Source organism: Mytilus edulis, chromosome 6 (assembly GCF_963676685.1).
Source record: "Mytilus edulis chromosome 6, xbMytEdul2.2, whole genome shotgun sequence".
NCBI lineage: Eukaryota > Metazoa > Mollusca > Bivalvia > Mytilida > Mytilidae > Mytilus > Mytilus edulis.
Window position 1 is genome coordinate 64,136,686 of NC_092349.1, and position 54,594 is coordinate 64,191,279.

Sequence of the window (54,594 nt, forward strand, 5' to 3'; positions counted from 1 at the left end):
TCTTTTTGTATGTGTCGTCTAGGCAATGTGTCTATGCTTTTTTTATGTAATTATGAAACATTTCTTAATTGAAAGATCTAAAAATCCAGTTTAAATCAAGCGTTTTCATTGGTTTTTTTTTCTCTTTTTTTTTTTTTTTTTTTTTAGCAAATAACGTGATTATAAATGATTTGGAAACATTTTATAATGGCAGCATCGTCATTTTTTTAGTTTAGAATTGTGATTGAAGGACATGCATGAGTGATTATTAGTTTCATTGATTTGAAATGAAGCGAGAGCGAACGTGTGTTACTGCATACTCCAGGAATTTCAAAAAGCCTCATGACCGTAGCTAAATATATATATATGTTAAATTATTCTTTTCATTTTACTTTAATAGTAGTGACTTTGAAAAAGAAATGTACGATTTAGTGGTAATTGTATTCTATATTCTTAATTTTCCTAACGTGTTTATACTTGTTACTGGAATAAGCAAAATATAACCATGCCGTGCTACTTGTGAACCCTTCTTCGAAATTTATACTTTCCTAAGAGTTTCTTTATCACATCAAAACAAATATATTCTAAAATATGTTCTCATCAAATCCTTGAATAAAATTGTTGAATTAAAAAACAGGTGTTGAAACCGAAAAAACTCAAGTTTTGGTGACAATTGGTGATCAATTATATTTTGATTTCTTGCAATAACGGGTTAAGACAAGTATGGTTTTGGTTGTAAGTATTTTTCATGTATATATTCATAAGAAATTTAGAGTAGTATCACAGACGGGTCGACATTTATCATTCAGGTTTCTGAAATAACCATGATTGAAATGTGATAATGTTTTCTTATCAGATTTGTCTTATGCCAATACGTGGCTGGAAATATTAAAGTAGTAGTGATAGAAAATGAAAATTTCAATATATAATCACACTCGGCACGCCTCGGTGGATCTTAAAATTACAGACCTTTACCGAGGTTTGTCGATTGTACATAGTTTCACTCGGCAAACTTCGGTGGATTATAAAAACTAACTTTTTGATAAAGAGTACAGACATTTACCGAGGTTTGTCGATTGTATATACTCATTGTTGAAAACCATCTGAGATTTATTAGCGCACATATCATTAAAATTCTGCTGTTAAAACTTCATATTTCATTTGCAACATGTATATATGCATTTCCAATAACAACTAAGTCTTGATATTTCTCAAACAGGAATAAGTGAGGTAACTAAATTTATTGTTGTCCTCTCGAAAACAAACGCCTTTTATAGCTGACTATTTGATCTCTTGTGAAGAGTTGTCCGCGTTGCCAACCATGCCCATCTTCTTTTTATGTCCATTTAAAGCTTACTTTACAATAGATAGAGTAAGTGGTGACATATAAAAAGAGTCGCCTTTTCCAATTAACTTGAATAGAAAAACAGCTTTCGCATGCAATACACATCAATGGGCAACATCCGGTGAAAATAATCTTATGCGTCTCAAATGCGTATGGCATGCGAGTCCTCGTGTAATCATGCGTGGTTTCTTGCTTGTAACAGGATGACTTATATGAGCGGTTTCTTGCTTGCAACAGTATGCATATTATTTTTGATGTATGCTCGTCAGTCCTGCAATAGACCTCGATATTCCCTAATACTCACAAAGGCATCATCTATTTGGTTGTGGTGGAATATTAGTAGAAAAGTCAGATGTTAAAACGATATTGAATATAGTCCTTTAACATATAGTTGTGTATGTATCAATACTTTTATAATATATCACTTGTATCTTAGACAATGTAGATATTTTTTGTAATTTAAATTTTTAAAGTTTTTCCATTTTTGCACTCATCATTCTCATGTACACATTGTTATTAATTTAGTAACTCTTGTATGGGTTGTGTAAATGGTGTTATAGTCTTTTAATAATGAAGAGTGAGTCATTTTCGATATTAGAATTTAGCATCAATTATAGTTATGATTTTTGTTATTTAGTTATTTTTAAAGAGTTAAATCCCTTAAAGTGGCAATACAATGTAGGTCAAACTGAATCTTAATATCTGCTGAGTAATCCATTTGATTCAACGTAGGGGTTGAACCGCAATATTACAGTTCTTGTTATACGCTAGCACTATATCAAATGATTAACAAATTTTTTAGAACATATACGTACTATATTTTAGTATATCCCTAAACTATTTTTTTCATAAAAAAAAACGATTATCGAGCAGGCTTTCTTATTGTAACACAGCTTCTAAAGTTGAATTCTAACTCAAAGCACTTTTGGACGCGAAAGCATGCATTGTATAGTAAAACAACAAGTAGGTTTATTTACTTAATTTATATAAACTTTCAAGATAAAAAAAAGTACGTTGTAAAGTCATACGAAAAAAAAACCTTACGTCTAAGGTTGATCGTAAGTATACTAATTTGTTCTTGACTTAAGACTAATCTTAGGCGGAAGTTTTTTTTTGGGGAAATCGACTCCTAGATTTTTCAAGTCAGTCGCTCTATGATTAGGTACAACAGTAAAGATGCTTCTGTGATTATATTGTTTTAAAGGCGTATTTATGAGGGAAAACATCGTGCAAATATTTGCTTTGTAACCCATTGTGTGTGGTCAGTTGTGGCATAAATAGTGGTTAGTTATAATCAAGACCCAAATATGGTTTCTGTACACAAAACAAAATAAGTCGACGAGTAATACATGGCACCATATTCATGCAATAGAGACGATACCGCTTAATGCATATGACCGAAATATATGCATGGTCTTCTTTGCTGTTCAGCGTTGGTCTTTGTTGTTTTCTTATTAAACTCGAAGGAAAAGTTTTAAATTATACGGTTGCTTTTCAATAAGACATCGTTCATTTATAAATTATTAACATAATATATATTAACTCAAGATACTTACTTTCTGACTTTGTTCTGCATCCCAGATTTTCTAATTTGCCAAAATGTAGTTTTGAATTTTATCATTTTTTTTTTTAAGTTCAATTTAAACAGTATACATTTATGCCACCAAGTACAACTATAGCTCTAATGGCATGAAATGGAATAATTCAAATGTATCCATTTGAAGAAAACTTCTAAAAACATGTTTCATTTGGTATCAAGGTTTTAACTCTACTCTTATGCATTTGATCTGATTCTACCTCAACCTCATGCGATATTACATTCTCAATTTATCTTTCCAAAGGTATCATACAACTTGAAAACGTTATCCTCAATTTTAAATGTAAAACAAAATATGTTTTGTAAAGTAGTACGTACATATGGGACATATACTTGCCTCCCCATGCCGCAAAACTTGTATTTCCTTGGGAGCAATAAAACACTTGCATAAGTATGACATTATTAATAATTTTGAATTCGATGGAGACAAAAATACATATAACCTGGTTTAGTGGAATATTAAAATTCGGCATTTCTATTGAATAAGTTCTAAACATTATGTGTCCAACCAGAAGTCCATTACTAATCTAGAAATTGATTTCTGGTCCAAATCATTAGAATCAATCTAGAGAGTAAAGACGACACTCTGCGTACTTTGTTATATTTTTGTCTTTTAGTCGCCATTGTTATACACCGTTCTCTACTAAAGTAGAAACGTTAACCATTTCATGTGATTTTTTAGTTGAACATTCATTATATATTCGATAGTATATAAAGACTTTCTCTAATGAGTCAGTATGTGTTTGTTTATAGCTGTGATTTCCATATACCATGTATCATAAAATAATAAATTTCTCAATTATTATATGCTTACATCTTTATTATAACTACTTACTTGATACGAATAAATGTCCCAGTAGTTTTATAGTACATGTTATACTAAGAGGAACAGGCAATTGATTGGTTGTTGGTTTTTTTTACGTCCAGTGACAACTATTTCAAACACATTAAGAACCGTCCCGAGTTATTTTCGCTGAATTAGAAAAGTTTAAGAGAGTTTGCAGGCAGATACAAGATTCCTTTAGTAGCAATTTTCAGATCAATTATTTGCTAATTGAAACCCAAAAAATAAATCCAATAAAAATAATAATAAGAGCTAGGTGCAAAATGGCATCATGAGAGAAATATTCTATGAAAAGTTGATTGAAATCCAGTCAATATAATGCAGATACAGGGTGCCTATTTAGTTTCGTAAATATGTCCAAGTCAAGATAGAGGTGAAAGATATCAATGTGACCTTCACACTCACAAGTCGAAAACAAACTGACAATGCCATGGAAAAAACGAAAAACAACGAAATGATAAACAACAGCACACAAAACACAACGGTAAAGACTGAGCAACACAAATCCCACATAAAAAGAGAGGTGGTCTTGTCGAAACAACATGAATCAATCACGTCAAAAAATAAAATGGGAGTTCACAATGATACTATTAACCAGGTGCTCCGCAGGGCTCAGCTTTATACGACCCCAGTGGTCGAACCCTGAACAGTTGGGGCAAATTTGGTCACAATATTCAAGCTTGATACTGTCTGAATTTGGATTGTGATTAAATTTTTGACATAATATAGGTTTTTGTCACAAAATTAATGTGGTCAGAGATCTAACAAATCTATTGCACAATACTTTTCAACTGAAGATTTCTTAGTGAAACTTTTTAAAATTCGAAATTTGAAAAATAAAAAAAAAGGATTCCCTTAAAAAAATGGTAAACAAAAAATCCCCCCCACTTCATTTCTGATTGGAGTTTCAAAAGGGGTTTTCTGTATTTTTGTAGACTTTCATTGTAATCACTGTAAAGACTTGACAATTTGGAATGCCCAAATTTTAGGATGTGACCTTGACTTTTGAGAACACTGTTAAGTCTGCTGACAACTTATGAAGAAAAACAATAGCAAAATTTCAATATATTAATTTCTAATGTGACCTTATAATCTGAACAATTGACCTCTAACTGTAAAGACTGCTGACAACTTCTGAAGAAAAACAATAGCAAAATTTCAATCTATCAATTTCTAATGTGACCTTGACATCTGAACAATTGACCTCCAAATTGATAGGGGTCTTTTTCACATTCATCAAACATTAACAAAGATCTGATTTTTGACCCAAAAGAAACAACCATTTAAAAAAAAACCTCTTTAATCTATTGACACTGTGACCTTGACCTCCTAGAGATGGTGAGTGTAAATTTTTTTAAAGTGAAATATGATATTTTGTTAAGATTGAATAATAATTGTATGGTCACTGGAACAGATAACTGATTGTATGCATGCACAATGTTGCTCACAAATTTCATAGAACAACTTTGTGTTATATACAAAAGACAGAGATACTACAAATGACAAATATTGTATTTTGGATAACACATTTGTCCAAATATACAGTTCAATTCATTGCTTCTCACCTCTAAGTTACAACAATTACTTATCTAAGTATGCAAATCACACAGCTAAAGGTGCTTCTTATTCTGTCGCTTCTTACAAACCTCTGAGACTAAAGGCGACACTCAGGATAAACATTCAGCAAAACATATTATGACAGACAAACCAATTTGTTTTAAAAACTTCTCTTACACTTTAAAATTGAGAAAGGAAACGGGGAATATGCCAAAGAGACAAATCGACCAAAGAGTAGTTAACAGCTAAATGTAGCTTAACCAATCTAGTTGTCTCAATTCATTCATATCCTTATAGAACTTAATTTCCTCAATCATAGAGATTTGGTGTACATGAACAATATTCCTGTGCATTTTGTCATTTGGGAAATATAAACCACTTGTAATTACAGATTTTCGGCAATGAAATATTTCATACAATTGTTCTTTGACATCTTAGCCTGCTAGATAATAACAATGGTACTTTTTTCAGAATTCGTTGGTAAGAACACACATCTAGGGTGCTAGCATAAGGCAGCTTAATAGACTAAAAACAATAACATTGTAGTTATAGTATTCTAAGGTTTTTATTAGGTCTATAGGTTTTGATGATACATGTAGTTCTACCCTCGTACAGATTATTTGTTGCTTAAAATCAAGTGGCAAATATTTCATACATATTCAGGACAAGAACAAATTAACAATCACTTTACAAAATTGTTTATGTGCTTCCTGTCAAGTGGCAAATATTTCAAACATATTCAGGACAAGTACAAATCAACAATCCCTTTACACAATTATTTATGTGCTTCATGTCAAGTGGCAAATATTTCAAACATATTCAGGACAAGTACAAATCAACAATCCCTTTCCAAGATTGTTTATGTGCTTCATGTCAAGTGGCAAATATTTCAAACATATTCAGGACAAGTACAAATCAACAATCCCTTTCCAAGATTGTTTCTGTGCTTCATGTCAAGTGGCAAATATTTCAAACATATTCAGGACAAGTACAAATCAACAATCCCTTTCCAAGATTGTTTATGTGCTTCATGTCAAGTGGCAAATATTTCAAACATATTCAGGACAAGTACACATTAACAATCCCTTACCAAAATTTATTGTTTGATAAATGTCAAGTGGCAAATATTTCATGCATATTCATGACCAGAACATATTCAAAATCACTTTTCAGATTATTTTTGCTTCACTTCATGTGGCAAATATTTCATGCATATTCAGGACAAGAACAAATTTACAATCCCTTTACAAGATCGATTTTTTGCTTCACGTCAAGTGGCAAATATTTCATGCATATTCAGGAAAGAGAACACATTTTAATCACTCTTCTTACTGTCAAGTAACAAATATTTCATGCATATTCAGAACAAGTACAAATTTAGACTCAAGTTACTAGATTTATTGTTTGCTAAATAACAAGTGGCAAATATTTCATGATATTCAGGAAGAGAACAAATTCTTATCCTTCTTCTTGATGTCAAGTGGCAAATATTTCAAGGTTATTCAGGACACAAACAAAATAACAATCACTTTACAAAAAGTAGAGTCTATCTGACAATGCAGGATGTGGAATCTTTCTTATATTCTGGCCAACTAAATACGCCAATTTGTGTGCATATTGACATGGTGCTGGTACACGTATTGTGCCCTGAAAATAAACAAAGTATGATTAGATTTTTCTGTATTTAGCAAAATATAAATTACAAATATACACTGAACAACACAAAAGTCATTTGTAAACATCCATTAAATAGAATATTTATCATGATTGTGAAATAAATAAAAATCCTTTTTTCCATTTATAGTTCTGTAGGTTGATATAGTCGTGTTTGATTTTTTAATGGTACATAGACTTTACCATGTTTTTAATTGTACATAGACTTTACCATGTTTTTAATGGTACATAAACTTTACCATGTTTTAATGGTACATAGACTTTACCATGTTTTTAATTGTACATATACTTTACCATGTGTTTAATGGTACATAGACTTTACCATGTTTTTAATGGTACATAGACTTTACCATGTGTTTAATGGTACATAGACTTTACCATGTTTTTAATGGTACATAGACTTTACCATGTTTTTAATGGTACATAGACTTTACCATGTTTTTAATTCTCCTAAGAGTTTGTTATTTCTTTCTTTTTTTTAACAAGTGCCAAGTAAAAAGTATTCAAAATATTTCACATGTTTCAATAAATATAAAATAACTTATATGTAAGACTCTGTTATCTGTTCTGTTAAAAATATTCAACTTACCGGCCAGTTGTAATACAGATGACATAACTTATAGGTAAGTCTTTGGAATCTGTCAGCAGTAAAGCTTGTGATAGTATTGTAGATAACATTGTAGTGCGTTGGTGAGACAGTCCCCTGACGTACGGACTGGGACACCAAGAAAAAGTCCATCCTGAAATAAAAGAGGTACAAATGTTTATTAGCTATATTTATGGTGTTTACTTATTGGTGGCCTTAAGATGTATTCTCTCTTTGATTGGATAATGTTGTCTCTTGGACACATCCCATTCTGAATTTTATAAAATTGTTTTTTTTTAAAGAACAATACCAGGTTTGCAAGGTAATGATTAATTATGCATAATCTTTAGATTGAATTTTGCTCACATGATTTCAAACAAAATTCAAGTGATTTTTTTGTTCATGTTAATTTCACATGAACTTAACAAATGATCTTGATTAAGGTGAAATTAACGTGAAATCTTTCTTGTTTGACCCTTTGACCCTGCATTGTTTGGATATCTTAGAATAGAGCAGCAGAGTTATTAGTATTCATTGTTTGTTCCTAAAAACAAAATTTTCTTGGATACTAATTTTCCTGGATTGAGGATGTTTGAATTGGTGGTTTTGCTGGATCTGTAAACAAGCTTCTAGAAAATGGTTAACTGATACTGAGATCCCAGGAATGAAGATGAATCTACAGTATAAGGTGAACCATAAGCCTTTATTAGTTGTTGTTAATGTACTTAACAATTTCACATCAAAAATCAGTTTTATTATTCAAAGTAAAAAATCATCAGGTTTAATAAAGTTTAAAGGGTTCCTCACATTTTGAAAGAGGGGATATGTTGTTTTATATATCACATGCCCCCTCTACAAATGATGAATGGTGTTGCCTTAAGGTGGTATATGGGTGTCTTCCGCCATCTTGTATTGTAAACTAGAGGCTCTAAAGAGCCTGTGTCGCTCACCTTGGTCTATGTGAATATTAAAGGAAGCAGATGGATTCATGACAAAATTGTGTTTTGGTGATGGTGATGTGTTTGTACATCTTACTTTACTGAACATTCTTGCTGCTTAAAATTATCTCTATCTATAATGAACTTGGCCCATTAGTTTCAGTGGAAAATGTTAGTAAAAATTTACAAATTTTATGAAAATTGTTAAAAATTGACTATAAAGAACAATAACTCCTAAGGGGGTCAATTGACCATTTCGGTCATGTTGACTTATTTTTAAATCTTACTTTGCTGAACATTATTGTTGTTTACAGTTTATCTCTATCAATAATAATATTCAAGATAATGACCAAAAACAGCAAAATTTCCTTAAAACTAACAATTCAGGGTCAGCAACCCAACAAGGGGTTGTCCGATTCATCTAAAAATTTCAGAGCAGATAAATGTTGACCTGATAAACAATTTTACCCCATGTCAGATTTGCTCTAAATGCCTCGGGTTTTGAGTTATAAGCCAAAAACTGCATTTTACCCCATGTTATATTTTTAGCCATGGTGGCCATCTTGGTTGGATGGCCGGTTCACCGGACATATTTTTTAAACTACTAACCCAAAAGATGATTGTGGCCAAGTTTGAATTAATTTGGCCAAGTAGTTTCAGAGGAGAAGATTTTTGTAAAAGATTACTAAGATTTACGAAAAATGGTTAAAAATTGACTATAAAGGGCAATAACTCCTAAAGGGGTCAACTGACCATTTCAGTCATGTTGACTTATTTGTAAATCTTACTTTGGTGAACATTATTGCTGTTTATAGCTATATAGTTTATCTCTATCTATAATAATATTCAAGATAATAACCAAAAAGAGCAAAATTTCCTTAAAATTACTAATTCAGGGCCAGCAACCCAACAACGGGTTGTCCAATTCATCTGAAAATTTCAGGGCAGATAGATCTTGAACTGATAAACAATTTTACCCCATGTCAGATTTGCTCTAAATGCTTTGGGTTTTGAGTTATAAGCCAAAAACTGCATTTTACCCCATGTTCTATTTTTAGCCATGGTGGCCATCATGGTTTGATGGCCGGGTCACCGGACACATTTTTCAAACTACTAACCCAAAAGATGATTGTGGCCAAGTTTGAATTAATTTGGCCGAGTAGTTTCAGAGGAGAAGATTTTTGTAAAATATTACTAAGATTTACGAAAAATGGTTTAAAATTGACTATAAAGGGCAATAACTCCTAAAGGGGTCAACTGACCATTTCAGTCATGTTGACTTATTTGTAAATCTTACTTTGCTGAACATTATTGCTGTGTACTGTTTATCTCTATCTATAATAATATTCAAGATAATAACCAAAAACAGCAAAATTTCCTTAAAATTACTAATTCAGGGCAGCAACCCAACAACGGGTTATACGATTCATCTGAAAATTTCAGGGCAGATAGATCTTTACCTGTTTAACAATTCTACCCCTGTCAGATTTGCTCTAAATGCTTTGGTTTTTGAGTTATAAGCCAAAAACTGCATTTTACCCCTATGTTCCATTTTTAGCAATGGTGGCCATCTTGGATGGTTGGCCGGGTCACCGCACACATTTTTTAAACTAGATACCCCAATGATGATTGTGGCCAAGTTTGGATTAATTTGGCCCAGTAGTTTCAGAGGAGAAGATTTTTGTAAAAGTTAACGACGACGCCGGACGACGCCGGACGCCAAGTGATGAGAAAAGCTCACTTGGCCTTTCAGGCCAGGTGAGCTAAAAACAGAGAACCTAAGGTCCATATTTTCTATCAAGTTAGCAAAATTGGATGCAGGAATGCAGATATTTAATTTGGATTTTAATTTAAAAGAACCAATTTATAAGAATATAACTTATAAATATTAATATTTTTACAAGTGTAGATTATTTTTGGTTGTTCTAAAATGTTTTTAAATTGGCATTTTAAGGGGAGGTAACTCTAAAAAGTGCATTTTCCAAAAAACGTACGGTGACCCTATTTTTCTTTTGATATTCTCTAAGCACTGTCTGAAAGCTATCTTTTCCTAACTTATTTTACAATTCTATCATTTTGTTTAGTTTCTAATCACAAAATGGTGTTTTTTCCTGTATAATCCATACAAAATGTGTCATTTTGTCATAACCTGTAGCTTGAGAAAATGCACAGTGACCTATCCTTTTTATTACATTTTTGAACATATTTCAATAGATACTACGTTTTGGCAAAGTGTGAACAAATTCTATAATTTTTATTTTAGACTCTCATACCACCTTAAGAACCGGAGACTTACCATTCACTTTTAGTGAGGGCGCTATCAACAACCGTCCCTGGTGTGGGATTGCTGTAGTTCTGATGGTTCTTAGAGAAGAATCTTTGACTGATCCTCTTCTTTACTATAACTACTGCTATCTTCGGCCTGTAAAATAAACTTGATCATGAGAAATTTTCCTTTTTTTTTCTTTATAAATACTATGATAATTTTTTATAATATGATATCAAATACTATGATAATTTTTTATAATATGATATTTGATGTAGGAACGTCTGTTTTGTCAAACAGTAAACAATAATCAAAATACTTAAAATGTCAACCAATCAGTTTTCCTGGTGGGTTGGAAACAAAATTATGGTTATTTTAGTTGGAATGAACTAAGAAGTGTAATGCATAATGCTTAAAACTAGACAAACATATCACATCTCGGAGTCCAAAGCAGAGGTGTCATTAAACTGAGAAGAATTTGTTCATTGGTTCATTCAATGTCAAAATCATAGCAACTATAAAACATCCAAGCTTGTTCAATTGATACTATAAATGGCTTACTAATTTTTTCAAAGAAATAACAACAATTTTAAATTCGCAGTTATTCTAAATTGACTTGTAAATCTTTAAAACAGCTAATTTAAAATTCCTAATAACTTAAAAACTTACGGAACATCTGGGTATAAATCTACGGTACAGCCCTGCATCTGTTTGACCTCATGTTCCATCACCATATCTAACTGTCCATCACCAACTCCATCTCTATATACAACAATATTACCAGGCAAATGACCATTTACTTGATGGTACTTCTTTAGTCCCTCTGTACAGATGAAAGGAAATAACAATAATTAATTAGTTATTGAACATAAAATTTGTTCTTCAGAATCATATCTACTACGTACATAAACTTTGTTTGTGTCTAATCAATTTGTCCAAAATATGTTTAAACTTTAAACGTTTTTTCCTTTATACATACCATAGTTATTGAAATTCTAACTGTGTTGTTTGTATTTATAAATGATTTAATTTTGGATGTAACGCGTCTTCTGATTGGCTGACATTATTTTGTTATCAGCCCATAGACATAATTTAGTCATGTGACTGTGACATCATCAACGTTTTTCATGGGTTTTCTACTGTTAAACTTGAAATTTAGAATTAAATTATAAGAAATGACTGTAATATTTTTTCTGTCTATTTGAAACCACATAAAAAATGTGGTGCATACTGTTAAATAACCCGCTACGCGTGTTATTCAGTGTGCACCAAATTTTTTATGTTATTTCTTCATGGACAGAAAAAATATTACAGTCATTCCTTAAATGTAGCCTGCTATCATCAAATATTTTCCTTGAAATTAATTTTCCAGTAAAATTTTAATGTTGTTTTTTTAATTACTTTTCCATTCTAATCCTTTGAATGTTGATTGTAAAATATTTTTAACATACCAGCAAACTTTACATAAATGCCATCAATTAATTCCTGTCCACTTAGTTGTGGAGTTACAGTGGAAAAGTATCGAGTACATTCCTTGTTTAGACTACAGACGACACCAGCATATGACTTGTTATTCTTCTTGTCGTGGAACACATCTATACCAACAATCATTAAACCAGTAGTCATGCCCTGTAAAAAATATAAATTATGCACAACATTTACAAGTTGAAAACTTTCATCTTCTTGTTATAATGTAATTAATCTTACAAAAGAAGACCTTCTCATAAATGGCAAGATAATGAACAATAACTTGATTGCCAAATAGTTCATTGCAAAGTTGTTTGTTTATCCTCTCAATATTTTTGTTTCATTTTACACTATCTTGGCGACAAAAATTAATATGCAACAGTTTGACAAGTTCGGTCCTCAAGATTTTTCTGGTTATCATACCAGTCCAAGGTTTAGATAAGTGGAAGCCTAATCATACTTTTCACCTACATGTATATACGATTTTCAAATCATTTTATTTAACAGCTTGAAAGACTGATAGCAGTCTTTTAGTTTTTGATGTCATTGGGTTACTGTGTCTTTGTTATACAATGTATTCCCGTAAAACGGTAAGAAATATCCACCTAAACAAGAATGTGTCCCCAGTACACGAATGCCCCACTCGCACTATCATTTTCTATGTTCAGTGGACCGTGAAATTGGGGTAAACCCTCTAATTTGACATTAAAATTAAAAAGATCATATCATAGGGAACATGTATACTAAGTTTGAAGTCGATTGGACTTCAACTTCATTAATAAACAGCTGCGCCATGAGCGCATGATACGCCCGACGTCTTGTGTGGAAGTTTTATGCAATAATCATAAATAGTTTCTGAGGAAGTTTTAGCAATAACCATTTATTGTTTTTGAGACACGGCGGGATATGTGAAACCCCCCCACCCTGTTTTTTTTTAACAAATATCACTAAAATAAAATTTTGAATCAAACCAAAAAGTATACAGATCTTTAAATTAGTATAACAAAGAAGTGTGTACAGTTTCAAGCAATAATCATAAATCGTTTTTGAGATACGGCGCGACATGTAAAAAAACTCTCCCCCTTTTTTACAAAATACTCAATAACTCAAAAATGAAATTTTGAATCATCACCAAAAAGTATACAGATCTTTAGATTAATATAAAAAAGAAGTGTGTAAAGTTTTAAGCAATAATCATAAATCGTTTTTGAGATACGGCGCGACATGTAAAAAAAACCTCCCCCTTTTTTACAAAATACTCAAAAACTCAAAAATGAAATTTTGAATCATCACCAAAAAGTATACAGATATTAAGATTAATATAACTAAGAAGTGTGTAAAGTTTTAAGCAATAATCAAGAAACGTTTTTGAGATACGGTGCGACATGTGAAACTAGAGGCTCTCAAGAGCCTGTGTCGCTCACCTGTTAATGTGTTTACTGATGTCGGCCATCTTCGTTGGTAGGCGGGGTCATTAGACACTTTTTTTTTGAATAGATACCCTAGTATTATGATTGTAGCCAAGTTTGGTTAAATTTGGCCAAGTCGTTTTAGAAAAGATTTTTATACAAGTTACAAAAATGACGAAAAGTTGTTCAATATTGACTATAAAGGGCAATAACTCCTTAAGGGGTCCTCTAACAATTTTGATCATGCTGACTTATTTGTAGATCTTACTTTGTTGAACATTATTGCTGTTTACAGTTTATCTCTATCTATAATAGTATTCAAGATAATAACCAAAAACTGCAAAATTTCCTTAAAATCACCAATTTTAGGGCAGCAACCCAACAACAGGTTGTCCGATTCAACTCAAAATTTGTGAGGGGATATATCTTATTCTGATGGACATTTAAATCTTGAAAGATTTGCACTAAATGTCTTAGTTTCAAAGATATAAAGCAAAAACTGCATTTTACCACTATGTTCTAATTTTAGCCATGTCGGCCATTTTGTTTGGTAGGCTGGGTCATCGGACACATTTTTTAAACTATAAACCACAATGATAATTGTGGCCAAGTTTGGTTAAATTTGGCAAAGCAGTTTTGGAGAAGAAGATTTTTAGAAAAGTTACAAAAAATGACGAAAAGTTGTTAAAAATTGACTATAAAGGGCAATAACTCCTTAAGGGGTCAACTGACAATTTTGGTCATGTTGACTTATTTGTAGGTCTTATTTTGCTAAACATTATTGCTGTTTACAGTTTATCTCTATCTATAATAGTATTCAAGATAATAACCAAAAACTGCAAAATTTCCTTAAAATAACCATTTCACAGGCAGCAACCCAACAACAGGTTGTCCTATTCGTCTGAAAATTTCAGGGCAGATAGATCTTCACCTGATCAACCATTTTACCCCATGTCAGATTTGCTCTAAATGCTTTGGTTTTTGAGTTATAAGCCAAAAACTGCATTTTACCCCTATGTTCTATTTTTAGCCATGGTGGCCATCTTGGTTGGTTTGACGGGTCACGCCACACATTTTTTAAACTAGATACCCCAAGGATGATTGTGGCCAAGTTTGGTAGAATTTGGCCCAGTAGTTTCAGAGGAGAAGATTTTTGTAAAAGTTTACAGACGACGGACGACGGACGACGGACGCAGGATGACGGACGACAAGTGATGAGAAAAGCTCACTTGACCTTTCAGGTCAGGTGAGCTAAAAAAACACACCCCTGTTTTAGTTACAAAGTGCCGTAACTCAAAAAGTTTAAATCTTTGTTTTCACCAAAAAGTATACAGATCATTTGACCATCATAAGAAACAACTATATTAAGTTTCATGAAATTTGGATAAGTCGTTCTCAAGTTACGGTGCGACATGTTTACGCCGGACAGACAGACGGACAGACGGACGAACACCGGACATTTGTATACCATAATGCGTCCCGTCAAAATTTTGACGGGCGTATAAAAACTACCTTGACCAAAAACTTTAACCTGAAGCGGGACAGACGGACGGACGAACAGACAGACGGACGGACGAACGAACAGACGGACGGTTGCACAGACCAAAAAACATAATGCCCCTCTACTATCGTAGGTGGGGCATAAAAAACAGGCAGAAAACTTTTGAAGTATAGAATGTTTTCTGTAATAGTAGATTATCTCCCTTTGATAACTTACAGGCATACTTGCTACCCAGAGTTCTCCACCAAGCTTACAGTTTAGCTGGATAGCAATATTAGTAGACACAGACTGGAGATTTTGTTTCTTGAATATAGTTCTGCTTAGTACTACCTGACTAGGCACTGCAAAATATAAATTGATACAGTTATAATTTTCATTTACATGTTAATCTGATTTTACAGGTTTCATTATCTTCAGTACTTACTGTAAATTCAGAAACGATTTAACATTTTTATCATTAATATTGGATAGGTTTCCAAACTAGAGGCTCTAAAGAGCCTGTGTCGCTCACCTTGGTCTATGTGAATATCAAACAATAGACACAGATGGATTCATGACAATATTGTGTTTTGGTGATGGTGATGTGTTTGTAGATCTTACTTTACTAAACATTCTTGCTGCTTACAATTATCTCTATCTATAACAGTACTTTCTGTGGAAAATGTTATTGAAAATCTTCAAATTTTAAGAAAATTGTTAAAAATTGACTATGAAGGGCAATAACTCCTTAGGGGGTCAATTGACTATTTTGGTCATACTGACTTATTTTTAGTTCTTACTTTGCTGTACATTATTGCTGTTTACAGTTTATCTCTATCTATAATAATATTCAAGATAACAACCAAAAACTGCAAAATTTCCTTAAAATTACCAATTCAGGGGCAGCAACCCCATAACGGGTGGTCCGATTCATCTGAAAATTTCAGGGCAGATAGATCTTGACCTAATAAACAATTTTAACACATGGCAGATTGCTCTAAATGCTTTGGGTTTTGAGTTATAAGCCAAAAACTGTATTTTACCCCTATGTTCTATTTTTAGCCATGGCGGCCATCTTGGTTCGTTGGCCGGGTGACCGGACACATTTTTTAAACTATATACCCCAATGATGATTATGGCCAAGTTTGGTTAAATTTGGCCCAGTAGTTTCAGAGGAGAAGATTTTTCTAAAAGATTACTAAGATTTACGAAAAATGTTTAAAAATTGACTATAAAGGGCAATAACTCCTAAAGTGGTCATCTGACCATTTTGGTAATGTTGACTTATTTGTAGATCTTACTTTGCTGAACATTATTGCTGTTTACAGTTTATCTCTATCTATAATAATATTCAAGATAATAACCAAAAACAGCAAAATTTCCTTAAAATTACCATTTCAGGGGCAGCAACCCAACAACTAAATGTCTGATTCATCTGAAAATTTCAGAGCAGATAGATCTTGACCTAATGAACAATTTTACCCCCCCCCCCCCACCCCATGTCAGATTTGCTCTAAATGCTTTGGTTTTTGAGTTATAAGCCAAAAACTGCATTTTACCCCTATGTTCTATTTTTAGCCATGGCGGCCATCTTGGTTGGTTGGGCGGGGCACCGGACACATTTTTTAAACTAGATACCCCAATGATGATTATGGCCAAGTTTGGTTAAATTTGACCCAGTAGTTTCAGAGGAGAAGATTTTTCTAAAAGATTACTAAGATTTACGAAAAATGGTTAAAAATTGACTATAAAGGGCAATAACTCCTAAAGTGGTCAACTGACCATTTTGATCATGTTGACTTATTTGTAGATCTTACTTTGCTGAACATTATTGCTGTTTACAGTTTATCTCTATCTATAATAATATTCAAGATAATAACCAAAAACAGCAAAATTTCCTTAAAATTACCATTTCAGGGGCAGCAACCCAACAACGAAATGTCCGATTCAACTGAAAATTTCAGGGCAGATAGATCTTGACCTGTTGAACAATATTACCCCACGTCAGATTTGCTCTAAATGCTTTGGTTTTTGAGTTATAAGCCAAAAACTGCATTTTACCCCTATGTTCTATTTTTAGCCATGGCGGCCATCTTGGTTGGTTGGCCGGGTCACCGGACACATTTTTTAAACTAGATATCCCAATGATGATTGTGGCCAAGTTTGGTTAAATTTGGCCCAGTAGTTTCAGAGGAGAAGATTTTTGTAAAAGTTAACGCAGGACGACGACGGACGACGACGGACGCCGGACGCCAAGTGATGAGAAAAGCTCACTTGGCCCTTTGGGCCAGGTGAGCTAAAAAAGGAATACTGCATTTTAAATATTGATAATTTACATGTATGCAGCATTTACTGAAATTGTAATATAATTTGTCTCACAATTTTTTGTCCATCTTTCAACAATCACAACTAAACACACACACGTTTCTGGGTGCCATGCACAGACACGAGTGCGTATATGCTGAAAGTGGCATTAAACACAAAAAATCAATCAAGCATTCAAAGACACTATTAAAGGAAAATTAATCAATGGAAAGTTGGAAACCTACCTGGATGATCAACACAACAGAATTTCTTGATAGCATTATAACAATCTTCTTTACTGGAAGGTAGAACACAGAGGACGAGCTGAGTGGTAGATTCTACTGTCTGTCTTAGACCCGTGATGTAGGACAAGTTTCTATCGTCAGGTAATTCAACCCTGAAATTAAATTATTGTCAAACTTTTCCATTACTGACTGTTATATGTGTTTCTGCTGTTGCTGATAAACATTTTAAACAAATAGATGTAGAGTGTATTGTTGATTAATTAATTTTTGTGAATATCAGTTTTTGTGAATGGTGGAGCCATACATTGTGTATTCTTGGATTTCATTGTTTGGAAATGTCTGCAAACAAGCATTTAAAATACTGTATGTTGTTGAGCATTTAAATTTTTGATTTACCTTAACCCATGAAAATTAGTATCTAAGATTTTCATTATAACCTAGGATATGTTTTCCATTAGGGCTATTCCAGAAAAAAATGTATGGGGGTTGGAAGGCACATTGTATTAATAATACATGGGTGATAGGTATCAGAGCAACTTTTCACACTATAATGCACTATAATTTTCAATACAATTGTCTGGGTGACGGGTGCTGACAAAAACTGCCTTCCAACCCCCCCTCCATACATTTTTTTCTGGACTAGCCCTCAACAAATTCAGACATGCCAAGAGAGAATAATCAGGTATAACTCAGGATAGCATCATGCCATGATTCTTATTAGAAGTTAACGTCAAGTCAACACCCTAATTTGATGAGATTAAAAGAAGTTCTCCTCTCTAGTTCAACTGCTTATATCTGGCTAAGTGTCTACTATTAAGGGGAAGCAATCATGTCAGGCAAGAACATAGAAAAGTAATTCCTAGCATCACACATTAATTAGGGTCTAGTAGTAAATAGTAAAAAGAAAATGAATATAGTGCAACTTGTCTAAAAGACATCTGAGTATTCCAACATCCTGTTTTAACGACACATTTTCATGGTCCCAAAATCTGCCTATTCTTGCAGAAAAAACCTGAGTATTCTGACACCCTGCTTAATCCAACATGTTTTCTGGTGCCACAGTGTGTTAGATTAGACAGGTTGCACTGTATATACATACAAATTTGGTTTTCAAAATTTGATTAATTCCTGTAGTACTTACACTATAGGTTGTGTGAAGTTAATTCCCATGGGAGGTCCAACACGTTTAAGAGCCTCAATGAAATCTACAACTGTTCCACGATTCTTTCTTGAGAATATAATGACCCAGTTTTTCAGACTGACTGCAGTTGTCAACAGATTACTTCTCATGTCTTTAGACCAGTCAGGTTTTGTTTGGTCATATCTCAACTAAAAATGTAAAAAAAAAAGGATAAATATTAAGGTGGTACCCAACACTTTCACTAAAATTAATTTGGCTTGTTTAATTTTCATAAAATTTTGACAAAGTATTTACTTTGACCCTTTGACAAAAAGATAAAAATTTCAAAAAATTTGAACCAACCAATTTATCAGAAAAATTACACTGGTTATATAGCAGTTTGACAAACACTTATTTTGATCATTGAGAAGCTTAATATTCCCTTAATAACAACACAACGTAATTAAAACGTTTAGCTGATTTTACAGAGTTATCTCCCTGTAAAGTTAGGTACCACCTTAAGCTTAATTTAAACAATACATTGTCTTACTGTTTACAAAACTTAACATTTTTGAAATATTAAGGCTTTTCTACCTCATGAATAGATTACCTTAGCTGCCAAACATTTAGGAATTTTTGGTCCTCAATGCTCTTCAACTTCATACTTTATTTGGTCTTTTTAACTTTTTTTTATTGGAGCATTACTGGTTAGTCTTTTTTAAAATTTTAATCCTGGTATTTATGATGAGTTTATTTACATATATCATTGTATTTCCAGGATACCTTGTAATTTATGATTTTCATGGATTATGAAAATTTAACTAAAACATTGAAAAACTGGGTTATTATCCTTTTACTTCTTTCAAGCTAATTAATTATTAGAGACTGATTCATTATTCACAGCCATATTTAAATCTAAGAAGAATGTGATTGAGCTTAATACTTTCAATTCTAGCAATTATCTATAGAATTTATTTCTCAGTTTTAAAAAAGCTAATTTTAATGTCATAAAACCTTAGTATAAGTCCATTAAGTATAAATAAAAGAGAAGATTTGGTATGATTGTCAATGAGACAACTCTCCAAAAGAGAACAAATGACACAGAAGGTTTTGGTTTGTAAGGAATAACTTTGGTGGCAATGCTAAATGCAACTGTCATTTATAATACCCTTTAATTCACACGGGGTTAATTAAACACTGACGGCTCTCTAATTTACCTGCACATCTTTTTGTTTGATGATTTCTGGATCCAATAGTTTAGCTTGTATTTCGAGTGCTTGAGTTGGTATTCTTAAATGCCAATCGTTCATCATTTTTTGTACATCTTTATTCCTGTAATCATAAAAGGGGTCATTATAATTTTATGTAAACAAGATCAAGCATTTTCAGGGTTTCTTACTGAAAATGTATAGGGTTGGCATTTTTAACTTTTAAATTGTTTATTCGATGGAAGTTTATCATTTGTATTTAAGAATTAAGCAACGTTGATAAATGTGGTAACATGTTTAAATTTTGTGACATGTATTTATCAAAGTCAGAGGCTAAAGAAAATCAAATTCTGTTAACAGCTTAGTGTTTAGAAATATGTCAAATTAAGATTTATAGGTAGGGAAACCATAAATACTACTTTTTTTATATAAAATATGTAACGCAAATCCCTCATTCAAAGTTGATGTCCAACATTTTTATCAGATTATCTCAAAACAACAAGCATAAAAAACAATGAAAAAGGATACATTTTATACAGATTTCATCGTTAGAGCTAAAACTTACGTTTGAATCTGCTGTACAAATTCAGTAAGGGAGACAACTCTCTGCTGAGGTGCAACCCTTGTTAATGTCTGAATACTAGTTTTAGCACTTCTATCATTCTGTATTTCGTTTGTCATCCCAGTGACATAACAAAGCTGTGGAAGCAAGATGATTAGACCAGTCCTTCCAACTCGTTTATCTTTTTCCTTCGGACGACTAATTAACATTGGCTGCGTCTCATCTAGATCAGTTATGTTATACTGTTTTCTATAATAATCTGCATAGGATATTTTCTCTCCATTCCGGAGTTCAAATGTATCTAACGGTGTTTTATCTGAATCAATATCATCAATTAGGTAGGTTTTGTTGTTGTACCTGCCAAGTTTTAGAAAAATAAAAACATAAAAATATGAATTCTTCATGTAAAATTTATGAAAAAAAATAGACAATGAAATTTCAGACATACCAAGATATGTTACATTAATTGAACATATACAAACATGTTGGGAGGCTGTACACATCATTGATGTTACTACTCCTTTGTCCATTTTTCAATGTGCAATTAACAATTGCTTTAAACGTTTTTTCCCCATTATTTAAAACTAATACTCAGTCAAAATACATTTTGCTACATCTATTATTTTTGTGGAGGCACATGTTTCGTTGCATCAATTATCAAATCTACGATATAAATTTCTCTATAGTCACCTGGTGAGAACAATTGTACCAATGAATTGTTTTCTACATCTATCCCAGAACTTATTATCTCCATCATGCTGATCCTTATACAGGTGATAGAGGTTAGTCATCTGTGTCAATATACTGTCTGTTTGTAGAAGTTTGTGGGCCACATCTATCAGCAGAAGGTTACCAGCTTCAAACTTCTGAACGGCTGCCAAAAATCCTGGTATGATATCCATGCTGTAATCAAAATTTTTCATACGTCAATGTATACTAAATTCTTCAATCTTGTAAGTATTGAAATATATGAAATATTTATGATTTGTAATTTTTGTTCTGTCCCTTTGCCCAAACAGCTTAATTTTTATCAACATTTTCAGATAAGCTCAATTAATATCAAAATATTTTTGAATTATTTTACAGACATTTCTACAATGGTCATCACAAGACAAGCAGTTTTTTTTAAGTGTATTTTGGCCTTGAGCATCACTGAAGAGACATTGATTGTCAAAATGCTCATTTGGTGCAGATAAATTAGTACTGTTTATGTTAGTAACAATCCTTAGCTTTCAATTGTTTGGATTTGAGCGCTACTGATAAAGTTGAACTAAAATAAAAATCTGTTGAACTAAATTTAGTGTTTTCATCGACATTAGACAGATCTTTAATGTAAAACATTAAACTTTTTAAAGTTATTTGTAAAATAATATCTCTGAAGTTCAATGAGGAGGTTTGGAAAAAGACTATAATAACCCCTAATAATAAATTATTCATCTTTAAAAAAAAATTAAAATACGTATTACTTTCATCTTAATTTATGTGCTTTTTAAAAACATTGTAATATTAGATTGATAATATATATTTTCAGAGCAAAAAAGTTGTCTCTTCATACCTCCTCTTTGCTCAGTACTCAGACTCATGAGACTCAAAATTACTGGATATATTTTTATTACTTACCGATAGGCTGTATTTGTTTTTCTTAAGTTCTGATTATAGTAGTTCCTTCCTATCTGTTCACCTCCCAGCATTCTTTGTGCTCTAGAAAATAAATCAATACTTTAAATTTAAGGAATATCATTGTCTTTTTTCATTCTTTCATTTCATATCAAAATTATGGAATAAGAAATTGACAAACAAATAAACATAATCTGCTGTTTGTTTTCCTTTTTAACTAATTTTACTATATTTCAGAATTGTATTTACCAGCAAGTAGTTACATTTATATACATTTTTTTTTACAATTTTACAATTACTAAGGTGCTTGTGACCACTGAGGCAGTATAGATAACTTTCATTTTGCATATTGAACTTATACAATATTTTAAGGAGGTAGATCTAGGTTAAGGGAAATAACTCTTAAAATCATCAATACGTTTGTGACAACCATTTTCAAAAATATACTGTAAGCTTCTAGGTTACATAGATTATTTTAAATCTGTTTCAGGTAAGTGCTTAAGTTACATTGATGAACTTGACTTTTACAAACGCTTAACTGATTTAAAGAGTTATCTCCCTGAACCAAGGTCTGCCCCCTTAAAGAGACATTTAGGTAGTGGTTGAATAGAGTGAGCTCCCTTTGTCCAAAATTATTTCTTGTCCTGGATATGCATTTTGTGATTTTTAATAAAATGGTTCTTAGGTAAGTATGGCAGTATGGAATAAACATAATAGACAAACACATCATCTTGTAAATATATAAATTGCTTTACATTGACATAACATGGATCTATAATGTCTATCAGTTGACTATTTATACACATAATAGGCAGAAATATATGTTATCAAGTGTAGTCTGTACAATCAAAATCTATTTGACGAATTACAACAATCAAAATCTATTTGACGAATTAGATTGTTTACAACTATATATATTGCCATGCAACTTCAAACATTTTTAGTCTGAAAACGTGTAAACATTTACAAAATTTAATAATCATTGATATAGCCAGACCTTTTCAAGATAATATTGAAGATATGAATGGACTCTGCACTGACAGGTGGAATCTCATTGGTCATCGAAATTGTAATTCTGATTCTAGTTCCATCAGATCTCATCTCACTGTAAACTTCTGTAACCTGTAAAAGATTAATTATTATATTGCAAGTACTTTTGGGGGTATTTAGTATTTATTGTGGTATGTTTTTTGAACATTGAAAAGAAATCATGTCTGACACATACCCCATATCCATTCACAATTTTACTTTTTATATGAAACAATGCCGCTAAGCTGTCTCTGCAAATAATACATGAATTTTCCCATCTTTTCTTGCTGAGGATTTATCTGTGGTTTTAAGAAGTTGTGTACAACTTTACAAATGTAGCATTAAATTATTATAATAGCATTCTATTTACAACAAGAGGCTGTCAAAGAGACAGCAAACCGGATTTATTAACATTTATTTGTGTCCTGGTATTTTTCAATGTCCCAAGAACTGTATCTCCTGAACAGTGAATGGCCTGCCCACTGAAACATTAGTCGGAAATCCAATTAAAAATGTCACTGTCAGAAACATCAATGTATAATATATGTTAACAAACTGCTTGTTCATAGACAGCCTGTAAAACCAAACATATTCAATTGTCTTTGCCCTCAGGTAATTATAATCACTGACCATATCAAATAATTAAACATCATACCATATACAAGTAATAAGCATAAAAATTGTTTAAATAAATGTCTTTCGGCCATTTGAGCCTTTTGAGAGTGTATTTATTATTGTGAATGTTGGTAAATGGACACAAATGCAAGATTAATTGAAGCAATGTTAGAAAAATTTCATATACAAATATGGCTTTCAAAATACAAAACAGATGTTGATACACCTTTCCTCATGTTCATGTGGTAATTATGTCAATAAAAAAGCATTGCCAAAAAATTATGAATAAACAGTAACATTGAGCAAAATGGGAGATCAAAAAGTGTTCAAGGTTGTACATAACAATACAGGGAGATAACTCTGTAAAAATTAGCAGAACGATTTCTATATCGGGTTCGGTTGTTAAGAAAAAAATATGGTCCTCAACCATCAAAATTAGTGTTTGTCAACCTGCCATATACCCTATGATTTTTTTTCAGATAAAGTGTCTGGCTCAAGTTTTGTTTTATATTTATGTCAAAGGGTCAAAATAAATATTTTGTCAATTTTTTTTGAAAATTTAACAAGCTTAATCAATTTTAGTCCAAGGGTTTGGTACCTCCTTAAACATTTTTTAAAAATGAACAGAAATTAATTGATCTACAACAAATTACTTCTTGTGGCAGTCTCCTTGGAATAATCAGTTTCATTCCATCAAATGCTCTTGTTTCTCCTAACAAGTCCTTGTGGTCTGCTATCATGGCACACCGGACCTTCTTGCTGTCCACTTGAGGATTGAAATCCACATGATATTGATACAGGATCCACTCAGTCAAAGTACACTCCACAGGAAAAGCATTGGCTATGATATGAATGTTTGTCGATCCTAGACCTACAGCTTTAATATAAGATAAGCTAATGTAGTAATATTGATAATAAGACAATTATTTTGGATTCATTTATTTTTTGTTGGTACCTATTTTCATGGTGAAGGAAAACTTGCATGTTTGTGGTCATTTAGTTTTCTGGTTTTGCAGAAATCTTCATACAAGCCTTTAGAAAATTTATCATTCGTTGAATAATTAAATTTATGGTTCACCTATACTAACGAAAATCCACGAAAATTGGTATCCAACAAATAATTTTGAATCCACAGTATCCAAGAGACAAAATGATGTAGATGTTACCAAAAATAGGCAGTGGCGGATCCAGAAAATTTCATAAGTGGGGGCCCACTGGCTGCCTAAGAGGAGGCCCGATCGCTTTATGCTTCAATAAAACCCTATATAAGCACCCACATTTTTTTCTTAAAAGGGGGGACCGGTCCCCCTGGGCCCCCCACTAAATCCGCCCCTGATAGTAGCAACTAAAAATTTGCATACAGCATTAAGACATGTACATGTATATTCATACAATGTTTATGTAGATTGATTGATTGCTGGTTGCTTTACGCCGCATTAGCACAAAAAGGCTATATTGCGGCGAGAGCTAATTCGACTGTTTATGTAGATATATCATTTATAAATTCAAAGTAACTTCCCAGACCTTGATATTATTTACAAATTTGATTAATGATCTTTGAACTGTCTTTTGTGAAAGCAAGCACTCTTCCACCTGTTCTTATGAATTGTTTGCATTAAAAGAGATTGGCTATTTTAAAGTAAACCAAGTTTAAGTTCACCAAATTACGGAGACCCTTTCACTTGCAGAAGTCGTTAAAATCTGCATCAGTCCTGAAAATGGGTAAACAAACCTATTAGAGTTAAACTGACTTTTAGAAGTGCCTAAAAAACTTTTTTTTATAAGAGTTCACCAAAATGTTCATGAGCCTTCAATGTTTTAACAATGTTCATGAGCCTTCAATGTTTTAACAATGTTCATGAGCCTTCAATGTTTTAACAATGTTCATGAGCCTTCAATGTTTTAACAATGTTCATGAGCCTTCAATGTTTTAACCATAAATGTTAATGACACTAACCTTTTCTAACAACAGATGTTTGCCTGTTCTCTTGCTGAATATTTCCCTGATAATTAGATTTTCTTGGTCTGTTCCCCTGTTCCTGGTACCCATTCTCAGCACCTTTATTACCCTGAAAGAATTTTGCTCTGGTTCCTTGCTGTTGGTATATTTCTGGATTGGTTCTACCACCAGCCATAAGCCATTCTTTTGGCCTTGCTCCAGTCTCTCTGAAACCATCACCTTGCTCAATAGGACGATTATCGTCACTACTGAACATATATGGCTTTACATCATCATTTCCTCTCCTTGACTGGTTTGATGTGTTGTCAATTCTCATCTGCTGAAGTTGTGATGCAGCATGCTCAACATTTGGCATTCTGGCAGGCTGTGATTCATTTCTATAAGCACCTCTACCTCTACCTCTTGGTGTGGTCAGTTGATTTTCACCAAACTTGAAAGGAAAATTAAATTCAATAATACTCATTGTTTAATACATGTGTATACAGGTGAATACTTGAATATATATACCGTGTAATTATTTGAAGTAAGACTGTAAAAAATATAAATATATAAAACAAATAAGATCTATTTCCTTATATCCAGCTGTACTACATCCAGCTGCTAGAGTACAGCAGCCGTAATATAAACTTTTAATAGGTAAACATCAACAAATATGACAAAGTATGGTGTATTGCTAGGTTATAAAAGTTTACTCAGTACTAAAGTGTACAAAAATGTCAGCTAGAAACATAAAATCTAGTATTTTGAATGGTAGAATTCAAGTTAAAGTATGATAATTGCAATGAAAAAAATGTATGATCACAAGGCCAGGCCTTGAAGTCATAAAACTCTTGAGTCAGTTTTTTGCACTTATAATCCAAAATCAACCAATCAAAAGGCTAGATTTCATGTTTCGAGCATGAATTTTGAGCTCCAAGCACTGAGTAAAGTTTTATGATTTCAACCCCAGGTCTGTACATTTGATTAATACTTAAGTTCTTACTGTTGGTTGGCTATCCCCTGGTCTCCTGGCGGGTTCATCTGGTTCATCATTTCGTGCTCTACCCCTGCTTCTTCCTCTTGCTCGCCCACTCATATTGAGTTTTTTTGTTGTATAATTATAAATACAATGGTGTATAAAAATCAGCCTGAACTTTCTTTTCAAAGTTTAATGCCTCTTGTTCTCTAAACAATAAACTTTGGTTTTTTTTCAAATATACAACTTTCTTAGCTTTGAATATGATAGCCAATACCCTTAGGTTTCAATCTATTCTGTAAAATGCTTGAAGCTATAATCAATCTTAATGTACTAGTGAACTGTCAAAAATATCTAGTACTTTTATCTTAATTGTTTTTTCAATAGAGACGTATGGGTATCCTCAATTAAAGAGGTTTATCGAAGCCTAACTGTCTCCAAAATTCTGAATACCTTCCAACTTTTCAAATTTCTAACACTTCAGCATAATCTTTTTTTGTCCAAAGTTGGTGTTAAAAAGCCTTCTTCTAATACACAATCGTCATGTAAAAAGATGAAATTCATGTATAATTCCTTGTCTCAACAGCTGAATCGAAGACAATCTATTCGAAGTTCCGACTTCTGCTCAAATGATTTCTATATGCAGTCTTCTTATAGGATTCTTGGTCTGCTTCCAAACACAAGAAACTAACACATAGATGAAATTATAATGATAAATGATAATTCGTCGAAGCCAAACTCTCTCCAAGATCTGTTTATCAAATCCAGATTATTTCATATTTAAAGATGTCTTTTTTCTCTTTATGAATGTCATTTGTGTAGTTCCTTTCATTAATCACACATTAATTTAAGTGATTCTGAGCTAAATCGAAGCCTTACTCGTAAACAAGTTGAGTTTCCTCAATTTCAAAGTTTTCCCACTGTTTTGGAATTTTTTAACACATTAATCATGTTGTATTAATAACATACAACTTTTTTTTGTGATTCTGAGTTAAATCAAAGCCTAACTTGTCACAAAGTTGTCATTTTCTCAAAACTCACTCATCTCCAAGTTGTTGTTTTCTCAATTTTAAAGTATTTCAATTGTATTTGAAATTTTCAACACACTATAATCACATAAAATGTTTTTGTGATTCTGAATTAAATCGAAGCCTAACTTGTCACAAAGTTGTCATTTTCTCAATTTTAAAGTATTTCAATTGTATTTGAAATTTTCATCACACTATAATCACATACAATTTTTTTGTGATTTTGAGTTAAATCGAAGCCTAACTTGTCACAAAGTTTCTGTTTTCTCAACTGCAAAGTATTTCAACTGTCTTTGAATCTAATAACAAATTGTTTTTCCTTGGTTACATCCTAACCTGCAAAACAAAACATAAACATTGTGTGAATAAACTGCTTTTCTAAGTTGATTTAGAATACGAGGTCAAATATAAATGAAAATCTGCTGAGGGGCAAATATACAGGTTACTTAGGTACATGTATATGTAACAATGCACAAAGCATTATATAACCCACAGTATATTGACATACTTCCTTTTTTTATTGATTTATAGTTTTGATCATTATATTTTGTTGAACTGTCATGACTGTTGTTTTGAAAACATAGTTCTTGATCTAAAGAAACTTATTGTAGTAATTAACCAATTTTCAAGACTTTCGTTTTTTTGGAAAAGAAATTTAATCAAATAATTTTTTGAATCAGATTCAAAATATCTTCACCAAGACATTAACAAACCTATTGCATAGGCAGATCCAGGGGGGCTGCCCCCCCCCCCTTTTGTGGGAAAAATTTGGTTGATTATATAGGGAATCACTGAAGCATGACTGGAGCCCCCCCCCCTTTTTAAGGTCAGTCAGTGGGCCCCCCTTATGAAAAGTTCTAGATCTGCCACTGAATAGACAATCTCTCCTGGGAATTCATGTATTTGAAACCATTTAGTCTAATCTGTAGTGTAAATTATGATATGTGCCTGTCTTGCTTTCATATAATTTTGTTTATGTCTGTGCAAATACATCATGTGTATCTTTATAGCAATGTACATGTTTAATTTGGTGTATTTTAAAGAAATAAAGTCTAAAGATATACCTTTATAACTTTATCTTAAATTCGGGTGATAAAATAAGCTCTTCTGATTCCTCATCTTGGAATATGTTCTAATGAATGTCTCATTACATAATAATATTATATATATATTACTTGCAAATGACTTTAAAAATTAAGGACGATCACAGGTACAAAAATTTCAGCAAAATTTTAAACATTTTCTTTTTCATTACAAATTTTATTTATTATACTATAACTTGCTATTTTTGATATGGTAAACAAAATCAACAACAAACCAGATGCTCCGCAGGGCGCAGCTATATACGACCGCAGAGGTTGAACCCTGAACAGTTGGGGCAAGTATGGACACAACATTTAAGCTGGATTCAGCTCTAAATTTGGATTGTGATTAAATAGTTGACACAGCATAGGTTTCTGACACAGAATGAATGTGGTCTAATGAACTTAAAATATTTTTTTGCCTTTGAGCAATTCACTATGCTGTTGAATATTAATCCTCTCAAAAAAATGTTTGAAGAAATTTTCTTTTTATTTATGAAATCTGAAATGAGAAAAATTTAACCCCCCCCCCCCCCCCATTTTTTTTTCACATCCCCCTTTCCCTTTTTCCAAAACTGATCTCAATTCAAATTTCTAATGGAGTTTGCAACAATAACTACTCATTTTTAAAATACATCATAAAATATTAAAATGTAAAATAAAGTGCTTGTTATCACTGAATGGTAAAGATTGTTTTAATTTATCAGTTGGTAGTAAAAGTGAATACACATTGTATATTGTATAAAACAATGATTTAAGTTGATTCAACTACTATTCTGGACAAAGAAAGATAACTCCAATCAATTGAAAATTTCTTGCTATTGCACAATATTGTGCAATTAGATATTTCTTGCTATTGCGCAATACTGTGCAATTGAAAATATTTGCTATTGCACAATACTGTGCAATTGAAGATTTCTTGCTATTGCGCAATACTGTGCAATTGAAAATTTCTTGCTATTGCACAATACTGTGCAATTGAAGATTTCTTGCTATTGCTGAATACTGTGCAATTGAAAATTTCTTGCTATTTCACAATACTTAATATAATAATTTTGGATCCTGATTTGAACCAACTTGAAAACTGGGCCCATAATCAAAAATCTAAGTATATGTTTAGATTCAGCATATCAAAAAAGCCCAAGAATTCAATTTTTGTTAAAATCAAACTTAGTTTAATTTTTGACCCTTTGGACTTTAATGTAGACCAATTTGAAAACGTGACCAAGAATTAAGAATCTACATACACAGTAAGATTTGGCATATCAAAGAACCCCAATTATTCAATTTTTGATGAAATCAAACAAAGTTTAATTTTGGACCCCGATTTGGACCAACTTGAAAACTGGGCCAATAATAAAAAATCTAAGTACATTTTTAGATTCAGCATATCAAAGAAGCCCAAGGATTCAATTTTTGTTAAAATCAAACTAAAGTTTAATTTTGGACCCTTTGGACCTTAATGTAGACCAATTTGAAAACGGGACCAAAAATTAAGAATCTACATACACAGTTAAATTCGGCATATCAAAGAACCCCAATTATTCAATTTTTGATGAAATCAAACAAAGTTCAATTTTGGACCCTTTGGGCCCCTTATTCCTAAACTGTTGGGACCAAAACTCCAAAAATGAAACCCAACCTTCCTTTTATGGTCATAAACCTTGTGTTTAAATTTCATAGATTTCTATTTACTTGTACTAAAGTTATGGTGCGAAAACCAAGAATAATGCTTATTTGGGCCCCTTTTTGGCCCCTAATTCCTAAACTATTGGGACCAAAACTCCCAAAATCAATCCCAACCTTCCTTTTGTGTTCATAAAACTTGTGTTTAAATTTCATTGATTTCTATTTACTTATACTAAAGTTATTGTACGAAAACCAAGAATAATGCTTATTATGGCACTGTTTTGGCCCCTAATTCCTAAACTGTTGGAACCAAAACTCCCAAAATCAATCCCAACTTTCATTTTGTGGTCATAAACCTTGTGTCAAAATTTCATAGATTTCAATTTACTTAAACTAAAGTTATAGTGCGAAAACAAAGAAAATGCTTATTTGGGCCCTTTTTGGCCCCTAATTCCTCAAATGTTGGGACCAAAACTCTCAAAATCAATCCCAACCTTCCTTTTGTGGTATAAATAAACCTTGTGTTAAAATTTCATAGATTTCTATTCACTTTTACAAAAGTTAGAATGCGAAAACTAAAAGTATTGGACGACGACGCAGGACAACGACGCCAACATGATAGCAATATACGACGAAAAATTAAAATTTTTGCGGTCGTATAAAAATTGATTTGTTTTGGCCTCAGATAACTTTTAAAATGTTTATATCATTTTAAAAGCTCCAAATTATCTCCCTTTGGTGCAAAAATGCCATTTTTTTTACATTAATATTGAAATATCTTTTAAACTCATCAGTGACCTATATTTTTATATTATTTTTTCAAATGAGCTGTACTTAAACTAAACAATTGTAAAATTTAAGAGATTTCTGTAATTTGGTTCTTTTTTTATATCGATATTACCTCTATTTCTCCTATTTAAGATCAACAGAAAAAAAGTACTGTTACAAAAATGAATGCTTATTTCGAAGGCAGATTGTTAGGTTACATGAATTGTGATCCCATTTTTTTATTTTTGTTTTTCTATATGATAAAGTTCATTTTAATATAGAAAAAAAATAGGGAAAACACTGTAGAAATGTCAATATGTCTTTAATTCAGTCATTGTTTACAGGCGCGTAGCTCCCTATACGCCAACACGCAGTTGCGTGCACATCGGTTCGGCATGCAAAAAAAAATATTGCAAAATTAAAAATTTATAAATTAAATTTTAAAGGAAACACATATGTTGTCACTTTTTGGATTGATGAAATGTCATTAAATAACGGCATTTGGTTTCAAAATAGAAGTTATATTGGAGATCATGCATGACAAAATCGGACACTGTAACTTGTAGATCTTTTACAAGATTTGGATTTGTTATACTCAATACGTGTAGTTTCGGAGCACATTTTACAGAGTACGGTTTAACTGTTTGGAATGAGATGTACCAATCGGCATTAGCTTTAAACCCTTCGATATCGTTGAAATTATGCCACGGCGATGGGTTAGGGACTACCAGAGCCACTCATCCTGCTAACACGCCAAAACAGTATTGGAAAGTCTCATTATATTTTGCGTTTACAGACCATATGATAATAGAACAGGAGAGTGGAGTCGCGTCTGGTATTATCAGAAAATCGCTCCTTTGTGTCACGGCGTATCTGCTTCCTCGTGTTGTAGGAAATATAACAAACGAACAAATCTCAACATTGTCTGAGACATACATGACATACGAAACTGACCTGGTATGTAATTTTGACGAATTCAATTGAGAGGTCGCTCGATGGCAAACACGAACACTGGCTTATAACATCTCGCGAGTGCTACCGTGGAGATGTATCAGTCACGATCAGTGTCACTACGTCTGTTGAAATCAAATGTACGATCAACAATGAACAATATGACAGTTTATCATCGCTAGCATTACTGCTTATTAATCGAGATTTCAGTGTGAATATTGACAAAAAAATAGAGAAGCTCGTTTCTGCCTAGACCCGAAGAGCAGATTTTGGACAATTTTGAGTAAATTCTGTATCAGAAAAATGTGTAGTTTATATGTTTTCAATTAACCATGATTTACTTTATTCAGAAGATTTATGAATAGTTTTACATTCATAAATTGTTTATAAGTCCTATCTACATGTAGCTCCTCTTTCAACTTTCTTATGACCGAAAACCGAAAAAAAAACATTTTCCTGCATAAAAGGGTCCCAAAAATTTTTCGCCTTGCTCCGCTCGGCGGAAGGTGCTTGCACATCGTTTCTTTCTAGCTACGCCCCTGGTTTATATTATTATATATTAAAAGAGTCATTGATTACAACACTTATTATATATATATATGCATGATCAATTATGCAATTTAAAATGCCATGAGCCTTAACCATTTATTGTTGATGAGTTTGTGCTAATAAAATAATTTGTATTTGTATAGGCATGATAGGTGTGTGTGCAACTTTATAAATTTAAAACAGGTTTCGTTTTTTTCTCCATTTAATGCAGACTAAAAATTATAAGCAACTTCCAAATATACAAACTTAAATGCTTAATACAACCATTCAAAAAAGATATGATAACACTGCAGGATGTCACATATTAATGACACCTTAAGATTTCCTCCATTGTGTCAAAATAATCATCACACATATTATAAATAACAAATGAAAAATAAATTTTAATACAGACCTTCATATCCCATAGAAAATGCATTGTGAATAAGTTTCATAACATTTTTGTTGTATGCAAAATTATCCTTCAATACTATGGCACAATAAAACAGCCTAAACTGTATCCAAGTCAGACAAATTTATAATAATTTATCAATCCGTGGTACAAAGTTACAAACGTATATTAATACATAGAACGCATCTACAAGCAACTCAGAAACTGCAACTGAAGTGTGGGAAGTCCCTAAATTTATATTAAATCAAATGACAATATAAATGTAAAATAACAGGGTTTGGTCTTCTATCAACAAAAGTTCTGTAAATTAATGTATTCTGTCACTGCATATAAAAGTTAGCATCACTGGACAATGCTGGAGGTTACATTCCAATTATAAAGTTCAATTGTTTTTGTAATTCATAATAACACAGGAAATATTAAGTTCTCCATCAACGGCTTTAGGAAAGCCCAAGTATAAAACTATAAATCAGACATATAAGTCAGTAAAGTTCGTTCACTTCATAAACAGTTCTGCAGGTACTAATTAACCCTTATCTTATAGAAATAGATAAAATCACTAAAGTAAAATATTGTCAAATTTTTAGTCCTCACAATTTGGTTGAGGCAAAAATTAAGATACAGAATGGATTGTCACTTTCTTCTATTAACTTATAACAAAAGAGCTGTGTCTGCTTGAAACTGAGGAATAAAACATAGAAGCAATGGTACCATGAATTGATGGTATACTTCCTTAAGCAACATGAAAAAAAGTAGGGAAAACTGATTGCTTTAATAAGTAATTGTGTGAATTTTCAAATTCCATTAACTACCATACATTTGTATAACTCTGCACAAAATCATTATCAGACCAGAACAAAATTCGATCTGTAACTCTCATAAGGATAAAACTTTATACCCAATATCAAATAAATTTCTTTAAAGCAGAAAGAAGAAAAGTCCAGAAAACTGATACGACAGACAGATGGACTGAGTGTAAACCTATAGTCCCCTCAACTTTGTTGGTAGGGGACTCAAAATAATCAAAACTCTTGAAATTCATACAATAGGATTTTATATTATGAATTTCAATAAAAGAAAAGACTTCCAATGTACCCTACATTCCCTGGGGGTTACTTCCAATATTTTTAGTGGCACGAGTGTGCCACAAAACAGGGTTACTTTTTCATGCCATGCTAATTAGAACAGGGTCCTTTTTTCATGTCCTGCTGGTTAGAACAGGGTACTTTTTTCATGTCTAGCTGCTGGTTAGAACAGGGTCGCTTTTTCATGTCCTGCTGGTTAGAACAGGGTCGCTTTTTCATGCCCTACTGGTGAGAACACTGGGTCATTTTTTAAACAAAGTATTTGTCTAGAACAGGATCGCTTATTTAACTGTTTAAGATACAGTCTAGAACCCGAGTCTAGAACAGCATCTATTTTATACGGTCTATATCAGGGTCATTCCCTGTGCATATTTTCTGAGAGTGTCTAGAACAGTGTATGTTTTTTAATGATTTCTGGTTAGAACAGGGTATGAATTGACAAGTGCTGTCGGCACAGTTATAACGGAGAGGATAGTCAGTAACCCCACCCCACAGGCTAACATTGCACATATTTTATCTATCCAAGGAGGGTTTTTTTTTCACAAAACTGGTCTGGTTCTACCAATCTATAATGTAATAATATTAAATATTCAAACTACATGTAGGGGAAGACTGGGTATATTCGGACACTTTTGTTTTTTGTGTCGGAAAAGCGCCGTTGTGACCACATCCATCACGTGATTGTTCCCCCTTGTGATTATTTTGAAAAGTCACGTTACTTTTAAGCCAAAAATAGAAGAACTTTCATTGGTTCATAGGTTACCGTCTGCCCAGGATAGTGAAAAGTATGGCAATGTCGATTTGGGTATATTCGGACAGATTTGGGTATATTCGGACACCATCAAGGGTATATTCGGACAAAGCATGGTATGTATAAAGGTACATTCGGACATACTAATAACACACTAAATAACTAAGGTATAAGCTGTATTTTAGTGTATTTATGTTTTTTTACAGAGTTTTTACCCGGGAGTTTATATTATTTATTTAATGCAATCGGCATTTTAATGGAATTTATATTATCGGTCACACGATGTCGTGTCTTGGTATATAATGAGCACATGAAAAATTGTGAATATTTTGTGTAAATAGAAATTTATTATAAATTTGCTTATTCAATGATAAAACCATTGAACTTCAAAAAGGGGGGTGTACGTAAAAAGATTCCTAAATTAATGGAAAAAAATCCAAGCAGGCGGGACAAAAATAAATATTCAGAATCCATATTTCCCTGATGCCAAAGAGTGTTAAGTTTTGTTCAAGATAATTTGATTGATAGCGGTGCTTAAATTAACGTGACAAAATGTCTAACTCAAATAAAATAAAACGTGAAATAACTTATTAACTACCCTCCCCAGAGGTTGATTTAGAGGAGGCCCCCTTTTCTTAAAAAAAAGGATTCATTATAAATGAAGCATGACTGTAACAGGCCACCTCTTAAGCAGTCAGTCGCCCCCACTTGTGAAAAATTCTGGATCCGCAACTACACCCCCCCCCCCCCCCCCCCCCCCCCCAATTAAATTTAAACGAAGACTTTGCATGTGCTAGTTACAAACTTAGTAAAGTATTAATTATACCGCTGTGAATATAAACAACTTCAGAAAAACATCAGCTTATGCTTATTAATGTTTTACTTGTAATAACTGTCATAATATGTATGTCTCATATGTGTGCTTATGTATCTTAATATATTTGTGTTGTTAATGTTATTAATATTTGATAAAAGCAATACTAAGCTTAAGTTGGTAGTGTAATCTGAGTGATCATTAAATAAATTTTCTTATAAACACTTCTCTTCCTCACAGGCAGTGATCGCTGACAGTTTCTTTATTTCTTTTCTTCTTTTTTTTTTGGGGGGGGGGAAGTGTTACATGTACAAAATGGAATACAGTAGTTAAATTTCAATGGAATTAAGAAATGAGAATGGGCTGTATACTGTATACTAGTAACTTAAAAGTGAAGAATCAATTTTGTTCACAAAAAGTGGGTACTTAAATTTTAAATCTTTCTATTAGATAGATTTTTAAAAAAAAGAAGGGGAAAATATATAGGAAAGCTGACTTTCTAGCTGTGTCACAGCCCTCACTAAACATGTAGCTTTAAATTATATAGAAAAAAGTAAAACCAACAATAATGAACTTAGACGAAAATCAAATAGGAAAGTCCCTAATCACTTGGCAAAATCAAATGACAAAACACATCAAAACCGAATGGAGAACAACTATCATATTCCTTACTTGGTACAGGCATATTCAAATGTAAAATATAGTGGATTAAACCTGGTTTTATAGCGTTAAACCTCTCACTTTGTATGACAGTCTCTAGAAATTAGAGATATTCTTTCAATAAAACATTTTAATATATTAGATTTATTAGTGCTATTCTACTGTGTCAGAGTTACTTTGCAGCTGCTTTCTTTAGGCTAGCTTTGTTTAGTTTTAATTGTTTTGATGACTCTCTTTTCTCCTTTCTGACTCTTTTGTCATTTTCCTTCTTTTCCTTTTCTTCAAACTCCTTTCTTTTCCTATTTATTATTTCGTCACTTGTCAAAAGCCTGTGAGAAGTAATGATTCTACTATTTTTTGGTTTAGGTTTGACATCATTAGTTGACTTAACAGAAAAGATGTTTTCCAGATCTTCATTCCATGTTCCTGACCACTTATTGCTTGACTCAAGTTCAACTATTGCAGGGGCAGTTTGAGAGGAAGACGAATCTGTTAAACTTGCAAGAATCTCGGCTGCATCATTGTCAGATAAAATATCTGGCAAGAAAGGATCGGTGTCTGAGGTAACGTTCACGTCGAAAGAATCATTGAAGTTAACAAGATTTTGATGATCACCAGTGTGATTAGGACTGTCAAAATATGTTGGAATTACTTGTAAAGAAAGTGTGGAAGCGCCAATAGGGCAAGCAATTGATGGTGACACAACAGTAGCTGACAGTATGTTTTGAGTTGATGGAGTGGCAAAATCATGTGTTAGTGTGGTTGCCTGTGAAATAACAGCAGTAGCAGTAGAGACAGTAGTAGCAGTTTGTGAAACAACAGGTTCAGATGAAGCAACAGACTTGACCTTACGGACAACCCATAACAATGGATGGTTGTCACCAGGCAATTCTTTCTCCGACTCGTCCAACTCAATGTCTGGATTGTCAAATGCTGAGGCAGTGGCAAAAGCAGAAACAGGAATAGCCAGCGGATTCCAATCAACAATGCCTGTTGCCTCAAAACCAGACACGATATTTGCTCTCTTGAAAGACTTATCATAAGCTATTCTCATTAGTTTGGCAAAAGAAAGTTTATTTACAATGTTGTCTGTATTAGCTGACATAAACTCTGAGCATACAGCATCATACTCCCTTTTAAATGGCCCGAATACACACCGATCAAGAGGACATAAGTAGTGAGTTGTATGTGCTGGCATTGTCATGATCATAATGTTATTTTCTTGAGCCAGTTCAAGGAGACCTAGAGTTTCATGGGAGTGATGTGAATCCAAAATAATAAGTTGGGGCCGTTTGATACCACAGTTGGGAAGAAAGATTTCCCTAAACCACTCTACTCCTATTGAGTCAATCATCCAACCCTTTGGTTGGTAGGTCCATTTTGCACCAGGAGGTCCTTCGTGGGTATTAAATGACCTAAGGGATCTCTCTGTTTTCCCTCTTACAATTAATAGAGGAGGAATTTTTTCCCCAGCGGCATTTACACATGGAAGGACAGTTACCCCTTCCCTGGTGTTACCGGTTCTGCCAGGCACACTCCGGGCACCAACGGATGCCAAAACCTTTACTGGACGATGCTCCATGTTGAGGTTTGTCTCATCCATGTTCCAGATGTCTGTAGGGGACATGTCTTTAGTGTATTCATTCAAATCAACAAAATACCTCCCAACCTTGATGGGATTAAGCATTCTAGATCGGACAGTGGCTAATTTCTCAGGTTTGCGTAACACAAGAACGGGATGTCGACGACGCAGACCCGCGAGCCAGTCCATTCCAGGGACCCCATCTTTGAAATTGTTCTTCAGGTTTAATTGACTGCACACAGTAGCAGCTCTGCCCAACATCTGCCGACGACTAATACCAAATCCTTGCTCAGCGAGACCCATAACCTTCTTTACCATTTGTGTCTCCACATCACCAGGAATGACTGGTTTCTTGCCTGGCTTTGTGTCCACAGAGTATTTCCCGGACACTCGGTCAGCAAGTGTTGACTTGGGCACATCAAAATGGACGCTTGCTTCCCTGATGGACATTTCGCCAGATCTAACGGCTTGAAGGGCATTGACCATCTTTTCAGGACCATATTGACTATAGATATGTTTTCAAATCCTAGGCATCTATATATTAAGTTAAGGACAATACATGTACATTGGTTAAAGAAGAAAAGTGGTTTCATTTGTTTTGTTTTTTTAATAAAATTTTAAATTCAAAAGCAGCTGTTGTCATGGTTGTATAGCATGCATAGTGGTTAGTGGTTTGTCTCCACGTATACTCAGAGAGAAAAGAGGGAGGAGGTAACTTCATATGTTCTCTGGTAGGGGTGAGACTCTGGACCCTCAAGCACCCCACCCTTAAGATATATACTAAATTGTATACCATATACATTAAAAATCACAACAACCCACTCATTTCATATACATGTACATGTATTTTAAATTATTGTCTTGCTGTAGGCAAATTTCCATCGTTATATTTATATATACATGTATATATGTTTATAACTATATAAACTACCAAGCCAAGAAAGTTTATGCCAAATTAATTCACAAAAGGTTTAATTGCCATTAAGTACACGGACAGGTTGAAATTCCTGACGTTATCACACATTTTTATCTGAATTTCATATTCTATTCATATATCAGGAATTGTGAAAAGGGGACCTATTGCAGCGGAACATCCGTAGTACATGATAAGCGAGACATAGGAGGTATACTGTTTCTGGCATCGGCGGCATCAACAATTGTATTATAGTTTGTGATTAGGTATAGTTTACGGTAAACCACTTGTTCAATGATATATGGTATACAGTTGTACAAGTAGTGGAACATCCCATTTTAATAGAAATATTTCGCTCAGTCGTGGTCTATTAACTGTGATATGTTGCTTAGTTTAAATTACATGTATTAGTTTGTGATTGTCAGTTCAAGGGGAAACATTAGTGGTATGACAATGTCAAATATTTGCATAACTTGCATTTAAAAATTTTGCTTTTTAATGTCAACAGTTGCATTATCAAAATTGCAAAAAGGCGAGACATATGTCGGTGTTAACAGTTTATGTAGTCAGGGACCTATAATTCAGTGGTTGTCGTTTGTTTATGTGTTACATATTTGTTTTTCGTTCATTTTTTTTTTTTATATAAATAAGGCCGTTAGTTTTCCTGTTTGAAGTGTTTTCCATTGTCATTTCGGTTCCTTTTATAGCTGAGTATGCGGTATGGGCTTTGTTCATTTTTAAGGCCATACGGTGACCTATAGTTGTTAATTTCTGTTAATTTGGTCCCTTTCGGAGTGTCTCATTGGCAATCATACCACATCTTCTTTTTTATATTAGAGGAGAAAATTCAAAACGGAAAGTTCTTATCAAATAACAAAATCAAAAGCGCAAACACATCAAAGTACTTGATAATTGAAACTGTCATATTCCCGACTCGGTAGTCGGTGCATTGTGTTGAGCATTAAATGGTGAATTAAAACTGGTTTATAGCTAGTTGAAAGGGTCTATAGTAGGGACAAATATTTATTTATTGTATTAAGATCAGTAAGAACATTGTACAATTTCTTCAATAATGTCATTAAGATATTCTTGTTCTGGATCTGGCACTGAAGAAAGAATTCTTTTAGCAAGGATTACCAAACTTTGAAACTGATTGTCCTCATCAATTTCTTCATCTAAATAATGCCACACTTGTGGTCGTATAAATGTATATTTTCTTACAACACGGCGAAGAAAAACTTTTAAGTCGAAGAGCAGGTTGCTCTCAAAATAGCATTCAAACAGATAGAGATTTTCTATTTCACTTTCTAGTTTTAAAACTTGGGTTACATTTGAAATTCCAACTTCTCTCCTCATTAGACCAATCATTATATTGTTTGACATCTGTAATATTTTGTTAAGAAAATACAGCAAGTTGATTTTTCTCTGCTACGCACGTTTACATCGGTCGATCAAATTATACACACTGGAACCGACATGTAGACATTTTTAAGAAGGTGGGGCCAATTAAGGGGATGGTTGATCATTTATTTTTAATTTCAATATGTTATCTTTACGCTATCACTGGTTATATATTTCCTGGTTTCCTTTGTTGATCCGCGGTCACTCTATTAATTCACAGCAGAAACATGCCATACTATATAGGACATCCACGGTGCATTATGTCATTACAGTACAGTAACTGTTGATTATATTTTCACATTACAGTTCTGACATTCTATTTTTATTTTGATCTGGAGCACATTGTCAATATGATCTAAAATTAGACAATCTTGCGGAAGTGATTGGAAAGTGAAACTAATACAGGCCACAACAATTTTGGCAGGTTTATTGTCATAATTGTATGGATTGAATTGAAAATTATAAAACCAAAGTGACCGAATGTACCCAGTAAATTTTATTTCATAGTAAGGGTACATTCGGACAGAGTGAAATGTATTTAATTCCGTTGATAATGATAAGAATGGTTTTAAACAGATATGTTATTGAAAACGGTAATAATTGGCAATACAAAAGGATACATTTCAGGTTAATACTTCTCGGATGTTCTTCAGAAATAATGAAAAAGCAACAGTGATATTTTGAAGTTTCTGTATTCTAAGTTTTTGAAAAATGGCGCCTTGTCACATGATTTTGCATTAGAGCTATTTTGACCAATAATTTGTTCTGTACTGTTACATGTAATTTGGGTGACAGCAAGTAGAAAGGAAAAGACGTATGATTAGCTGTTACAAAAGATTAAACTCCTTTTGATTGGACGAATATCTATTTTTTATTTCTTTAGTAAACAAAATGTCCGAATGTACCCAAGTGTCCGAATATACCCAGTCTTCCCCTATTTAATTTTATATGTTTTGTCAAAAATATTGTTTTCATTTGATCTTTTTTTTAATAATATGTTGTGAATAAAAAATAATAAGTCATATTTATTATTCATAGCAATGTATAAACATGATAAACACGAAAAGTCAAATCAGTTATCAGGATGTTCATATACTATTATAAATTTTAAATATATATTTCAGAACTCAATCATACCAGAGACATATATACACATGTATATATGTCTCTGATCATACCTAACCTGTACTCCTGTGGCGAGCCTCATTTATAGTACATAGTGGTATTTGTGTATAAAATTATTTATAGCTGACCTTATCTTGCAAGAAGTTTAAATTAATGGGAAATGTTTAATCCGGGACACTAAAAAATAAAATCATCAAATCTCTAAAAAAAAAAAAAACAACCCCGATTTTCATTTTAATCTTTTCTTTTTCAAATTGACCTCTTTATGGCAGATGAAATTATTATGTCACGAGAGGTCAATTTATGATCAATAATGATTCTGAAAATGTCCCATTTCAAAGTAAAATTATTGCTAGTTAATATATATATATACACGATCCCTTCTGATAAAGATCGACTTCGGAAGTGTTATGTAGAAAATACTGCTATAATGCTTTTGTCTTACCTCGCATAAGGCTGTCCAAAATGGTTTTCTGACAAGTGTCCCCCCGAGCCAGAGCCAGAAGAACAGCTGTGAGGTCATGCGAAATGTCCATCTGTCACGTGATAAGACACGAATAACGGGACCATAGATCACTATACCACAGGTTCTTGTTTATATAAAAACAAAATCTGTATACCGTAATGTATATATGGAGTTATATCAACAGTGGCGGATCCAGTCATGCTTCAGTGATTCCCTAAATACTAGTAATAAAAAGTAACCAAATAAAAAGGAGGGGGGGGGGGGTGCAATGTTTGTGTTTATTGTTATTGAATAATGTATAACCAGAGACATATATTGTATTTATATGTCTCTGGTATAACTAATAAACATTAGACATTTTAGACATTATTTTATTATACCAATCATGCATGGGCCCTTGTCGGGCAAGATACAAAAACATCATTAATGTAATACAATGATTATATAAACATTAGTGAAATACACAATAAGTAATACACAAATAATAAATTGACAATATAAGCAATGTAGGATATAATTATGGTAAGAGACATTGAGTGTAATGAGGCCGATTTAATATTAGGGAGCTACCATTTGATTTTAATGGGGGGGGGGGGGGGGGGGGGGGTGGCTAGGATGAAATTTGAAAAAATAGGCAGGACAGGAGTTTTGATTAAAAAAAGGCAGGATGAGACAATTGCCAAAAAAAAGAAGTCAGGACGACAATTTAGGTAAAAAGTCAGGATAAACTAAAAAAAAAAAAAAAGCAGGACCAAACAGAGTGAAAAATAAAAATGCAGGACAGAGATTACAGCTAAAAAAAATGCAGGACAAAATTTTTCATCCTAGCCCCCCCCCCCCCCCCCCTAAAAATCAAATGGTAGCTCCCTTAAAGGAATATGATATCATAAAGTTTATTAATACGGAAACAAAAAAAAAGTAAAAAAAAGAACCAGGAATATAGTATCTCGCAGTAGTTCTCCTCATGACCAGTGCACAGCAGTGAGGGACTTTTACATCACAACAATGCAAAGGTCATCAAGGAGAGATCCTTCAGAACTAGCTACAGATACATGAGATTACTCCAAAAGTGATTCTCCTCGTGATTAATACACAGCAGCAAGGGTTGACATTGCTACTGGGCAATATTCATCAAGGGACGGTGCTCTAGAACTCACTATAGAGATAATATAAAGTTCAAATTACAAGTAGTAGAGGGAAATAAATCCCATTTAAACTTTTCATATTTCTTAATGAACATGCACAATTCTGATAATAAATTCTCATCTCCATTATTCATTAACCATATCAGTTTTTGGTTAGGGTCAAGATTTAAAAAATTCTTGCAGCAATTATTTATCATTGTTATCATGTCTTTCCTTTGGTCAGATAACTTGTGACTATCACAGTTGAAAAGAAAATGTGTTTTTATCTTCGACCTCATTATTACAACATCTCTTACATATTCTAATGTGTCGGGGAGTATTACTATATCTACCTCTCTCTATAAGCAAATGGTGAGCAGATATGCGAAATCTTGTTAGACTCCGTTTATCTTCAATTTTTTAACAATATTAAGATATTTTTCACAACCAAAATTTGATTTAAAGGTAACAAATGTGCATAGTTTTCCTTCTGAGTAAGTTTTGAGATTTTTTTCCCCAATCTTTCACCATGGCATTTCTTATTTTTCTGTTGTCAATTTGTTTAGCCTTGTCTGAGGATATTTGATATATATAATTATTAATCAGTGAAAGAAGTTTTTCAGATGACATATACCACGATGGTTTCTTTGACTCATACAATAATATTAAACAAAATGCAGTCCATGTATAATTAAAGTCTATCAAACAATACTAGACTGACATCAATAGCACTATAATAAAAAAAAACCGTGTCAAAGGTTGGCAGACGGTGGAATAGGTCACCTTTCAGGTGCGGATCAAGGATTTCAGATTAGGGTGGGGGGGGGGGGGGGGCAAAGTTGTTATATTAGCCATTTTTATTATAGGTAGAATTATGAATTATTAAAATATTCTTCTAAAGGGGTGCAATGTGGGTATTGCGAACTAATGTGAGGTAAGATTAGCGAGAAATTAAAGTTGCAAGCAGAAACCGCCCAAATTCACCCTGACAACAATCTACAATCACTAGTAAAATTGAGAATGGAAATGGGGAATGTGTCAAAGAGACAACAACCGGACCATATAACATACAACAGCAGAAGGTCACCAATAAGTCTCCAATGCAGCGACTAGTGACTGACTGACGGGTGGACGGACAGAAGTGAAACAATATTGTTCCTGTTCTGCGAAGAACGCCGGTGACCTTCGAGTTATGATGGCATGCAATAAAGGTCTCCTTCACATTAGAAAAAATCTACAACTATCTCCTAACACCCCTAACTTACGCACTAAGAGATTCATAATTGCATATATATGAGTTTATAAAGCTACAGTTATTAAGCTGCAGCCCCCCAAAAAAAAACAGAAGCTGAAGATCATTCGAACATTTTATTTTCATTCTGTGTTCCTATGCAAACCAATCTACAATCAAGTCACCAGCACTTGTAAAATTATCTGTATATCAATATCAAGTAATAAATATCTCAACCAATCACTTGAAGAATTACTTGAACACTCCATAACACCAGCACCAGCCCCGACAAACTTGGTTAAGACGATGGAAATCTGAAGAGTTGACAGATAGACGGGCGGACCGACGGAGGCAAAGTGAGACGAGACAGATCACAACAGCTCACGTGACCAATACTAGTAAAGATCAGGGGCGGATCCAGTCATTTTAAAAAGGGAGGTTCCCACCCAGAGTAAAGGTGGGGGGGGGGGGGGGGGTCCAACTATATGCTCCCATTCAAATGCATTGATCGTCCAAAAAAAAGAGGGTTGGACCCCCCCCCCCCCCCTTGGAGATTTTGCAAACGAAAATTTCTATTTTTCGCCGCGATTTTTAATTGTATCGTGATGTAAAATTGTGCTTTATATTGTTATTGTTCAATTTATAACTATATGGTATAGATTATTGATGCCCTAAATTATATAAGTAGATTTCAAGTGTCATGACTTTTGGACAAACTATGTTGTAAACTAACCATCTAACTATTCCTAATACATTTATAGATTATTAGTATTAATATCTTGTTATTAAGAATGGTTTAATTCCTCAATTCCACAAAGACTGTTACATAATTCATTAATATAGTCGGTACAAGTGAAAGATAAACAAATTTATGACAATTTATGTCATAATGAAAATCTTATAATGTATTCTGGGACAAAAAGCAGATGCGACATAGAGATAATTAGTTTCTGGTTACTTGATGGTCAAGTATTGTACACACATAAGATTAATTTAAACAATCATCGTAAACATCTGTTTGTTTTGGCCATACTTCGAAATTCTAGCAGTAGTGGTCACGACATCAAAGATAATTTGATAATCAGTAATTACAATAAAGTCTATAAAAGCCTAAGTTTACAATTTGTGTTCAATTCGAACACTTATTGTATTCTAGGTAAGTTTGAAATAATTTGAAATAAACTATTTATTCTTAAGATAATTTCTAATAGTTAAATTTATTTATTTTTCATTAAAGAAAGATTTAAGATCATAAGAACGGTATTGATTATAACTGTTTTATAATATTAAGAACAATTAAATGTATGTTTCATTTTTATTAATGTTTCAATTTACAAATACTTTGGAAAAAACAATGTGTAAAATATTATCTAATATTGCAATGTTTTAACTTTATTTTTCAATAAACAATTCGAACACTTATTGTAATCTAGATTTTCCGGTTGTCGATTCCGGCCTGTCTCTACAGCGACAGCAATGCCTTAAACCATCATAGGCATTGTCCACAGCTAGTTTCCCCCAACATGTAAAGACTCAACATCAGCTCTCACAGATGTAGTTCGTCTGTTGAGAGTCTGAGGGAAAAGTACAATAAGCAGACTATGTTACATTACGAAACAGCAACACCATTAACATTTATCATATCTTTGACACCATTATCATCTATTACAATACAATTTTTGTACTTGTCTTTTTTTTTCATAATATCTGTTTTCACTTTTTTGATTTTCGGAGGTCGTGCCAGTAAAATTTGTAATAGAAAAATGCAGTATATTTTATTTCATATAGTTAATTAGTTAATGTCTGTAAGTTCTACTCTGTAAACTATTTTATATAAAATTATTGTTTAACTGTTCTATACATTTTCGAAGCGTAGGATAGTTCAAATATGTCAAATAAGTACTTTAATAAACTATTGAACGTATCTGTGCAATAAAACTTCAGCTGTGGCCAAATGGACCTTCGATTGTATGTCTAGCAAAGTTTAATAAATCATCTTAAAAGTTCAGACAATGGTCAACCTACGTCAGCAACTTTTTATTTGTATTAAGCTATAAAGCACACGCTAGTTCCATAGTTACTTTTAATTAAGATCTAAATTTATATTTATAATGTTACTTATTTTATACTATGTTATATGTTTATACGTTGTAATTATTTTATATTATAGTTAGGGAAATGTTCATAAATATATTTGAAACATAATTTGGCAATTTTAGAACAAGAAATTGAAGAGATTTATGTGACTTGTAATTTTGACCTGGTTTTAGACCATAACTATATTTGAGCATTCTAAATTTTATTGATAACTCATAAATCATAAATTCTTTTGTTTGTTACAGTCAGTTAAGGGTTATACTAGGACATTCAGAATTTAGTATATAAACTGATCAAGCCACTATAATATTAATAGCGATTTTCTTCATATTCTAGGTGAGTCGATCTCTTGGTTTTGAAAATAATTTAGATTTAAAATTTTGACTTCAAAATGTGTACTGTGAAATTATATTGTATTTATTTTGATGTTTTCTTTATTAAATTAATAGCGAGTTTCTTGATTTTCTAGTTTGGTTTTCTTTCTCGTTGTCTCTTCCGGCCTCCTACCATGAGCCTTCGCCTAGATCGTGTCACAGTCCTTTACAATTGTTGGGTCACAAAATAACAACAAAACATCAACACAATACCAGACTTACATATATATACTGTGTGCGCCACAAACCACTCAAATCAGAATGAGATGCATTTACGAAGTTATGTTTATTTTTTGGGGGATCTGCATGTAATACGATACATAATTCGGCAAAATTTTCAGGTTGCAAGTTATAAGAAATATATAAAGACACAGAGATATAAATTATGAACTAGCCTTTCGCTTGAAACAGTATTTCCATCTTTCATTTATAACAGGACAATAAGAAAAATCTCACCTGTACTGTTTTCTTGGCCGTGCCATGATGAAATTGCAAAAGTAAGTAAGGGTTAGGACTGTTTTTGGAACTTCGATTATCAAAGAAATTGATTAGAAAATTAAAACCGCAAATACAAAATAACAATTGTTTGTACTTTTACTGCTAAAAACCTATTTTATTTTTCATCAAACGCAGCCGTTTGACACCTTCCTTTGAAGTATATAATATTTATAGAACTCAAATAAATCGTTGGTCAGTTGATTATAGTAATCACTTTGATTCTGTTGCCATGCTTTGCAAATTTTAGAGGGGGCGCACGCCCGCCTAGGCCCGTCTAAATCCTCCCCTGCCTTTGCAAGATTGGAAAATATGTGAATAGGTCAGCAAAACTATCAGAAACACATGATAAGGTCAATCAACTTCTTCGCCTGCCTTTCTTGGTGCTCCCGGCTGTTCAGTTTTATCAACTAATTTTTTTAATTGAATTTTTTTCGGTCGTATATTGGTATCACGTTGGCGTCGTCGTCGTCCGTCGTCCGAAGGCATTTGGTTTCGCACTATAACTTTAGTATAAGTAAATAGAAATCTATGAAATTTAAACACAAAGTTTATGACCACAAAAGGAAGGTTGGGATTGATTTTGGGAGTTTTGGTCCCAACAGTTTAGGAATTAGGGGCCAAAAAGGGCCCAAATAAGCATTTTCTTGGTTTTCGCACCATAACTTTAGTTTAAGTAAATAGAAATCTATGAAATTTTGACACAAGGTTTGTGACCGCAAAAGGAAGGTTGGGATTGATTTTGAGAGTTTAAGTCCTAACAGTTTAGGAATTAGGGGCAAAAAAAAAGGCCCAAAATAAGCATTATTCTTGTTTTTCGCACAATAACTTTAGTATAAGTAAATAGAAATCAATGAAATTTAAACACAAGGTTTATGACAACTAAAGGAAGGTTGGAATTGATTTTGGGAGTTTTGGTCCCCACAGTTTAGGAATAAGGGACCCAAAGGGTCCAAAATTAAACTTTGTTTGATTTCATCAAAAATTGAATAATTGGGGTTCTTTGATATGTCGAATCTAACTGTGTATGTAGATTCTGAATTTTTGGTCCCGTTTTCAAATTGATCTACATTAAAGGGAAACTTCGCAAAAAAATCAAAAATTGATATTATGTCCATTCTGTATAAAAATGCTCAAATTTATAGATATTAAAGTTTTATTCCGCTAAATAAGAGATCACCATCGATTTTAAATTTTGAGTATCAGTTCTCTGCTCTCCGCCATCTTGTCACCTTCTCCGATGAAAAATCCCGATATGTCTATAAACCACAAAGGAACAAAACTACAGTAAACGATGTAGTCGTAATTGCGTGTCGATATCTTGTCAATCGTACGGTTGTTTTATCTGACTGACTAACTTGATACGGAAAATGGTCTTATATTTTTAAATAACCATATAGTCTGTTATTTTTAAACTGATAATATTGTAATTAGTTAAAAAGTCAAAGTTCAAATCATAAATAAGTGTTCCGTGGAAATTGTTTTCGAAAATCTAATTCGCTCATAATTCTTTCAAGTAATAAACTTTATTTAAATAAATTCGGATCTTCCCTCATCTGATCACCAGCATGGCTAAAGGTATTACTCCCAAAGGTATTGGAAGGGGTGTAAGGTGACACGTCCAGGTATTCAATCGATTTCCTGTCCGGCTGGCTTGCAAGTTCATGCATCGTTTCACTTCTGTAGGTATTGATCAGTGTACACGACCGTTACTTATAACTTTCCATTTTGAACTATCAGGTGCATGTATAATATACATTTTTGTCTTGCGTGTCCGAAAGTTATATTTATACTAGTCATTACTGAACTCATACGCTTGTTTATAAATAACATTTCTGGTGTAAAGAATATTATTTATAAAAAAAAATTAATACAAAAAAAAAAATTGAAGAAATACAAATCTATTTACATATTTTTCCAAGGGTTAATTTGGGAAAATGTAATATATACTCATTGTCAATAGTTTAGGACAGATTGGAACATACCAGAATTATTGATTTAAAAAAATGTGCGCACTTGTCGACGATTCGTGTATACATACGCCTGGGTAGAAAGTTACGGAACTATAGTCAGTAGCGCAATTTAAAATATGTATACATGTATACATTGAACATAAGAAAGAAACATACATTTTGTGTAAATTGTGGTAAAAGTTTTGTAAATTATTATAGACTAGTCCACGTATGCCAACAGTATGTAATCAACGAATTCGATAGACTATTGTATACCAAAAGAAGAAGAAGAAAAAAAAAGAAACAATTTGATTTAAATACAGGTCAATTTATAACTTGCTTTGGTTCATCGAAGTTAAGAACATAGTAAACTCACAGATTTATATATCAATTAGATTGTTCTCGAATAAAGGACGAATTTTGTCATCATCACAATTGTTCCAACATTCATGTAAAATATATGCAACTGGACGTACACTAATAATCCCCAAGGGATGTGAATATTTTCTAGGAAAACTATTGAGTATCAATTTCGGGATTTATTTTCTTTCTTGATATTCAATGACAGCAATTTAAAGAATAAACTGCTTGTCGGATATTTGTCCGCTTTAGGGGTATTCTTGCAAGTTGAACAGACTTATAATAACATTCAAAAATAGGGAATGATAACATTAAATTCGTTGTCTTTTAATTTTAAACATCGTTGGTCAAATAGTTATTTAAGTATATATATACGTTGGGAGACGACGATTATTATAGTAGTCTCAGATTTTAATAAGGACGTTCCCGATTATGAATAAATTTGGTTGACGTTTTTCACACTTGAAAAGAATATCTATTCGTAATTTTTCGATTCCATTCCAATACAAAAGTATTTTTTCTTTATTCGTACATATTATATTCCGCTTCGGTAGAGTTATCTTCAGATAGTTTCATATATTAATTAATACATGGCTTTCAAAAGTCTAAATGTAAGTGTTCTCGTACATTTTTTCGCCCAATAAAGACAAATAAAAATGATTTAGTAAAGCTATTTCTAATTTCTAAGTCCCCCTTTTTTATGAGACATAAATCAAGGACAAGACTTGTATATCATTTCATTCTGACATATGAATTAAGTTTCCCGTCTTTAACCGAAAATTGTGTATTTCTTAGTAAATTAACTTATTTGAATTCAAATAAATAATAGCACCAAATATAATTAAATAATTCCACGGCGACCAATTTTTATTTGTCACCAACTTGAATATGTATTTTTAATGTGTGTATTAAATGCTCCCACTGATCCGAATAGACAGTCACACCTGGCAAGGTGTGCCCTAGAGGCGTGGTTAAATACCGAAGTGCAAATAACAATTTACCTTTCAACAAGCCATCTACGAGTATTGCCACAGAACCGTGAATACACACATCGTATAAACCTAGTCATAGCAGAGATAGTAACAGGTCAATAATCATGAGTACACCAACACATTGTCTTTACAGATTATTGTACTTTAATTTGTTCACCTTATCAGTCCGAAAATGCATTTATTAAAAATAAATTTATAACTTTTTGTGTTGTCTACAAACATAATTCGAATATATACGTTTAACATAGATAATTTATCTCACGAATGAGTACAATTGAACGTCTGTGCGTTTTATCTTCTTATTATCGGATGGTTATTAGATAAAGCATAAGTCATCGGCGCGCTTACGATTACGTTAAAATATGATTAAAAACCAAGACTTTTAATGATTGTATTTTAAATCCCGGCATGCAAAAATCAGGAGAAAACGTCACGACCTACAGGAAGTAGTTGATATTTTTTCATTAATTATTGAATTTCTCCTTTATTACTGCACATATAGCGAAAAAACTTTGTGAATATATATATTATGTCATAATGAACATATTTAAACCATAAGTAAAAAATCGTGAATTTTCCCTTTAAGGTCCAAAGGGTCCAAAATTAAACTAAGTTTGATTTTAACAAAAATTGAATCCTTGGGATTCTTTGATATGCTGAATCTAAACATGTACTTAGATTTTTGATTTTTGGCCCAGTTTTCAAGTTGGTCCAAATCGGGGTCCAAAATTAAACTTTGTTTGATTTCAACAAAAATTGAATTCTTGGGGTTCTTTGATATGCTGAATCTAATCATGTACTTAGATTTTTTTTTATTTTGGACCCAGTTTTCAAGTTGGTCCAAATTGTCCAAAATTAAACTTTGTTTGATATCAATAAAAAAAAAATCCTTGGGGTTCTTTGATATGCTGAATCTAAACATGTACTTAGATTTTTTTTATTATGGGCCCAGTTTTCAAGTTGGTCCAAATCGTGGTCCAAAATTAAACTTTGTTTGATTTCAACAAAAATTGTATATATGGGGTTCTTTGATACATGCTTAATCTAACCATGTATTTAGATTTTTGATGTTCGGGCCCGGTTATCAAATTGGTCCACATTGAGGTCTAAAGGGTCCAAAATTGAAATTTATTTGATTTCATCAAAAATTGAATTCTTGGGGTTCTTTGATATGCTGAATCTAACCATGTATTTTGGTTTTGGATATTGGACCATAATAGGTAATGTCCAATTTAAAATTTAAAGTTTTTAAGTTTAAGTTTTGAGAACACATTCATTATGTGTCAGAAACCTGTGTTGTGTCAACTATTCAATCACAATCCAAATTCAGAGCTGTATCAAGCTTGAATGGTGTGTCCATATTTGCCCCAATGTTCAGGGTTCGAACTCTGCGATCGTATAAAGCTGCGCCCTGCGTAGCATCTGGTTCTTTTTTGGCCCTTTGGTATCATGTCAAGAAATCCTCGCTTAAAATTCCGGTCGACCTCCTACGGCAGTCATTAGTAGCTAAAGATTTGATTTCATTCAAGAAATTAATTTATGTCCTTCATGTACGTGTCGCTTAGAACACGGCCATATACCAAATGGTCAATATTAATCATCCATGTAATTTGCTCTATGGGGTGTTTGCAGAATTTAAACGGAGGCAATTTCTTGGCATGTCCACTCTTACATTACATCAAACCATTACACACCACATGAAACCCAAATAATGAGGGACATGTTACATATTTACTTACATCTCTAGTCTTCTTCTTTAAGTTTTCCCGTTTTCCATCTGAATAAATAATTTAACTGTGGTGCATACGTGGACTATTAATGTAATGTAAGACTCTCGAAAAGTCAAGTTCGACAGCAAACCAACAAATATGTCAAGGCACAGGTATAAAAAGCAAACGATGGCTGAACTGGTACAAACGTTACTTTAATAACTGATCACGTTACAATCTGAAAGGTCTGAAAAAGACAGTCCTTTTATAAATACTTCTACAAACGTGAATTGAATTTAGAAAGAATGCTGTTTGTCTACTTTTGACAGGTACTTTTAACTTTTAGAAAGCCGAAAGCGATATGCATGTATTAAAACGTTATAAACAGTGGACATTACTTTTGCTTCAATATAGCTTAAGCCTTTTATACTTCTACAAACGTAACTACGCGGTGACCACTCATAGCTAAACATTGAATGTCATTTAATACAAAGCAATAAATGTGAAATAACTACATGATGAATTGACTGACCACTACGCGGTGACCACCCATAGCTAAGCATTGAAGTTCATTTAATACAAAGCAATAAATGTGAAATAACTACACGAAGACCACCTGCCGAAAGTATCGGTTTTCTTTAAAGCCAAAACATGTATGTACTAAGTCACGTTGTAACAATTATATATATATACTAGAACACACCCGTGATATCGCGGGTCCGTGACTGAATTAAAGTATATAACTATGCGCAAGCCTTATTTTGATATTAGTAATTGTCATCTGATAAAGTCATGCCGATTATAAGATACGCAGTTTTCTCTGCTTTCAAATCTTTCTGTTTGAATCCGTCGAACTGGAACTTATCAATTGTTGGTTATATAAATTAGTTGGAAAACAAAAGGTCCTGGATTCAATGGAATATTTTTTAATCAACAGCATTGTCCTATATTAGTTATAAAGTTGAATTCGTTGATTCGCTGTTTTACGTCATGCCCGCTAACAAATTGAAAACTGTACCTATACGCCTTATTTTAGTCCAGATTTTTAGTATTCGTATTGTTATCTTAGAAAGTTTTACTGATTAAAATTCTACAATAGGTAACAATTTGACAATCTAGTAGTGTCAACCCTGTGAATATGACCCGTGTATATACATGTAGCATATTAATCCTGAATACACCGTTTGGTGGTGCGCCTGTCGGATGCGGAACGTACAAATAAGGTAATAGGTAACAGGTCTAAATCATATTAATGTGAAAGTTGAGGTCTATTTCTGTATATATACATGTATTATTATTAGTGGGCTGGCGGATCCAGAACTTTTCATAAAGGAGGGCCCACTGACTGAACTAAAGGGGGTGTTCACTCCAGTCATGCTTCAATGATTGCCTATATAATCAACCAAATTTTTCCCACGAAATTAGATAAAAAAAAACCGGATCCCGTAGTCCCGATACTGCTATGATGATAATAATATAAATTAACTGTTTACAAAACTTTTGATTTTATTATTTTAGAGATATTAAGGCTCAGGAATAGATTACTATAGCTGTATTTGGCAAAACTTGGTCCTTCTTGAACTTTGTACATTATTTTGGCTTTTTTTTCACGGTTCATTGCTATAGTGCCTAACAAGATTTTGTGAGGTAGACGAAATTGAATTTAAAACGATCGTATTGACTTTTGATGTGCAGAAATAGGCAGATCGGACATATTTTGACTTTAGTTACTTACTTCTTAAGTTTGGGATTAATTGTAATCAACATATTCCAATGAGACTGAAAAATGCTTTTTTTTTATTATGATAAATAATAATTTTACCTGCCGTAGTCGTGCGTAAAATATATTTCGGTATTTCTCTTACGAAAATGACTTGTTTAATGTATTATTTGTAAACTTGCTCTTTACTCTTCACAATAGGCTTTTAAAAAATAACCTTTCAACTGTATATTCCGAAAATTTTGTGAAAATCGAATAAGTGGCAATTCTTACCTTTCATACCTTAACTTTCATTGATAAAACACAATATTGACTCGTCCAGTGTCCAGTTTGAAGGTCATTTTAGTTACCGTACACATTCATGCACGTTCTAATTAATCAAGTCATGTATGAAAAGCATAAACAAGTTTGAAGGTAAACTAATAACAACTTAATCCAATCAAATTGCCTACGATTCAATAACAATGACCAGTCCACATCATCAAAATGTATAGGGGTAAACTGGGTAGGGAGAAAATGTCAGATATATTAAGTTCATTTTTTTGCAATAACGAGTAAAAATTTGTTAACCATTAGATTTGTTATAAT

At 32.8% G+C, this 54,594-nt stretch overlaps 2 protein-coding genes across 2 annotated transcripts; both read right to left on the reverse strand.

Annotated features, from left to right (window-relative positions):
- Positions 1–6,698: 6,698 nt before the first annotated feature.
- On the reverse strand, positions 6,699–42,120 carry LOC139528122 (piwi-like protein 1). The gene is made up of 17 exons (XM_071323951.1): positions 41,932–42,120; positions 26,785–28,121; positions 25,800–26,232; positions 24,496–24,719; positions 23,196–23,320; positions 22,202–22,282; positions 21,272–21,484; positions 20,585–20,938; positions 20,029–20,143; positions 18,833–19,020; positions 17,692–17,843; positions 15,380–15,504; positions 12,238–12,415; positions 11,456–11,609; positions 10,817–10,942; positions 7,586–7,736; positions 6,699–6,969 (listed from the first exon to the last, which is right to left on the reverse strand). The coding sequence occupies exons 2-17, from the start codon at positions 26,875–26,877 to the stop codon at positions 6,853–6,855; spliced, it is 2,829 nt and encodes a 942-aa protein (XP_071180052.1). The 5' UTR covers positions 26,878–28,121; positions 41,932–42,120; the 3' UTR covers positions 6,699–6,852.
- LOC139526547 (uncharacterized) lies at positions 36,638–38,533 on the reverse strand. The gene has a single exon (XM_071321706.1). The coding sequence runs from the start codon at positions 38,531–38,533 to the stop codon at positions 36,638–36,640; it is 1,896 nt and encodes a 631-aa protein (XP_071177807.1).
- Positions 42,121–54,594: the final 12,474 nt, after the last annotated feature.

Bases quoted from the DNA above. Each gene is read 5' to 3' on its own strand.
- LOC139526547 (XM_071321706.1), bottom strand. From the start codon at position 38,533: ATGGTCAATGCCCTTCAAGCCGTTAGATCTGGCGAAATGTCCATCAGG.
- LOC139528122 (XM_071323951.1), bottom strand. From the start codon at position 26,877: ATGAGTGGGCGAGCAAGAGGAAGAAGCAGGGGTAGAGCACGAAATGAT. The intron at 23,321-24,495 runs GTAATTTGTTGT...AATCTTTTACAG, and splicing joins CAAGGAGACTGCCACAAGAA to GTTACAGAAGTTTACAGTGA. The intron at 12,416-15,379 runs GTAAGTTATCAA...TATTTTTTACAG, and splicing joins TCTGGGTAGCAAGTATGCCT to GGCATGACTACTGGTTTAAT.